Raw genomic sequence first — 72,089 nt, forward strand, 5'->3', positions numbered from 1 at the left:
TCATCCCCCACCCTCACCCAGAACCCAGGGCAGAACCTAGGCACAGAACCCAGGGGAGTAGGCTGCTCTCTGGTGGCCCCAGGGTCTCAGGGTCTGGCCAGTCTGTCCCTGGCTCAGGACACATGCCTGGGAATCAGGGTTACTCCTCTGCTCTTGCATCTCCTGGGTAAACCAATAATGGCCCCCGGCCCACCCCCGCCACCCCGCTCATGCCTCAACGTTCACATCCACGGAAAAGGTGCTGGTGAGGGTGACCTTTCCAGGAAGCCACAGCCCATGCCCACCCCTGCAAAGCTCCGAAGTCGTGCGCCGGCGGGCCAGGCAGCAGATACTCCCAAGAGCGGCTGAACTGCGCTCCGGTTGGAGAGGGCAGAGGGCAGCAGCACAATGGACAGCGTCTGGACCTCAGGCCAGTTCCCACAGCAGCTTAGGAAAGCAGGCGGCTCCCTGGGCTGAAGGAGGCGCGATGCTCCGGAAGGACCCCGGGTGCAGGTGGGAGAGGAAACCGAGCTGAGGAGCAGGAGGTGGGGTGAGGATGAGACCTGCCCGATTTGGGCAAAGGCGAGGTGCACTTCGCAGCCACCCTTCTCACTGCCCAGCCCAGACCTGCCCCTCAAGTCCCTCTGCGGACTCGCTCCCCTCAGCCAGGGTTGGCGCAGAATCAGTGTCCAGCATGGCTTTGGAAGCGGAGCGGTGCACACGGCCCTGCCCCTCCCTCCGGGGCTGCGCACCACCAGGCACATGCTAGGATTCTAGTCCGGTAGCCCCGAGACCAACAGCCAGAAGCGGTTAAGAAACTACTACACCCCGCCGAGCGCGGTGGCTCACGCCTGTAATCCTACCACTTTGAGAGGTCCTTAGGTCAAGAGTTCGAGACTAGCCTGGCCAACATGGTGAAACCCCGTCTGTACTAAAAATACAAAACTTAGCCGGGCGTGGTGGCGGGCAGTTGTAATCCCAGCTACTCGGGAGGCTGAGGTGAGAGAATCGCTTGAAGCCGGTAGGCAGAGGTTGCAGTGAGCCGAGATCGCGCCATTACACTACAGCCTGGGCGACAAGAGCAAAACTCCATCTCAAAAAAAAAGAAAAAAAGAAAAGAAAAAAAAAAAACAAAAGGCCAAAACACTGCTACTTCCAGTATGCCTGGTGAGGAGCGCACCGCACTGCCCCTCCCTGAAGGTACCAACTCCATCCGCAATCCCCAATCCCAATGCATGCTTGGGATTGTAGTCCGGCAACCTGTGAGCAACGGCCGGAAGTGGCTAGGAGACTACTTCTCCCAGCATGCCTGGCGAGGCGCGCACCGCGCTGGCCCTCTCTCCTGGGACACGCACCGCCTCCAATCCTGGTTTATGCTGGGATTGTAGTCAGGCAGCCCTGTGAGCAAGTAAGAGACTACAGCTGCGAGCGAATAAGAGACTACAGCTCTCAGATACAGATACATCGAGCAGAAGTCCCTCCTCCTCCGCGTCCCTCCAGGCGTCCCGTGTAGTTTGGCGGTGGGTGGGGGAGCTTGGCTGTTTCCAAACCTTTCCTGCCTGTCAGGAGACAGCTTGAGCAGGGCCGCTGGTCTCACCTGGTAATTGTGACATCTCGTTCCCCAGCATTTCTGCTTCAGGACTTGTTTTGAAAGCCCGATTTCCCGCAGACCAGCAAGTGGTCGCCTCTATTCAGTCTATTCAGTAGGGTTGCCATAGTAACGCTTGTCCTCCCGGAACTTGGCGCACCCCTACTTTCCCTTCCTGCCTCTCCCCTCGGCCCTGCGCCTTCTTCTGGCCCATCCATTTCCATGCCCCTTCGGACGTGCTCAGTGCAGCCCTTCCCTATGGCTGGGACTTAAGGCCCACGGGCCTGGCAGTTCTCTGGCGTCTTTCGATCCCGTGTGGGATGCTCTCTCCTGAGTGTCTGAAACGATCAGTTCACTGCCTGACGTGAAAACACCTAGTCCCTGGTAACCTGACACTTCTATTTCAAGGTCACCTAAATTTAGCTCTATCTCTCCAAGCTGTCACAAATCAACCTATGCTCCCCAGGACGCCCCTTGGACCTCGGGTTGGCTGCATGGCCCACACCTGGGTCACGACCCTCACAGGGACGCTCCTGCCGCTGTAATAAAAAGAAGAAAATGTCACAGGGAAAAGGCCTGACCCTGCTGCATCCAGTCAGGAAACAGCCACCAGGAAGGGAGCCCCTAAGTCGCTTTGGGAGCAACATCCACCACTTCTCTGCCCCCACCCAGGCTGGTTCCCAGGCCTTCGGGTCCTAGTGTGGACCTCCCGGCCGTAATTAATGCAGGTGCAGGACCAGAGGGCCCCTTGGTCCCTCCCAACACATGAGGGAAGTTTGTGTGGTGAGGTCATGAAAAATGTTCTGCGTACATGTTAATGTAAAAGACAAAGCAAACCTCAACATTAAGTCATGGGCTAGGATTCTACAAATGAGAAAACTCTTTTATTAATCCTTTTTAAGTATCCCTTTGGACCACTTTTAATAATTTGCTGGTGGAACTTAACCGTGGTAATTCCCTTAATTCATTTTTCCTTTTAGTTTTTCAGATTAACTCTTAAGTACTCCACGGCTACATGCTCCTGAAGCTGTCATAGTCACAGCCTCAGATCTGTGCAGGGCGGATGCACAAGAGCAGAATCTCCGTGGACATCTTTCTGGAGCATCAATTTTACTGCAAGATTTTGAAGAAACACATTTAATTGATTTTCAAGGTGAGAAATTAAACCTCGAAAACTAGACTGGAAAGTCATCTACGCCTGAACTATCAGACTTTCTTCAGAAGAAAACTCTAAGGAGAACATATTTTCCGTTATTATAAATATTACTAATGAGAAATCATAGCAAGTTACCTGAAAATGCTGCCCTGGCAGTTTCCTAAATCACAACATGTCCTGGGTATGGTTTTAGGTGTATTTTCTTTTTGGGGTGTGTTCACCTTTTGGATATAAAAATTGGGGTTTTTGACCACATCTTGTAAGTTTTCTGCTATTGGTAGTTTCTTTACTTTTGTACCATATTTAATTTTTCTGTGTCTTCCTCTTCTTCTCAGACTCAGTCACTCCACAAGTCTCTAAAGGCTCTGTTCATTTTCTTCAAACGTGTTTCATGTTGGATGATTTCTATTGCTGTCTTCTGTTTCTACTCTGTGGATAAGCTCAAGGGTGTGTGTGCGTGTGTGTGTGTGCGTGTTTTCTATTTCATTATTTTTCTATTTGGTTCTTCTTATAATTTTCATTTCTCTGCTGAGGTTCCACATCAGTTAATTCATTATGAGAATATTTTCCTTTACTCTCATGAACATACTCATAAGAGCTGATTTTAAATCCTTGTCTGCTGATCTGATTACATCATGTTGCTTTTTATCTTGTGTATACATTACATTTTCATCTTTCTTCACACATTTCATGAATTTTAATGTGTTCTATGAGTTTCTGGTAGTTATAGAGACTCTAAATTCTGCTGTATTCTTTTGAAGAGCATTGTTGTTATTTGAAGAAGGGGTTAATTTGGCTGGATTCAAACTGCAATACCTGTCTCTCCTGCAGTGGGCACAGCTGAAATCCTCATTCAGTTCTTATGCACATATATGTATTTTATATAGATGTGTGATTCTATGTAACTGTATATAATATATTATGCAGATTTTATCACAGTTACATGTGAGAGTGTTAGTTCAACAATACTCCAGTATTACTGGAAGCCAGAACCTTAGTTTTGTTTGCTTACTGGATTTTATATAAATGAAATAATATAGTATGGATACTTTTACACCTACTTTCTTTTACATGTCATTATGTTTGTGATATTCATCTTTGCTGTTGCAGATTGCTATAATTTGTACACTTTAGAAAGCATTGTTTACACTGTGGTAAAATATACATAAAATTAACGACTTTAACCATTTTTAAGTGTGAAGTGTGCAGGAATTAAATACATTCACATTGTTTTGCAACCACCATCCCCATCTATAGGTAACATTTTTTATCTTGCAAAACTGAGTCTCTGTGCTGATTAAGCAACAGCTCCCAGTTACCCTCCCTCTAGCCCATAGGAACCACTCTTCTACTTTGTGTTTGTATGAATTTAATTACCCTAAATACCTCACGTGAGTGGAATCATACAGTGTTTGTCATTTTGTGACTGGTTTATTGTACTTAGCACAATGTCCTTAAGGTTTATCTATGTTGTAGCATGTATCAGAATTTTCTTACTTTTGCTAAGTGAATAATATTCCACTGCATGTAAAAACACATTTTGTTTACCTACGTATTTATTGATGTTGATGATTCAAGGAAAGCTTTGGTTGTTTCACCTTTTGGCTATTGTGAATAATGCTGCTAGGAACCTAGGTGTATGTATATCTCTTTGTGTGCCTGCTTTCATATCTTTTTGAGTATATCCCAGAAGCAAGATTGCTGGATTATAAGGTAATTATAAGTGTAATTGTATTTGTTTGTTCGTTTGTTTTTCTGAGATGGAGTCTTGCTCTGTTGCTCAGGCTGGAGTGCAGTGGTGTGATCTCAGCTCACTGCAACCTCCGCCTCTTGTGTTCAAGTGATTCTTCTGCCTCAGCCTCCTGAGTAGCTGGGATTACAGGTGTGCACCACCACGCCTGGCTAATTTTTTTGTATTTTTATTAGAGACGGGGTTTCACCATGTTGGCCAGGCTGGTCTCAAACTCCTGAACTCGTGATCCACCCACCTCGGTCTCCCAAAGTGCTGGGATTACAGATGTAAGCCACTGCGCTTGGTGATTTTCATGGCAGGTGCGACATTGTACATGCCCACCAATAGCTTACTAGGTTTCTAATCACTCCACATCCTCATCAACACTGTTATTTTCTATTTTTTGATAGTGGCTATCCTAATGGATGTGAAGGGATAGCTCATTGTAGGCTTGATTTGCATTTTGCTAATAATTAGTTCTCTCGAGTATATTTTCAAATGCTTTTTGGCCATTTTACACCATCTTTAAGAAATGTCTGTTCAAGTCCTTTGCCCATTTTTGAATGAGGTAGTTTTTTGTTGTTGTTTAGTTATAGCAGTTCTTTATATATTCCAGATATTAATCTCTTATCAGATGTATGATGTGCAAATATTTTCCCATGCTGTGCATTGCTTTGTAATATTGTTGATAATATCCTTTAATGTGTAAAAGTTTTATTTTATTTTCATAAAGTCCAATTTGTTTTTATTTTTCTCTTGTTGCTTGTGCTTTGGGTGTCCTATCCTAGAAATCATTGCCAAACACAATGTCAAGATGTTTTCTACCTGTATTTTCTTCAAAAATTTTGTAGTTTAAGCTCTTACATTTAGGTCTTTGATCCATTTTTATTTGTTTATGGTGTAGGGTAAAGAACCAAATGCATAATTTTGCATGTATGGATATCCAACTTCCCCAGCACCAATTGTTGTAAAGACAGTCCTTTCCCATTCAATGATCTTTACATCCCCATCAAATATCATTTGACCATATAAATGAGGGGTTATTTATAAGCTGTTTGCTATTCTGTTTGTCCATATGTGTGTCTCTATGCCAGTACCACACTATTTTGGAACTCTGTAGTAGGTTTTGAAATGAGTAAGTATGAATTTTCTAACAGCGCTCTTCTTTTTCAAGATTGTTTTGACTATTCAGGGTCCCTTGAGATTCCATATGAAATTTAGGCAGGATTTCTCTATTACTGCGAAAGAGTCTTTGGGATTTTTACCTTCTTGGTTACTTCCTAAGGATTTTATTCTTTTGGATGCTATTGTAAGTGGGATTGTTTGCTTAGTTTCCTTTTCAGATTATTCATTATTACTGTGTAGAAACACAAGCGATTTTTTTATGTCGATTTTGTATGCTGCTACTCTGCTGAATTTATTAGTTGTAATATGTTTTGTGTGAATGCGTTAAATCTCTAGAGTTTTCCACATAAAATTATATTATCAGTAAGCAGGGTTAATTTTACCTCTACCATTCCAATTTGGATGCGGTTTATTTCTTTTTAATTCTTAATTGCTCTAACTAGAACTTTTAATACTATGGAGAATAGAAATGGCAAAAGAAGGCACATTTGCCTTGTTCCTGAGCTTAGAGGAAAAGCTTTCTGTCTTTTTTTATTAATCTCAATCTCTATAACATTTATTTATTTCATTTTCTTGTTTAATTGCATTAGGTCTTTTACCCTGAAGGACATTGTTTGCTGTTGGTTTTTAATATGTGGATTTCACGATGATAGTGTTTTTTTTTATCCTAATTTGTTGAGTGTTTTCACCATGAAAAAATTTTGAATTTTACAAAATCCTTTTTTTCTGTATCCAGAAGGTGATCATTTTTTACTTTCTTTTTTTAATGTGTATGTGTTGACCAATTTTTGTATGTTAAAAACATTCATATGCCAAAACAGGCTTGCATTCCAAGAATAAACCCACTTGGTCCTAGTGTATAATCTTTCTAATATGCTGCTGAATTTTGTTTGCTATAATTTTGCTGAGGAGTTTTGCATCAGCGTTTCTTTAGGAACAAATAATCTGTAGTTTTCTGTAGTATCTTTGTCTGGCTTTGGTATAGGGTAGTGCTGGCATCATGGAATGGGATTAAAACTGATCTCTCTCTCTTTTTTTTTATTTTTTTATTTGACAGAGTCTCGGTCTGTTACCCAGGCTGGAGTGCAGTGTCGTGATCTTGGCTCACTGCAACCTCCACCTCCCGGGTTCAAGCAATTCTCCTGCTTCAACCTCCCGAGTAGCTGAGATTACAGGTGCCTGCCACCACGCCTGGCTAATTTTTGTATTTTTAGTAGAGATGGGGTTTCACCATGTTGGCCAGGCTTGTCTTGAACTCCTGACCTCAGGTGATCCACCTGCCTCAGCCTCCCAAAGTGCAGGGATTACAGACATGAGCCACTGCTTTTCTTTTTCTTTTCTGTTGACTTCTACCACTTTGCTATTTGTGTTTGGTATACCTTACAGCTTTTTACTTGATATTTTCTACATTACTTTCTTCTTTTGTGTTTGTTTGGTTTCTTTTAGTGAAACATTTTAACCTTTATTTTTCTTTGTGTATATTCTGTAGCTTTTCTTTGTGATTACCGTAATGGAGATGACATTTAACATCTGAATTTATTTATTTTAATTGCTACATGATACTATATTCAATTATGTAAACATAGTATAATTTTTAATTCTGTTCTACATTTGATAGTCCTCATTGGGATACTTAATATATTTTGTTTTTTAGATAAGTATTAAAATTACATAAACATTGAGTGGAAAGTACAGAGTTTCCATGTATTCTCTCCCCCTACCCAGCTTCTCCTCTATTATTAACATCTCTCATCAGTGTTGTGCATTTGTTTACTGTTAATGAACTAATATAGAGAAGTTATTATTGGGTGGGAAGTGGGTGAGGAATAAAAGACTACAAAGTGGATGCAGTGTATACAGCTTGGGTGATGGGTGCACCAAAATCTCACAAGTCACCACTAAAAACGTACATCTCCAAACACCACCTGTTTTCCAATCACCTATGGAAATAAATTTTAAAAAAGAAAAGTACTATTAACTAAAATTCATAGTTTGCATTAGGATTCATGTCTTCCGTTTTACATTCTGTGGATTTTGACAAAAGCATAATGACATAACACGTATTCACCATCACTGCATTATAAAGAATAGTTTTATTGTCTTAAAATATTCGCTGTCCTCCACCTATTCACCACTCCCTTCTTCCTCTCAAACTTCTGGTAACCACAGATCTTTTTTCTCTCTGCATGGTTTTGCCTTGCACAGAATGTCAAATGGTTGGAATCATATAGTATGTAGCCTTTTCAGACTGGCTTCTTTTACTTAGCCATGTGCATTTAAGGTTCTTCATGTCTTTTCAAGGCTGGATGCTCATTTCTTTATCAGTGAATGATGTTCTGTTGTATGGTTGCGCCAGAGTTAGTTTATTCATTCGCCTATTGAAAGGGATCTTAGTCTGTTGCATGTTTTGGCAATTACATATGAAGCTGCTCTATATTCATTTATGGATTTTTGTGTAGATGCAAATTTTCACCTCTTTTGAATGAAGGCCAGTAAGTATGATTGCTGGATTGTATGTAAGTGTATATTTAGCTCTGTAAGAAACTGGCAAACTGTCTTCCAAACTGGTCACAGCACTTTGCATATTCACCAGCAATAAATGAGAGCTCTTGTTACTCTACATCATCACCAGCATTTAGTGTAGTGAGTGTTTGGGATTTTAGCTATACCAATATGTGTGTGGCAGTATGTCATTGCTATTTTAAATTTTAATGCCCTAATGGTATATGGTGCTGAGCATCTTTTTGCATGCTTATTTGCCATGCTTATATGTTCTTTAGAAAGGTATATTTTTGGACCTTTTGCTATTTTATATTGGGTTGTTAATTTCTTATTCTTGAGTTTTAAGAGTATTTTTTTCTTTTTGCATATTTTGGATACCAGTCTTTTATTAGTTATGTGTTTTGCAAATCGTTTCTCCCATTCTGTGACTTGTCTTTTGATTCTTTTAACAGTGTCTTTTGTAGTGAAGAAATGTTATTTTTAATATAGTCCAACTTAGCAGTTTTTTTCTTTCATCAATTATGTTTTTGGTGTTGTATTAAAGCAGGCAAACCCAAGGTAATTGAGATTCTGCTCTATGTTATCTTCCAGGAGTGTTGTAGTTCTTCATTTTATATAGGTCTGTGATCCATTTTGAGTAATCTTTGTAAAAGTTGTAAAGTCTGGGTTTGGGGATTTTTTCCCCCATTTTTTCCATCATGTATGTGGATGTCCAGTTTTTCCAGGACTGCTTGTTGAAAAATCATTTTTTCTCAATCAAATTGCCTTTGCCCTTTCCTCAAAGATAAGCTGACTATATTAGTGTGGGTCAATTTCTGAGCTTTCTCTTTTTTTTCCATTGATCTGTTTCTCTACTCTTTGACCATTATCACATTGCTTTCATTACTGTAGCTTTACAGTAGTTCTTAAAGTTGGATAGTGTCATTACTTTAACTGTTCTTTTAAATATTTTATTGACTATTCTTGGTCCTTTGCCTTTCCATTTAAACTCTATAGTCAGTGTGTCAATATACACAAACTAACTTTGTGTAATTTTGATTGGGATTGCATTGAATATGCTGATGAAGTTGGGAAATACTGATATTTTAACAAGGTTTAATCTTTCTGTTCTTGATTGTGGATTATCACTCTAGTTATTTAGATCTTTGACATTTTAAAACACAGTTTTCTTCATATAGATCTTACATTAATTTTGTTAGATTTGTAACTAAGTGTTTTATTGTTATTGGTGCTAGTGTAAACGCCATTGTGTTAATTAAAAATTCTAATTATATTACTAATATGTAGAAAAGCAACTGATGGTTTTATATTAATCTTGCATTCTGCAAAGTTGCTATAATTGCTGATTATAGTTGGTTATTCTAAGAGTTTTGTTTTGTGATCCTTTGGGATTTCTGCATAGGCAATTATATCATCTGTGAAAAAAGGCAGTTTTACTTTTTCTTTTCCAATCTATGTACCTTTTCTTTTCTTGTCTTATTGCATTAACTAGGCCTTATAGTATGATGTTATATAAAAATGGTGACAGGAAACATATTTGCCTTGCTCCTGATCTTAGCAGGAAGGCAGCTAATGTTTCAACATTTAGTATGAGCATAGATGCAGGGTTTTTGTAGATATTCTTTGTTAAATAAAAGAAGCTTCCCTCTATTTCTAGTTTTCAGAGAGTTTTTCTGATGAATAGGTTTTGATTTTGTCAAATGATTTTTCTGCATGTACAAATAAGGTCATATAATTTTTCTTTAACATATTAATATGATGAATTAATTAATTTCTTTTCTTTTGTAAATATAAACAGAATCTTGCTATGTTGCCCAGGCTTGTCTTGAACTTCTTTCCTCAAGTGATTTTCCTGCCTTGGCCTTCTAATGGACTGGGGTTGCAAGTATGAGCCACCACACCCAGCCTAATTTATTTTCAAATGTTGTACCCACCTTGTTTGCCTGTAATGAATCTCACTGGGTTGTGTTATATAATTCTTTTTATACATTTTTAGCTTTGGTTTCCTATTTTATTGAGGGTTTTTACATCTTTGTTCATGTGAGATATTGTTCTGTTTTCTTCTTCTTCTTGTAATACCTTTGTCCAGATTTGGTATTATGGTACTGACAGCCTCAGAGAATTAGTTTGAAAGTATTCACTCTGCATCTGTTTTCTGAAGAGACTGTAGATAATTGGGACAATTTCTTCCTTAAATGTTTGGTATACTTTACTAGTGGTTCATAGTATTTCCTTATTTTTATTTAATCGTTCCTAGGATCAGTAATGATAACTCCTCTTTCACTTCTGGCATTAACATTGTGTCTTCTCTCTTCTTCAACCAAAATTAATAAGAAACATTTTTAAAAGTAAAGGCCATTTTTGATAAATTATCTAATTTCTCATTATATGCAATTGTAGGTACATAGGAAGTACATGGAATCAGATGTTTGCCATAGCTTGCTAACGAATTCTCTCCTGCATCAAGATGGCATGCCTCTCAACAGGACACTCTTAGGAGGCTGGAATGTGTTAAAATTAGTATGTGATCTGTTTTTGGTGAAGAGCCATCTGACTCTCAACTGTACATGGTAGCCTTAATGCATATCTTGGTAGAAAAGGGCTGCATCTCAGAGGCTGCCAGCCAAGCCATACAGGCCAAGGGAAGTCTGAGTCCATTATTCATTTTATCAATCTGTTGTAGTGAACAGCTAGATTATTATGAACATTGTACACATTTTACCATATTCCTTTGCTCTTCCTAGGGCATTTGTTCCAGGATTCTTCTTGGATACCAAAATGCATGGATGCATAAGTTCTTTTTATAAAGTGGCATAGTATTTACATATAACCAATGCATATTCTCCTGCATACTTTAAATAATCTCTAGATTACTTGTAATACCTAAATTGTTATGCTTTATTGTTTAAGAAATAACATAAAGAAAAAAGTCTGTACATGTTTAGTAGAGATGCTTTATAAGAAATATTTTTGATTTACATCTTTTGAATCCAGGATTGCAGAAACCGTGAATGAGGAGGGCCGACTCTATCTATGTTTGGAGTCTGTGAATATGAACTCTTCCTATGTTGGTAAATGGAAATTTCTTTCACCAAATGGCTGAACTGCTTTTTCACTGGCATGTTCAAAAAACTTACAAGAAGAAGGACAAGAACTGAGAAAGAGAAAGGATAAGAACTGAACATTGGTGGGAGGCTGAGACAGGTGGATCACTTGAGGTCAGGAGGGTGAGACCAGCCTGGCCAACGTGGTGAAACCCCGTCTCTACTAAAAGTACAAAAATTAGCTGGGCATGGCAGTGGGCACCTGTAATCCCAGCTACTGGGGAGGCTTAGGCAGGAGAATCACTTGAATTCAGGAGGTGGATGTTGCAGTGAGCCGAGGTGGCACCACTGCACTCTAGCTCGGGCGACAGAGGGAGACTCCATCCAAAAAACAAAACAAAAAAAACGAAACAAAAAACATTGGCAAGTGGCACATTTTCACAAACTAGAAGAGTGGAATTGTAACAAGCACTCTGATAGAAAGTCATGGTTCTTTCCTGCAACTGTCTTTTAAAAATACTGTGATTTTCAGAAAAGAAAAAAAAAGATATAATAGGTTATAAATTCATTAGAGAAGAGAGAAAATAAATAATCCCCAGAAGTAAATTGTCAGCCAGTTTCAAGGTAAAATGTAGACACATTATCCTTGATCTTTCTGAATAATTTTACAGCTTAGGGTATAGGAGCTTCTATCACTGCAGAACCAGGATCACCTGTGGAAAGTCCCTGGTGAAGTCAGCTCCCTTCCAGCCTGTTCCTCAGGCCCAGCAGTAATGAGTTGTTCTTCCTCCAAGTCATTCCATTCATTGGCAGCAAACCCTGATATTTTGGATAGTAGTTGCTTTTGATCTTAGATTTTAACAGAAAGTTTGATGAAAAGTCTTCAAGACTTACAAGCATGACCCTCACTTCAGTCAGTCAGTCTGCCCCAGAGGTCCTTGATTCAACGTATAGAGATGGGCATTTTGAGCATGTCCTTAAGGCTGAGGTGCAGCTCTATGGCACAGACTCATTCTGAAAGAAGCCCAAGTCCCACCCTGAGCTCTCTGTCTCCCATGTGTGGGCTTATCAGGGAAGACAGAAGCCCAGAGACCCCTGCACTTGGGGATCGGCCATAGGAGCTGCTTCCTGGGTGGGGAGATGGGAGCTAGCAGCTCAGAATGGGGCCATAAGGTAAGTTCCAAACAGCTGTGTCACAGAGTATGTCAGCAGAACTTTGTGACATCAGTTGCAAAGAGAGGGAGCATGTGAAGGACAAAGCCTTGAGTGATGACATAGCCCATTCTGGGGAAGGGAAGAAATTAACATCCTAAGGTTATAATATAGATAACCAATGTGCAACAACTACAATAACAAGAATTTAACTGCCAAAGAAAATTAGGAATATAGAGCATCTCAGAAAAAACTCGGTTTATGTTAGCTACTTCTACAAAACCATATATATAATAATTTTTTGTTTTCTTTTGTTTTGTTTTTTGAGATGGAGTCTTGCTCTGTCGCTCAGGCTGGAGTGCAGTGGTGCGATCTCAGCTCACTGCAACCTCCGCCTCCCGGGTTCAAGCAATTCTCTGCCTTAGCCTCCCGAGTAGCTGGGATTACAGGCACCCACCAGCACACCTGGCTAATTTTTGTATTTTCAGTAGAGATGGGGTTTCACCATCTTGGCCAGGCTGGTCTTGAACTCCTGACTTCATGATCCACCTGCCTCGGCCTCCCAAACTGCTGGGATTACAGGCATGAGCCACCACACCCGACCAGAACCATATTTTTTAAAGTAAATATTAACATCAATTTTGGAAACATAACAATTGTAATGAAACTTGGAAAATCTTTAACCAAGGTCAAATTCTAGTAAACATTAAAGTACTAACTTTCCAGGGAATCATTACCAATGTGAGAGATGTGGGAAAGTCTTTTGCCAATGTGGAAACATTATTATCCATCAGAGTATACATATTCAACAGAGGCCTTACAAACGCAATTAATGTGGTGAAACTTTGAGCCAGTCCTCAAAACTTACTCAACAGCAGAGAAGTCATGTTGGAAAAAATCGCATACAGATGAAAAATATGTGGGAAAATATTCAGTCAGTCATCAAATATAAATAGACATAAGATAATTCTTATTGGAGAGAAACGGTTGAAACGTAAAACATATGCCAAAGCCTTTCACTGTTACTCAAACTTTACATAACACCAGAGAATCCATACATGAAGAGAAATTCTACAAACGTAATAAGTGTGACAAAGCATTTAACTGATGCTTGTGTCTTACTCAACATCAGAAAATTAATACTGGAGAGAAACCCTAAAAATGTAAAGAATGTGGCAAATTTTTAATGTGGGCTCAAACCTTACCACACACACACAAGATTTATGCTAGAGAGACATGCTGCAAGTGTAAAAAATGAGGCAGAACCTTTAACTGGTGTTCACAACTTACCCAACATCAGAGAATTAATACTGGATAGAAACCTTATACATGTAAGGAATTTGGAAAGAACTTTGTCCATATACCTTAGAGAACACTACAGTATTTGCACTGGAGAAACACTTTACAAATGTTGGTAAAATGAATAGTTGGTAGTAAAACCATTAATGTTTTCTCACATCTTAGCAGAGAATTTGTATAGGAGAGAACTCCTGCAAATGTAATAAACATGAAAAAATTTTGTCTAAAATGTACATCTAGGAAACATCAGAGAGTTCATACAGAAAAAAAATCTACAGATGCAATAAATGTGGAAAAGTATTCAGTCAAAAATCAAGTCTAAATTAAAATAAGAGGAATCACCCAGCTGGTTGCGGTGGCTCATGCCCGTATTCCCAGCACTTTGGGAGGCTGAGGTGGGCGGATCACCAGGTCAGGAGATTGAGACCATCCTGGCTAACACGGTGAAACCCCGTCTCTGCTAAAAAAAAAATATTAAAAAATTAGCCAGGTGTGGTGGCAGGTACCTGTAGTCCCAGATACTCGGAAGGCTGAGGCAGGAGAATGGCATGAACCCGGGAGGCGGAGCTTGCAGTGAGCCGAGATCGCACCACTGCACTGCAGCCTGGGCGACAGAGTGAGACTCCGTCTCAAAAAAAAAAAAAAAAAAAAAGGAATCACCCTAGGAAGAACAAGGGTATTAACACTTTCACAATTTCCTTGAGCCTTGTGTTTTGGAGTGGCCAGTATGTCAATAGCACAAGAATCATAAAACAGAATTGTAGAATCAGGATCTCCTCTACCCTTCCCTGGGGGCCTCTGACATATGATAGGTAACTGGGCTAAAGAATGGAAGCTAACTGGTGTGGTGGCTCACACCTGTAGTCCCAGCTACTTGGGAGGCTGAGGCAGGAGACTCACTTGAGGCCAGGAGTTTAAGACCGTAAGACCTCATCTCTTAAAAAAGTTTTTTTAATTAGCCAGGTGTGGTGGTGCACACCTGTAGTCCCAACTACTTGGGAGGCAGAATCAAAAGAACAGTTTGAGGCCAGGAGTTTGAGACCAACCTGGGCAATATAGTAAGACTCCATCCCTAAAAAATTTTTTAATTAGCCAGGTGTGGTGGTACACACCTAGAGTCCCAGCTACTCAGGAGGCTGAGGCAGGAGAACCACTTGAGGTCAGTAGTTCAAGACCAGCCTGGGCAATAGTGAGACCCCACCTCTAAACATTTTTTTTAATTACCCAGGGGTGGTGGTGTTCACATCTGTAGTCCTAGCTACCTAGGAGGCTAAGAAAGGGAGGATCACTTGAGTCTAGGAGGTCAGGGCTGCACTGGGCTATGATTGCGCCACTAAACTCCAGACAGAGTTACAGAAGGAAACCCTGTCTCTAAAAGAAATATTTTTTTGAAAAAAGATAAACATAGAATAGGAGTCAGTAAGGGAACCTGAGGACGAATGATAGATGATACCAGGGTCTTCAAGAGCTGTGATCATAAGAACAATCAGCATCTGTCACATTCCACGTACACACTGGGACACATCACATTTAAAAAAAAATTTTGCCGGACGCAGTTGCTCATACCTGCAATCCCAGCACTTTGGGAGGCTGAGGCACGCGGATCACCTGAGGTCAGGAGTTCAAAACCAGCCTGGCCGACATGGTGAAACCTTGTCTCTACTAAAAATACAAAAATTAGCTAGACATGGTGGCATGTGCCTGTAGTCCCAACTACATGGGAAGCTGAAACAGGAAAATTGCTTGAACTCAGGAGGTGAAGTTTGCAGTGAGCTTAGATCGTGCCACTGCACTCCAGCCTGGGCAGCAGAGCGAGGCTCCATCTGAAAAAACAATTTTTTTTAAAATCAAAATATTTTGTTTTGTTTTGGTTTGGTTTGGTTTTGAGACAGGGTCTCATTCTGTCACCCAGGCTGGAGTACAGTGGTGCAATCATAGTTCACTGCCATCTCCAACCCCTCAACACAAGTGATCCTCTTGCCCCAGCCTCCCAAGTAGTTGAGGCTACAGGGGCGTACCACCACATGTGGCTAAGTCACATGTTTTGAGCCTACCCACTGTGCTCCATTTCTTAGCATTCTTAACCTACAAAACAGCTTTCACACTTGTTATCTCAGCATGACCTCATGATAAATCTGACACCAACCCTATGAAACAGAGAAAAAGGTACCATTGTCCTTTTTCTGATGAACCAATAGAGGTCCAGAAGAAAAAAGTGACTTATGACCCTAACAGTTAAAACCGCTATTTAAGCTGCTGTTGATGTTGTAGGTCAGAAAGTCTCGGCTGATGGTGCATCTCTGCTCTCCATGTCACAAGCTGGGCAGGAGAGGACTGGAGGACCCGCTTCCAAGAGGGCTTCCTCACCCTCATGTATGGTGCCTTAGTACTCCTTGGCCTCCGTCACTCTACAGGTGCCACATCTTCCAGGCCTCTCCACGTGGCTTGGACTTTTTACTACACAGAGACCTAATGGTGAACACACTTCTAAGGCAGATGGCTTCCAAGAGGCAGGAACTGGAAGCTGCCAGGCCAGCAAAAAGCTATGTCTGAACTGACCCAGAGTCATTTTTTCTGTGCCCTCTTTATTAAAGTAGTCACAAGGCCTGCTTGGGTCAAAGGGATGGACACTCTCCACTTCCTGATAAGGTAAAGTCAGGCTGAGAGATTATTCTGGTTACCTTTGTTCCATTTTCAGACTTTGATTTCCAAAATCCCATTTTCTAGTGCTTCCCGACAAATGACTTTTTTTTTTAAATACTGGGGTCTTGCTCTGTCATCCAGACTGAATTGCGGTGGCTCATGCCTATAATCCCAGCACTTTGGGAGGCTGAGGTGGGCGAATCACCTGGGGTCAGGAGTTTGAGACCAGCCTGGTCAACATGGCGAAACCTGTCATCATAGTTCACTACAGCCTCGATCTCCTGGGCTCAAGTGGTCCTCCAGCCTCTGCCCCCTGAGTAGTTGGGACTACAGGTGTGTGCCACCACACCTGGCTAGTTTTTATGTGTTGTAGAGACGAGGTCTTGCTATGTTGCCCAGCTGGTCTCCAACTCTTGGCCTCAAGCAATCCTTCCACCTTGGCCTCCCAAACTGCTGGAATTGCAGGCATGAGCCACCACACCTGGCCAGATAACACTTCTTGTTTATGTACCAAATGTAAATGATGCACATATATTTACCTTAGCAGAACATAAGTGCTTCAGTCATCCCTTGTCTAAGATTTTCCCCAAGAAAACAATTCAAATTTAACCCAATTTTTGGCAATTATATATTCACAAGTAGATGGTAAATTTTTGTAAGCCAATAAAAGACACATCCAGAATCAGCTCTTCTGAAATTAGTAGCGATTTTAGAAATATGTTTGCAAATGAAATGATCAATTCTAACAAAATCGGAAAAGGGATGTTGAATCTACCTAAGAAAATTAACTGGCCGGGCGTGGTGGCTCACACCTATAATCCCAGCAGTTTGGGAGGCCAAGGCAGGTGGATCACGAGGTTAGAGATTGAGACCATCCTGGCTAACATGGTGAAACCCCGTCTCTACTAAAAATACAAAAAATTAGCCAGGCGTGGTGGCGGGTGCCTGTAATCCCAGCTGCTCAGGAGGCTGAGGCAGGAGAATGGTGTGAACTCAGGAGGCGGAGCTTGCAGTGAGCCAAGATTGCACCACTGCACTCCAGCCTGGGAGACAGAGCGAGACTCTGTCTCAAAAAAAAAAAACAAAACACGAAAGAAAATTAACTCTGGATACTTGACAATCACATTATCAGCATCATTTGCATGTAAACATTCTACTCTTATCAAAGATTCTTATCTAGTCATTAAAGTAGGCCTTGTACTTGGCTAAATGCTTGTCATAATTTCACAATTTTCACTCACTAGGGCTGGCCACCTCCAAGATATTCCAATTAAGAATTTATTATTTGGGCTGGGCACGGTGGCTCATGCCTGAAGTCCTAGCACTTTGGGAGGCCGAGGTGGGTGGATCACAAGGTCAGGAGTTCGAGACCAGCCTGGCCAACATAGTGAAACCCCATCTCTACTAAAAATACAAAAAATTAGCCAGATGTGGTGGCGGGTGGCTGTAATCCCAGCTACCTGGGATGCTGAGGCAGGAGAATTGCTTGAACCCAGCAGGCAGAGGTTGCAGTGAGCTGAGATCATGACATTGCACTCCAGCCCGGGTGACAGTGCGAGATTCTGTCTCAAAAAAAAGAGTTTATTACTCTGTCACACTTTCAGGACACTGAGTAGACATATGGTTAAATTCTGTCTAAAGGACATATCCCAGGCTATAGCTGCTCTGCCTCTGTGTGATTATTATTTTTTTGCCTTGTGTTTCTAATGAAAATAATCTATTGATCCTGTTCAAAAGAGGAACACACAGCTCCAAATCATTACCTCCTGGCAGTAACTGATTTTTGAGTCCTATCTGCTTCACCACACTCCTTTAATGGCAGTTGAATAAATATCTAAAATGCAGACTTTTCAGTCCTTTCTGAAGGATAGTGTTTTCCAAGAGGGGGGCAAAAATCAATAAAACTAACAAATATTTGCTGCACATCAAACTATGTGTTCAGTGCCAAGCTAGACACCCTCAGGGTCTTTGTCCTTAAGGAGGTTACACACAGCAGTGGAAACAAGATAAGGTCAAAAGGGTAATTCTGAACTGCCTGAAAGGGACCTCTAACCTGCCATTTGACCTTCCCTTGCTCCTGCTCAAATAACAGCTCAGGGGACCAGGGAGGGACATGCGACCAAAGCCAGCCAGTGTAAGCCATTGCTTGTGTGTGGCCTGGCTCAGGGAGACAAACTGGTACAATCCAATTCTCACCAGAATTTGAGCTAAAAGGCATAGAAATTTTTGCCAACGGGGTGGTGAGCACTAGAGCTGAAAGGTCATATCGATTTAGGGAAGAGGGCAAACTATTTTCAACAACAAAAAGAGGGCTAATCTGCACAAAGAGATGAATTGCACAAACCCACAGCACACAATCAGAAAGAGAAAGAGAAGACAGGCTTCAGTTTGTTATGCCCAGATACATTCCCCAGAGACTGCTTCTATTTTGATTTCTTTCCTCGGATTCTGTGAGATCTCTTTACAAGGCAACAGCTCCTTTTTGGGCCTGAGATGATTTGACTATGTTCTGTGCCTTAGAACCCAAAAGCCCAAAAGAATCTCATGCACTTATGTACTAAATGCTGCATTGGCTGGGCGCGGTGGCTCATACCTGTAATCTCAGCACTTTGGGAGGCCAACATGGGTGAATCACCTGAGGCCAGGAGTTCGAGACCAGCTGGTCAACATGACAAAACCCTGTATCTACTAAAAATACAAACACTAGCCAGGCGTGGTGGCAGGCACCTGTAATCCCAGCTACTTGGGAGGTTGAGGCAGGAGAGTCGCTTGAACCAAGTAGGTGGAGGTTGCAGTGAGCCTAGATTGCGCCATTGCACTCCAGCCTGGACAACAAGAGTGAAACTCTATCTCAAAATAAATAAATAAATGTCACATGGGCAGTGTTGACAATTCTTGCAACCAGTGTTCACTTGACACAGTGCTGGCTTTGGGCTGCAGTTGAGGACTAGAATTTTAAAACTGAGCACAACTCGAAATGATGCAGATAATACTGGCTCTTTCTAAGCCCAGAGACCTTTTAGTTGTTGGCAAATAGCATATAACAAAAACTCCTAACAAAAACTGCTAAATTGTCTTAGAATAAAGAACTGGCTTGCCAGGGGGCAGGGGTGAGCAGGAGACTGAATTGGGGCTACATACCTTTTTGTGTCTTTTGGAATTTTGTTAACATATGCATATTCAAAAAATAAATAAGCAATTTATTTTTTCACAGACAGCACACTTGGGCATGAGCAAAACATGTAGCAATGCTACGTTTTCATGAAAACAACATCTCGCCCTAGAAAAACATTTTGTTATTTGACCTGGTTACTGGGTCTACCACGGTCTGGTTCAAAGGAATTTACTCAATCCTGCTGCCAGCTGCCCACCTTCCAGAACATTCCATTCCAGCCACTCTGGTCTGATAAAAAAAAGTTGCCTTTTTCCTGTATTTTAAAAATAATAGTACTCTCTTGCAGATCTACCAATATAATAAGTCCATTTAGAGTCAATAAGTAAATATTTCAAGAAACTAAAAATCCAAAACAAACTTATACATTAAAAAAAATTGTCTTCTGGACGGGCACGGTGGCTCACGCCTGTAATCCCAGCACTTTGGGAGGCCAAGGCAAGTGGATCACGAGGTCAGGAGTTCGAGACCATCCTGGCTAACACAGTGAAACTCCATCTCTACTAAAAATGCAAAAAAATTAGCCAGTCGTGGTGGCATGTGCCTGTAGTCCCAGCTACTCAGGAGGCTTAGGCAGGAGAATTGCTTGAACCTGGGAGGTGGAGGTTGCAGTGAGCCGAGATCACACCACTGCACTCCAGCCCAGGCAACAAAGGAAAAAAAAAACTGTCTTCTACTTTCTTCATTCTGAGGTTTTGCTTTTGAGGTTCTACTCAGGAATGCTCTTCTCACCCCAATCCCTCGCCCCCATGCGTCTCACTCCTCCACCCCCTGGTGCTACCACCTGCTCTTCAGGCTGTGAAGAATTTTCCTCTTGAAGCCCTCCCAGATCCGACCAACCCATTTTTCTACTTCATCTATAGTTTGTTCAGGCCATTTGTCAATTTCTCATGTCTCTTCCAATCAGGCACTGTACACTCTATAACCCTAAAATAAATATTAGTTTTTTCTTGGCTTAAACCATTGTATTGAGTGGCTACTGACATTGTATTGCTGTATAACCTGTCACAGGTAGACCCTGCTTCGCTAGAGATCAGGGACTATGGTCTACTTCAAATTCCCTAACTGAATATAGAAGATTCCCAGTAAATATGAATTAATTGAAAACTATATGCTAAAAACTTTTATTAGTGCACACACATAAAAAATCAGAAGATCTGGGCTGGGCGTGATGGCTCAGGCCTGTAATCCCAGCACATTGGGAGGTCGATGTGGGTAAATCACCTGCGGCCAGGAGTTGGAGACCAGCCAACATGGTGAAACCCCTGTCTCTACTAAAAATACAAAAATTAGCTAGGTATAGTGGCAGGTGTCTGTAATCCCAGCTACTTGGGAGGCTGAGACAGGAGAATCGCTTGAACCCAGAAGGTGGAGGTTGCAGTGAGCCGAGATCACACCACTGCACTCCAACCTGGGTGACAGAGTGAGATCCCATCTCGAAAACATAAAAAATAAAAATAAAAAAATCAGAAGATCCACGTTCCCAATTCACCCAGCTGCATACGTTGTTCACCGTGTTTCCATAATCTTCTCAAAGAGCTACTATAGTCAATTTCCAATTACTTGTGTCACTGGGGAACACAAATAGTCTGAAAAATGAAACCCACAAATAATCCGTACATTTAATTTTAGTGGATGCTTCCAGCCAGTATGAAAATTTCCCACTGTGAATGTCACTGTTGTTCCTGCGCCTCCTCTCTGGCAGGGGCAAACATTGCCAAAAAAGTCATCTTAGCAGGAAGAAAGGAAAACCAGGGTTCGAAGGATCTGGGGACTGGCTAATCACAGCTAATCAGGCTGCAAGTAATGCAGCTTGACCGTGAGTCACAGGAGGCATTGCCCAGTGCGGTGGCAAAGGACAGAGTGGATTTGTAGGACCCCACCCTGAATTCCAACTCATAACAGCACTCTGACCCCTTAGGTCACTGGCTATGTGTAACCCTCGGCTAAATCAGCCAACCGTGCTGCCATTTCTTCATTCTGGGCTCTGCAGCAAAAATGCATGTGGAAAATAGTACAAGAGGCTGGGTGCAGTGGCTCACACATGTAATTCCAGCACTTTGGGAGGCCAAGGCAGGCAAATCACCTGAGGTCAGGAGTTTGAGAACAGCCTGGACAATATGGTGAAACTCTGTCTCTACTAAAAATACAAACATTAGCCGGGCATGGTGGCACACACCTGTAATCCCAGCTACTCGGGAGACAGAGGCACAAGAATCGCTTGAACCCAGGAGGTGGAAGTTGCAGTGAGCCAAGATCATGCCACTGTACTCCAGCCTGGGCAACAGAGCAAGACTCCATGTGCCAATTATACATATATATGTATATATGTATGTGTGTACTGATAGAAGATGTGTACATGTTATACATACATACAAAGCAAACACTGTGCCTTGGAAATATTAGATATGCTCAAAATGAAATGGGACTGATTTAAGCAGCATTCCATAGGGAAACTATCTATCAGAGCCTTGAATGCAAATGGCACTTGGGTCTACTCATTTCTGATGACTTTTAAAAATAACTAAAAGGCAGGGCTTGTTTTGTTTTTGTTTCTGTTTTTAGAGTTGGGTTCTCACTCTGTCACCCAGGCTGGAGTGCAGTGACTCTACCATAGCTCAGTACAATCTTGAACTACTGGGCTCAAAGTGATCCTCCCACTTCAGCCTCCCCAGTAGCTGGGACTACAGGCATGTGCCACCACGTCCAGCTAATTTATTTTTATTTTTATTTTTTGTAGAGATGGGATCATACTATGTTGCCCAGACTGGTCAACAGTCTCAAGTGATCTTCCCTCTTCAGCCTCCCAAAGTACTGGGATTACAGGCATGAGCCACTGCACTCAGCCATTTGTTTTTTTAAATCCAGGCTGCCAAGTTAATATGCTTTATATTTTAAACATATTACATATGTTTATAAGTTTAAACATATAACAACTAATTTATTTCTTCTAGTCTCCTCTGAGTTGGGACTGTGTTAAATGTTGCCAACAACTTGCCTGAGGGCTGGCTCTATCCATAGAAGTGTTTGAGTGTTTGGCTCACCCAACGTGGTAGTCTCCAGTTCACCAGCACCTGCTCCCTGCCTACCTTTTTTTTTTTTTCTTGAGACAGAGTTTCACTCTGTCACCCAGCCTGGAGTACAATGGTGTGAACTCAACTCACCGCAACCTCCACCTCCTGGGTTCAAGTGATTCTCCTGCCTCAGCCTCCCAAGTAACTGGGACTACAGGCATGCACCACCATGCCCGGCTAATTTTTTTGGATTTTTAGTAGAGACAGAATTTCACCATCTTGGCCAGGCTGGTCTTGAACCCCTGGCCTCAAGTCATCCGCCCACCTCAGCCTTCCAAAGTGCTGGGATTACAGGCAGGAGCCACCACACCCAGCCCTCCCCGCCTACTTCTCCCAGGGCACGGAGGGCACATGTCAATTGTTCTCATCACTTGACACCTGACCTCCCTACCAATTTTCATTCTCTACCTGGCTTCTCTAGGCATTAACATCTCCATTCTGCAGCCTACTGTACTTTCTAAATTGTAGCAAAAATATCTCCCATCCCACAGTTCTTCTTACAATGGTACTTCGATACTCTTTCCATGAAGATATAGAGGTCTAACTTCCTTTCTCTTGCATTTGGACATGTCTGTGGACTACAGTACAAGTGACACTATGTGACCTCCAAGGCTAGGGCAGTTTCCACCCAGTGAGGTGCTGGAGATTATACCAGCTCTTGAAAGCTAATTGTATACATCTCTTCCCAATTCTATGTTCAGTAGTTTAAAATTAGCCATGTTGGGATTATTTACTCCCTGGAAATTAGCAAACACTGCAAATTAGGGCTTTTTCTACCCCAGGAAGCCAATTGTTCAACATTGGCTAGCACTCTGCTTCACCTGCTTCTTTTGTGAGCTCACTCTCAGAACTAAGCCACCATGTTGTAAGGAAGCCTGAGCAGCTTGTGGAGAGGCCGAGAGGGAGGAAAACCAAGACCCCTGGCCCTCATCCCCCCCTGAGCTCCCAGCTCACTTCCAGAACCAACTTGCCAACCATATGAGAGAGCTGTCCTAAAGTAGATTCTCCAGCTCCCAGCTAATGCCACAAAGAGCAAAGACCAGCCTTCCCAAGGAACCCTGTCCAGTTGCAGATTCATGCAGAAAATTGCAAATTCATGAGAATCTGTTGAGGTAAGGGATGACTTGTTCAGCAGCAATAGTGACAAGAACATAGTTCCTGGTAGCTTGGAGTAGTTCAGCTCTGCCTTGCATAGGCCCTTTCACCTTTAATCCACCAGCTTTGCTCTTGTTTTCTGGTTCCACAATATTTCACATCCAACGCAAATTCAAGTGCACTTGGCCATTTCTTTGGATCAAGGCTGACATCCTCCCCTCCAATAATTCCAGGATCTCTATCCCTAGCTGCTCACAGTTCAGCACCCAATGATTTGAGCTGGAGTTTGTCTGCTTCTGTTTTCCTGAATCTCTTGCTCCAGGTATTCCTGACTTGAAAGTGCACACTTCCGACAAAGCAGAAACCTAGAGAGTTCCACTCCTCTGTACCCACTGCTGTCGTTTGGAATGCTTTCTCTCTGGCTATTGCAAGGTACCTGACATTTTGGACAGAAAGAGGAAACATCCTTATTTAGCATTACCTGAAAAGTTTCCCTCTCTGTCATAAATTACTGAAGCTACCTTACTTCCCATAACTCACTTTCAGACATGACATCTGCCACAGTTTAAGTTTGTCCCCACCAAAACTCTTGTTGAAATTTGATCCCCAATGTGGCAGTGTTGGGGGGTGGGGCCTAGTGGGAGGTGTTTGTTTCCTGGGGGTGGGCTCCTCATGAATGGCTTTGTACGTTCTCCTGGTAGTGACTTCTCACTCTGGCAAGACTGGGTTAGTTCCCTCAAGTGCAGGTGGGTATAAAGCCAGGATGCCCCTTGCATTTTATCCCCTTGCACATGTCTGCTTTCCCTTTGACCTTCTCTGCCATGTTGTGATTCAGCACAGAATCCCATGCCAGAAGCCAGGGCCATGCCTTGAACTTACCAGCCTGCAGAACTAGGAGCGAAATAAACCTCTTTTCTTTATAAATTACCCAGTCTCAAGTATTCTGTTATGGCAACACAAAATGGACTAAGACACCACCCTTATGTGGCAGAACATGATTTTCTACTCACTTGTTTCATTTGTACCCATGTGTGAGTAGCATGAATAAGATTCTGTCCTTGTCTTCAAGGATTACCATCTACTGTGTATATATGCCTGAGGGAACCGGGGAAGACTTCTCTCTCTCCATCTGGGTTTTAATTTTTGAATAAAAGTGCAGTTGACAGGGAAGAAGGAAAGAAGGAAGGGAGGGAGGGAGGGAGGGGAAGGAGTGAGGGAAGGAGGGGAAGGAGTGAGGGAAGGAGGGGAAGGAGTGAGGGAAGGAGGGAGGGAGGGAAGGAGGGAGGGAGGAAAGGAGAGAAGGAGGAAGAAATAAGGGAGAGGGAAGGAGTGAGGGAAGGAGGGAGGGAGGGAAGGACGGAGGGAGGGAAGGAGGGAAGGAGGAAGAAAGAAGGGAGAGAGAAGGAAGGAAGAAAGGAAGGAAGGAAGAAGAAAGGGAAGGAAGGGAGAGAGAGAAGGAAGGAAGAAAGGAAGGAAGGAAGAAGAAAGGGAAAGAAGGGAGAGAGAGAAGGAAGGAAGGAAAGGAGAGAAGGAAGGAAGGAAGGAAAGGAGAGAAGGAAGGAAGGAAGGAGGAAAGGAAGGAAGGAGGGAAGGAAGGAGGGAAGGAAGGAAGGAAGGGACAGAGGGAGGGAAGGAGGAAGGGGGAGGGAGGGAGGGAAGGAAATATTCATTGCTTCTAGGCAGAAGGAAAAATATGGATAGGTTTGGAGAAGAGCAAGAATTTGGATATATTTAGAGCAAAAGGTACACAGAGAGTTCAGAAGATGGCTTGGTGTCAGATTAAGTTTGACCTTTATTCTACAGGCAATGTAGTTACTAAAAATAAGACAAAATGACATGATCTGATCTGCATTTTTCTAAAAATAACTCTTTCAGAGGCAGATTGGAAAATGGCTCAAAAGGGAACTTAATTGCAGGAAAGGAGGACAATCTGAAGGCCATTGTTTGGCTAGAGGCATTGAGGACTACAAATGAGGTGGTGACCATTGGAATGGAGGAGAGATGGGACTTGTGGGTTAAACATCAGAAGATTGGGGAGTGCTTGCATCTGGAGGCTGCAGGGAGGCTTGAAGGGATTGGACTGTATGGAGGAGGAAGAGGAGGAGCAGGAAGAGTTATGTAATGGTAGCAGAAGTAGCTTCAGCAGCAAACACATATATGACACTATATACCAAGCATTATTTTAAGGGCTTTACTGTATCATTATTTAATTCTCACAGCAATCCTGTGGAGTATATTTTATTATTATTATTATCTCAATTTCACAGATGAAGAAACTGAGGCACAGGGAGATGAAGTCACATACACGAAGTCGCAGAGCTGGGATATTTAAATTGGGTTCTTAATGATTTCCCAGAACTGCCTCTCCAGGGAATTAACATGAGGCAGAAAATGCATAGGGTGACAATCAGACTATGAAGCAGTGGACCTAGCTCCTAGAGTGGGTGCCATGAAGATGAGGAGGAAAGGCCTTTTGACAGAAGAAACAGAGCTAGGTAAGAGTAAGATCTAAGGGACTACCAACCTCTACTTCCTTTCCCACCTCAGCCTTCCTAGCTTTTCATGACCAATGGCCTCCAAAACTCCCAGATAAAGGTTGACACTCTTGTTGAGTGTCATGACACCCATCAGCAACCATAGTTCTGCTGCTCTGGGATCCTGGCATGATCACAAACTTTGGACCCAGTGTCTCAGCTCCACGTCCTCCATTGATGCCAAGCATACCTGGAGTCAATAGTATGGGGAAGCCCCCAAGAACAGCTTCCTTTCCTTCTTCTCCCACTGACCCTGCTGTGGAGCCAGTTGACAGCCCTGTCCTTGGCTCCATCACACGCTCTGCCAAGCTGGGCACTGTGTCTCTGGGCTGGGCACCGTGGTTCATGACTATAATCCAAGCACTTTGGGAGGCCAAGGTGGGAGGCTTGCTTGAGTCCAAGATGAGCTTGGGCAACACAGCAAGATCCCATCTCTACAACAAATAAAAAATAATTAGCCAAGGGGTGGTTCCAAGATGGCTGAATAGGAATAGCTCCAGTCTACAGCTCCCCACATGAGTGACACAGAAGACGGGTGATTTCTGCATTTCCAACTGAGGTACCAGGTTCATCTCACTGGGGCTCGTCGGACAGTGGGGGCAGGACAGTGGATGCAGCCCACCAAGTGTGAGCCGAAGCAGGGCGAGGCATCACCTCACCTGGGAAGTGCAAGGGGTCAGGGAATTCCCTTTCCTAGCCAAGGGAAGGGGTGACAGATGGCAACTGGAAAATCGGGTCACTACCACCCTAATACTGCACTTTTCCAACAGTCTTAGCAAACGGCACACCAGGAAATTATATCCCTCGCCTGGCTCAGAGGGTCCCACCCCCACGGAGCCTCACTCATTGCTAGCACAGCAGGCTGAGATCGAACTACAAGGTGGCAGTGAGGCTAGGGGAGGGGAGCCCACCGCTGCTAAGGCTTGAGCAGGTACACAAAGCAGCCGGGAAGCTCGAACTGGGTGGAGCCCAACACAGCTCGAGGAGGCCTGCCTGCCTCTGTAGACTCCACCTCTGGGGGCAGGGCATAGCTGAACAAAATGCAGCAGAAACCTCTGCAGACTTAAATGTCCCTGTCTGACAGCTTTGAAGAGAGTAGTGGTTCTCCCAGCACGGAGTTTGAGATCTGAGAATGGACAGACTGCCTCCTCAAGTGGGTCCCTGACCCCTAAGTAGCCTAACTGGGAGGCATTCCCAAGTAGGGGCAGACTGACACCTCACACGTCCGGGTACCCCTCTGAGATAAAGCTTCCAGAGGAACGATCAGGCAGCAACATTTGCTGTTCAGCAATATTCGCTGTTCTGCAGCCTCCACTGCTGATACCCAGGCAAATAGGGTCTGGAGTGGACCTCCAGCAAACTCCAACAGACCTGCAGCTGAGGGTCCTGACTGTTAGAAGGAAAACTAACAAACAGAAAGGACACACACACCAAAACCCCATCTGTACGTCACCATCATCAGAGACCAAAGGTAGATTAAACCACAAAGATGGGAGAAAACAGAGCAGAAAAGCTGAAAAATTTAAAAATCAGAGCACCTCTCCCCCTCCAAAGGAACACAGCTCCTCGCCAGCAATGGAACAAAGGTGGATGGAGAATCACTTTGATGGGTTGACAGAAGAAGGCTTCAGACGATCAAACTTCTCCAAGCTAAAGGAGGAAGTTCAAACCCAACACAAAGAAGCTAAAAACCTTGAAAAAAGATTAGACAAATGGCTAACTAGAATAACCAATGTAGAGAAGTCCTTAAATGATCTGATGGAGCTGAAAACCATGGCACGAGAACTACGTGATGAATGCACAAGCTTCAGTAGCCGATTTGAACAACTGGAAGAAAGGGTAGCAGTGATTGAAGATCAAATGAATGAAATGAAGCGAGAAGAGAAGTTTAGAGAAAAAAGAGTAAAAAGAAATGAACAAAGCCTCCAAGAAATATGGGACTATGTGAAAAGACCAAATCTACATCTGATTGGTGTACCTGAAAGTGACGGGGAGAATGGAACCAAGTTGGAAAACACTCTGCAGGATATTATCCAGGAGAACTTCCCCAATCTAGCAAGGCAGGCCAACATTCAAATTCAGAAAATACAGAGAATGTCACAAAGATACTCCTCGAGAAGAGCAACTCCAAGACACATAATTGTCAGATTCACCAAAGTTGAAATGAAGGAAAAAATGTTAAGGGCAGCCAGAGGGAAAGGTCGGGTTACCCTCAAAGGGAAGCCCATCAGACTAGCAGCTGATCTCTCAGCAGAAACTCTACAAGCCAGAAGAGAGTGGGGGCCAATATTCAACATTCTTAAAGAAAAGAATTTTCAACCCAGAATTTCATATCCAGCCAAACTAAGCTTCATAAGTGAAGGAGAAATAAAATCCTTTATAGACAGGCAAATGCTGAGAGATTTTGTCACCACCAGGCCTGCCCTAAAAGAGCTCCTGAAGGAAGCACTAAACATGGAAAGGAACAACCAGTACCAGCCACTGCAAAAACATGCCAAATTGTAAAGACCATCGAGGCTGGGAAGAAACTGCATCAACTAACGAGCAAAATCACCAGCTAACATCATAATGACAGGATCAAATTCACACATAACAATATTAACCTGAAATGTAAATGGGCTAAATGCTCCAATTAAAAGACTGGCAAATTGGATAAAGAGTCAAGACCCATCAGTGTGCTGTATTCAGGAGACCCATCTCATGTGCAGAGACATACATAGGCTCAAAATAAAGGAATGGAGGAAGATCTACCAAGCAAATGGAAAACAAAAAAAGGCAGGGGTTGCAATCCTAGTCTCTGATAAAACAGATTTTAAACCAACAAAGATCAAAAGAGACAAAGAAGGCCATTACATAATGGTAAAGGGATCAATTCAACAAGAAGGGCTAACTATTCTAAATATATATGCACCCAATACAGGAGCACCCAGATTCATGAAGCAAATCCTTAGAAATCTACAAAAAGACTTAGACTCCCACACAATAATAATGGGAGACTTTACACCCAACTATCAACATTACACAGATCATGAGACAGAAAGTTAACAAGGATATCCAGGAATTGAACTCAGCTCTGCATCAAGCGGACCTAATAGACATCTACAGAACTTTCCACCCCAAATCAACAGAATATACATTCTTCTCAGCACCACACCGCACTTATTCCAAAATTGACCACATAGTTGGAAGTAAAGCACTCCTCAGCAAATGTAAAAGAACAGAAATTATAACAAACTGTCTCTCAGACCACAGTGCAATCAAACTAGAACCCAGATTAAGAAACTCACTCAAAACTGCTCAACTACATGGAAACTGAACAACCTGCTCCTGAATGACTACTGGATACATAACGAAATGAAGGCAGAAATAAAGATGTTCTTTGAAACCAATAAGAATGAAGACACAACACACCAGAATCTCTGGGACACATTTAAAGCAGTGTGTAGAGGAAAATTTATAGCACTAAATGCCCACAAGAGAAAGCAGGAAAGATCTAAAACTGACACCCTAACATCACAATTAAAAGAACTAGAGAAGCAAGAGCAAACACATTCAAAAGCTAGCAGAAGGCAAGAAATAACTAAGATCAGAGCACAACTGAAGGAGACAGAGACACAAAAAACTCTTCAAAAAATCAATGAATCCAGGAGCTGGTTTTTTGGAAAGATCAACAAAACTGATAGACCACTAGCAATACTAATAAAGAAGAAAAGAGAGAAGAATCAAATAAAGGGGATATCACCACTGATCCCACAGAAATACAAACTACCATCAGAGACTACTATAAACACCTCTATGCAAATAAACTAGAAAATCTACAAAAAATGAATAAATTCCTGGACACACACACCCTCCCAAGACTAAACCAGGAAGAAGTTAAATCTCTGAATAGGCCAATAACAGGCTCTGAAATTGAGGCAATAATTAATAGCTTACCAACCAAAAAAAGTCCAGGGCCAGTTGGATTCACAGCTGAATTCTACCAGAGGTACAAGGAGGAGCTGGTACCATTCCTTCTGAAACTTTTCCAATCAATAGAAAAAGAGGGAATCCTCCCTAACTCATTTTATGAGGCCAGGATCATCCTGATACCAAAGCCTGGCAGAGACACAACCAAAAAAGAGAATTTTAGACCAATATCCCTGATGAACATCGATGCAAAAATCCTCATTAAAATACTGGCAAACCGAATCCAGCAGCACATCAAAAAGCTTATCCACCACAGTCAAGTTGGCTTCATCCCTGGGATGCAAGGCTGGTTCAACATACGCAAATCAATAAATGTAATCCAGCATATAAACAGAACCAATGACAAAAACCATATAATTGTCTCAATAGATGCAGAAAAATCATTTGACAAAATTCAACAACCTTCATGCTAAAAACTCTCAATAAATTAGGTATTGATGGGACGTATCTCAAAATAATGAGAGCTATCTATGACAAACCCACAGCGAATATCATACTGAATGGGCAAAAACTGGAAGCATTCCCTTTGAAAACTGGCACAAGACAGGGATGCCCTCTCTCACCACTCCTATTCAACATAGTGTTGGAAATTCTGGCCAGGGCAATCAGGCAGGAGAAGGAAATAAAGGATATTCAATTAGGAAAAGATGAAGTCAAATTGTCCCTGTTGGCAGATGACATGATTGTATATCTAGAAAACCCCATCATCTCAGCTCAATATCTCCTTAAGCTGATAGGCAACTTCAGCAAAGTCTCAGGATACAAAATCAATGTGCAAAAATCACAAGCGTTCTTATACACCAATAACACACAAACAGAGAGCCAAATAATGAGTGAACTCCCATTCACAATTGCTTCAAAGAGAATAAAATACCTAGGAATCCAACTTACAAGGGACATGCAGGACCTCTTCAAGGAGAGCTACAAACCACTGCTCAATGAAATAAAAGAGGATACAAACAAATGGAAGAACATTCCATGCTCATGGGTAGGAAGAATCAATATCGTGAAAATGGCCATACTGCCCAAGGTAATTTATAGATTCAATGCCATCCCCATCAAGCTACCAATGACTTTCTTCACAGAATTGGAAAAAACTACTTTAAAGTTCATATGGAACCAAAAAAGAGCCCGCATCGCCAAGTCAATCCTAAGCCAAAAGAACAAAGCTGGAGGCATCACGTTACCTGAATTCAAACTATACTACAAGGCTACAGTAACCAAAACAACATGGTACTGGTACCAAAACAGAGATATAGACCAATGGAACAGAACAGAGCCCTCAGAAATAATACCACACATCTACAACCATCTGATCTTTGACAAACCTGACAAAAACAAGAAATGGGGAAAGGATTCCCTATTTAATAAATGGGGCTGGGGAAACTGGCTAGCCATATGTAGAAAGCTGAAACTGAATCCCTTCCTTACACCTTATACAAAAATTAATTCAAGATGGATTAAAGACTTAAATGTTAGGCCTAAAACCATAAAAACCCTAGAAGAAAACCTAGGCAATACCATTCAGGACATAGGCATGGGCAAAGACTTCATGTCTAAAACACCAAAAGCAATGGCAACAAAAGCCAAAATTGACAAATGGGATCTAATTAAACTAAAGAGCTTCTGCACAGCAGAAGAAACTACCATCAGAGTGAACAGGCAACCTACAGAAGGGGAGAAAATTTTTGCAATCTACTCATCTGACAAACAGCTAATATCCAGAATCTACAATGAACTCAAACAAATTTACAAGAAAAAAACAAACAACCCCATCACAAAGTGGGTGAAGGATGTGAACAGACACTTCTCAAAAGAAGACATTTATGCAGCCAACAGACACATGAAAAAATGCTCATCACCACTGGCCATCAGAGAAATGCAAATCAAAACCACAAAGAGATACCATCTCACACCAGTTAGAATGGCGATCATTAAAAAGTCAGGAAACAACAGGTGCTGGAGAAGATGTGGAGAAATAGGAACACTTTTACACTGTTGGTGGGACTGTAAACTAGTTCAACCATTGTGGAAGACAGTGTGGCGATTCCTCAAGGATCTAGAACTAGAAATACTATTTGACCCAGCCATCCCATTACTGGGTATATACCCAAATGATTATATATCATGCTGCTATAAAGACACATGCACACGTATGTTTATTGCGGCACTATTCACAGTAGCAAAGACTTGGAACCAACCCAAATGTCCAACAATGATAGACTGGATTAAGAAAATGTGGCACATATACACCATGGAATACTATGCAGCCATAAAAAAAGATGAGTTCATGTCCTTTGTAGGGACATGGATGAAGCTGGAAACCATCATTCTCAGCAAACTATCACAAGGACAAAAAACCAAACACTGCATGTTCTCACTCATAGGTGGGAATTGAACAATGAGAACACATGGACACAGGAAGGGGAACATCACACACTGGGGCCTGTTGTGGGCTGGGGGGAGTGGGGAGGGATAGCATTAGGAGATATTCCTAATGTTAAATGATGAGTTAATGGGTGCAGCACACCAACGTGGCACATGTATACATATGTAACTAACCTGCACATTGTGCACATGTACCCTAAAACTTAAAGTATAACAATAAAAAAAATAGAAAATCTGTTTACTTGTTTGACTGTTATTTATGGCCTTATAATAAAACTTATCAAGCACATTACAATAATAAAAATGTTATCAAATATACCATCTGCTGCTCGGTTGTCATATGAATTTTCTATTGTATTTGATAAAATAGTGAATAAATTATCATTTGTTTTCCATTAGAAAATTGTGATACTTAATAAGTGCAAGAGGTTGATTTGGGAGGTGATCCCAGGAAGTACAAAGAGGACAGGGAGAGAAGTGAGACAGAAAAGAGTGAAAAGTCAATGAAGGCTATATCTTCAATCGAATTGATTTTTATTTATATTTTTTTGAGTGTTGAGTCAAAACTCCAAAATTGCCACATGCCTGTGGTATATTCCTTGTATAATTTGTTAACTCAGGGATGAGCTATTACTTCATTCCTGCAGAAGTTGTTCAATTTAGTGTGCATCTGGATCACTTGGAGGGTTTGAAATATCACAGATTACTGGGCCTCTCCTTCATGTCTTGCTCTGCAGTTCTTGTCCGTGGCTCAAGAATATTCTTTTTTTTTTTTTTTTACAAGTTCTCAGGTGTTTCCAATGCTGCTTATTCAGGTAAATGACTTGGAGAACCAATATCTGGGTGCATATTGTGTGTCTTCTCCAGCAAGGATATTGGCCCACAGAAGATGCAGTCAGAGACACAGGTGTCTGAATGGTTTTAAGTAGGCTTTGGTGTTGGTTATCCAAATGTGAAAGTGGGGTCGTGTGTGTTGGAGTTCTCCTGTGGTTTCACCTTAGAAGCCTGAGGACTGTTCCTGCTCCATAGCAATCAGTTCACTATACACTCAGAGCATAAGTGTGCAACCTGGATTGGAATCTAAACTTTAATGTCTCAGACAATGGATGTCTGCTCTGTGTGAAAATAACTGAATGGGCCGGGTGTGGTGGCTCATGCCTGTAATCCCAGCATTTTGGGAGGCTGAGGCAGGCAGATCACCTGAGTTAAGAAGTTCAAGACCAGCCTGGCCAACATAGTGAAACCTCATTTCTACTAAAAATACAAAAAATTAGCCAGGCGTGGTGGCACGCACCTGTAATCACAGCTACTGGAGAGGCTGAGGCAGGAGAATCGCTTGAACCTGGGACGTGGAGGCTGCAGTGAGCCAAGATCACACCACTGCACACCAGCCTGGGCAACAGAGTGAGGCCCTGTCTCAAAAAAAAAAAAAAAGGGAAAAGAAAAGAAAAGAAAATAGCTGCATGAACCATTGAGAGTCTAAGAGAAGAGACAATTCAAGGACAGGGCCTTTCAGAAGAGATAATTGACTAGAATTCCTCCTGTTGCTGTGGGGACTTCATGGGGGAGATGTGGAAAAGATGATGGTGGTTGCACTGGAGATTAGAGGTATGAGGTCAAATCCAGGCCTATGAGAGAGGCTTCATTTTTCTGGACACTGCTTTTCACATCCAGGTGAGCCTCCTTATGGTAATTTCCTTGATTAGCAAAATCTCACCCAGGGGGCTAGATTTGTTTTGCCATTTCAGGGAAAGCTGTGGGTTGTAGCATTGGCTCCTTGGGACCACTTTTTGTTCTCCCCTATTTTACCAAATTTGACATTTTCTTTCAATGGATGCCTTCAGAAATATTTAATCTTTATGCAGAGTGCAGCAGCTTATGCCTGTCATCTCAGCCCTTTGGGAGGCTGAGGTTGGCAGATCACTTGAGGCCAGGAGTTCAAGACCAGTCTGGCCAACATGGCAAAACCCATCTCTATGGAAAAGAAAATGCAAAAATTAGCCTGATGTGGTGGTGCACACCAGTAGTTGCAGCTATTTGGGAAGCTTAGGCACAAGAATCACTTGAACTTGGGAGGCTGAGGTTTCAGTGAGCTGAGATCATGCCACCGCACTTCAGCCTGGGTGACAGAGCAAGAACCTGCCTCAAAAAAATAATTTTTACTGCCTATGTATTGGGTAAAATTATTTAAATAGATTTCTCATCTCACATCCAATCACCTTTCTCAAATTATGAATAGGTTTGAGAACTTTTATTTTTAGGCAATATTTGTTTGTGTTTAAAATAATTTGCCCACTTTTGTTAGTTTTGTTTTGTTGGAGTTTTTATTAAAATAAATTATCTGCTTACAGAATACACTGTAATTCATTATATAGTCTCTAATTAATTTTCACTTTGTTGCTGTTTAAACTTTTAGAAAAAATAACATTGAAATGTATTAATCTTATCCTAAATTACTTTGATGTTTTATTTTATACTTACAGAAGCCTTCCCAAGTAGCACATGAAATTCTCATGCTTAAGTTTGTTTTTCTCATGTTATTTGTGTTTGAATCAATCATCTATCAGTTAGTAATATATTTTTTAAAATATTATTTAAGAACTGTGTGTATTCTTACACAATGATAATTAATTACTTTCTATTTTTTGGTTTATAGTGTATACTAAAGCTGACAACTTCCCTTTTTAAAATAGTGGTGAAACACACATACTATAAAATTTACCATTGTATCTATTTTAAGTGTACATTTTAGAAGTAATAAATGTATTCACATTACTGTACAATCATCATAACCATCCACCTCCAGAACATTTTTTATCTTGGAAAAGTGTAACTCTGTACCCATTAAACAACAATCTCCATTTTCCCTTCCCCCTGTCCTTGGCAACCACTATTGTACTTTCTGTCTTCATGCATTTACCTATGCCAGGTACCTCATAAAAGCTGAACCACTTAGAATTTGTTGTTTTGTGACTGGTTTATTTTACTTGACATAATGTCCTTAAGGTTAATGCATGTTGTAGCATGTGTTAAATTTTTTGGTGTTTTTTTTTTGTTTTTTTGTTTTTTTGTTTTTTTTTAGACAGACTCTCCCTCTGTCGCCTAGGCAGAGTGCAGTGGTACAATTTCGGCTCACTTCTTTCTCTGCTTCCCGGGTTCAAGCGGTTCTCCTGCCTCAGATTCCCGAGTAACTGGGACTACAGGCACCCGCCACCACACCTGGCTAATTTTTGTATTTTCAGTAGAGATGGGGTTTCACTAAATTGGCCAGGCTGGTCTTGAACTCCTGACTTCGTGATCTGCCTGCCTCGGCCTCCCAAAGTGCTGGGATTACAGGTATGAGCCACCATGCCCAGCCTATTTTTTTTTTAAGATAAACTATATCCCATTCTATGTGTGAGAATGGAAGGTCCTGACCTAAGCAGTTTTGGAAAACAGTACTTTAATTGGATACTGTAAAACTCAAGAACTATACAAAAACACTGTATTCTAGTTGAACAATTTGCTTCCCAAAAGGGTATGGACTAGCAATTCTGAGTCTACTTTACACGTTTGTGTATGTCTACAGACACACACACACATACACACACACACACTTGTTCCAATATGCAAGGATAAAGTTGTCTGTCTCCAAAACTGGTACAAAGCCTGGGAAATATGAACCAGATTTGTGTGTGTATTCGAGTAACCAGTGCCATTCACCTCACTGATCCAAACATCCTACAAGTTGCAGATATTGATGGGAGTACTTTCTGGAGTCACCCTTTCAATAGTTTATGTCACCCCAAACAGCTAGAGGAGTTTATTGTGATGGAATGCAGCATAGTCCGAGATACAAAATGTGGTGCAGATGCTGGAATGATGTAAAAAAGCATACCCTCAGGGAAGTCTGGGTACAGAAGACATCTGAAATGAATACAGATAAACAGTATTTTTGTCGTACTCATTTGGGACATCTTCGGTGTTAGGGTTTGATTTGGCCAGCTGTAATTTAAATGATGAGCATGTCAATAAAATGAACTCAGATAGAGTTCCAGATGTGGTATGAATCAAGAAGGACTAAGACTGGACCAAACATCAGTGATGTAGAAACTGGAAATTGAAGGAGCTTGCGAGAGAGAGAACATGGATACAGATGATGAAAGGCAATACCAAGATTTTCTTGAAGATCTTGAAAAAGATGAGGCAATTAGAAAAAATGTCAACATTTACAGAGAGTCAACCATCCCTGTGGAAAGCGATGATGATGAAGAGCACCTCGAATTAGTCTGGCTGAGATGCCTGAAGACCTTCTCCCATGATGCCACTGGTGAAGAAGGTGCATCAATGACGATATAATGAAACGTTGTAGACTGTTTCCACATACGTGGGCTTAAGAAGTTGGACAAGATGACCTTAAGTGTCTCTTCCATCTATGCCTCCAGATTTCAAGAGGAGAAATTAAGTTTTAAACCTGAATAAACACGATTGTTTTGATTGCTCACTCAAAGCACTGAAAAACATGGAGGGCTTTGAAGTTTTAGATAATAAACGATTGTGGAGAATGTAATTATTATTGTTATTTAGGCTATTTTACATGTGAAATTTTATCACTGTGCTTTTTTTATGAGGCACTATAGTATTTTCACATAGTATAGTACCCTGGATGTAAAAGCTAAAAAATTGTGATTCCTTGGACATTCACTAAATCTTCAAGCAAAAACACATTTTTACATTCTTTTTACATTGATTAGTGAAAGACCATATGAAAAATCATTTTTAATATTGTTAATATTGTTACATACTTTGGTCCACTTTACATCATTTTTATGTTCTTGAGGGAGGGAAATTAGGGTTCAGTTTATCACTGGATATTCGGGAGGCAAGTCAATCTTTTTTATTTCCTTATAAAATTAACATCTTCAAAAGCTGTTAAACAGAGGGTTGTCTTAATTTTTATTGCAGTAGAAGGAAATATATTTAAAATATTTATAGATTTGTAGCAAATAGAGACTCATTATTTAAAGATTAAATAACAATTTTTTCTTTTGTTATTTTTGCCAATTTAAGGCAGTAGCTGCATATGTCATATAAATGTCTTCCTACTACGTCAAAAATGTTGCTTTTAAAATGTTTGTTTATAAATTGAGAAGGAAGGAATTTTCTCTCTGTAAGTTTCTATCATTGAACACGCCATCATCAAAAAGAACATTAGAATCCAGCATGAAGATAATGACTAGTAAAAATGAGGTACATACATTATAAAACCATTAATCAGATTTCAATGAGGAATGCTTTCCACAACCTTGAAAGAAAAACTGTGGCTTGGGTTTTAAAGTGTTCTGAGAATGAAGTATTAAGATCTTATTTCTATAGGCAAGATCAGACTTACTAAGTATGCCACAACTAACAGCTGATTCATTCATTCTATGTGTGCCACTAAATAAAGAGATTGAGCAAGTAAAAAAAAAAAAAATCTCCCCAAGAGTCTCTCCAGAAAAAAAGGGCTGCCAAGACCATCTTGCTGTTGGTGAGTTTCTTTGTGGTCACGTACTGGATGGATTTGAGTCTCTCATCCTACTCGATCCCGATACCAACCTATGACCCAGTCATCCTGGGTGTCCAGAGGTGTGTGACCAGTGCCTATGCCACTGTGAACCCTTTGGTGCTAATAAGGTCTGAAAAAAGGATAATTGATATTCTGCAAATGATGAGACAGAAGTATCACATATTTTTTCTTTGAAAATAATTATCTGAAAAAGATATTCTAACACCAGTTAAATTATTGAAGTATCAGAAAATTTGATATTTTATTTCATTACATTATATAGAGTTTAACGCTGTTATTTTATGTTAATCATTTGAAAACTGATGCTGCCAAAGACTTGAGGGATCCTTTAGTTCATTGTCCACCATGATTTGATAGCCCAATATGTTTGCAGTTTCTTGCATTTCATTTTGATTCCTTGAACTTCATTTTAAATTTTTTTTCTTTTTGAAGTGTATTCTTAATAAGCTCATGTTGGTAATAAGATTCCTCATTTTTTTGCCGTTGGAAATCATTTAGTGCATCCTCACTTATTCAAAATATGTTAGTGAAGTATCTAATTATTGGTTGAACAGTAACCTCTCAGCACTCTTACTTATTTCTCTGTTTTCTGGCTGAACACAGGCTGTGGAGACTTTGCTCTCACCTTCATTGATTCTCCCTGCTTTTCTCTCTCATGGTTTTAAATATTTTTTTCTTTTCTTTGGTGTTACGCAGTTTGACTTTTATTTCTGTTGAGTATTTTTTGTTGGTGGTCACTTTTAATCACAATACACTTCCGCATTCAAGGGTTCCTATCTGATATTCAGTTTCAGAAATGTATAAATATTTGTTATTAATGTGATTTGTTATTTGTATGTAAGCTAGTGAAACCAATGTGTTTGATTTCATCTCATTTTATTCTTTGTATATGTACAATCATATTTGTATTGTGATCATTTTGTTTTTCTGTAGTTCTTTTATTTATTCATCTCAGTATTCTAGTTCACTAATCCTGTTGTTATTAACTTGGTTTAATAATTAAACCATACATTGTATATTAAATTTATTTAAGTTTCAGTTGTTCAATTTCTATTTGAGTCTTTGCAAAACATGCCTGTTTTGTGTGTGTGTGTGTGTGTGTGTGTGTGTGTGTGTGTGTGTGTGTGTGTGTTTGAGACAGAATCTCTCTGTCATCCAGGCTTGAGTTCAGTGCTGGTCATAGCTCACTGCAACCTCAAATTCCTCATCTCAAGAGATCCTCTCACCTCCACCTCCCCAGTACCTGACACTACAGGCACACACCACTGTGCCTGGCTTATTTTTTTATATCTATTTATTGTAGAGACAGCTTTTGCTTTGTTGCCCAAGCTGGTCTCAAACTCCTGGCCTCAAGTGATGTTCTTGCCTTGGCCGCCGCAAAGTGCTTGGGAGTACAGGCATGAGCCACAGCCCCCAGTGCCCGCTTTAGAACTTCATGTGTTTTCAAAATTATTTTGGTATTCTCTTTCCCCATTTGTGTTACTGAATTATTTTAAATATGTTTCCAATCTATGAAGTTTATGTGATGTATAATTTCTTCTTTCCCTTTTTTGGGTAGCTTATTTTGTGTGCTTCATAATTTACAATTTAGTTCTTACCTTGCAGTCTCACATTTGGGATGGCCCTGGTTAGCAATTTTCTCTGTTATTCCAAGGGGCAGAGTGGACGATCCTCACAGGCTTAAGGTCTGTGTAATCAGCCCTGCAATCAGAGCTGTCTCTGAAGGCGGCTCTAACTTCTCGCTTTCATGACTGTTAATTTGCCTCCTGATTCACTTCTAGTCATGGGAAGTTCCAATATTTTTCTATCCGTTCTGTGGGGCAGTTTTAGAATTCTTGTAAAATTTAAAGATTTTTAAGTTACTACATTAAATGACCTTTGAGAATATGTTATTCTGTACTAAAACATAAAATGTACACACGTGTTATGAGTAAAAATTTTTACATAAATATTTTGTGTAGAACAGTGCCACATGAGAAATTTTAATTTTTCTTATTCAATGCCCATGTATTATACACTAACATTATCTGTGAAGTATAAATATTTTCTTAATACTTGGAAGAATTTTTATGTTTCGGACAAATGTCTGAAGTGATCATGCTCCACTTTAATGCATAACTCCTGCACGTGGGCAGAATTGCTGTTCTTTTATAAAATAAAGAATGTTAGTTAGTAGAGTTAAATATATAAATTCAGGTCTTTTGGTTTCAGTCATGAAGCTTCCTCCTTAGCATTTCTCTAGTGCTGTAAAAGTAATCTCAGTTTGAATGTTCGGTTTAATCTAGATGTCATTTAAAACAATCTTAGGGATAAAAGACTATGCATTGAGTACACTGCTTGGGTGATGGGTGCACCAACATCTCAGAAATCACCACTAAAAAACTTATCCCTGTAACCAAACACAACCTCTTCCCCAAAAACCTATTGAAATAAAAATTCACCTAAAATAAAAAAAATACAACAATCTGAAAGGAAATTTGCATGTGGCTACATGTTACTTGTTACTTTAATTTTTATTGTCATTTTACAGTGTTCAAGAAACATTGCTTATAGGATTTCTGCCTTTGTGAAGATAAAGACACTAATTTAGATTTAAAACCTTGCAATATTAAATGATTTTCTTGGTATTAGAAAATTTTGTCCATCCTGTGTTTAGTGCTCCAAAATGCTGATCACTTTTCCACTTGATTAACTTTCTAATAAAGTTTCGAACTTTATTTATTTATTTATTTATTTATTGTTTTTTTTTTGAGACAAAGTCTAGCTCTGTCGCCAGGCTGGAGTGCAGTGGTACGATCTTGGCTCACTGCAACCTCTGCCTCCCAGGTTCAAGCAATTCTCCTGCCTCAGCCTCCCGAGTATCTAAGACTACAGGCACGCACCACCATGCCCAGCTAATTTTTGTATTTTTAGTAGAGACTGGGTTTCACTATGTTGGCCAGGATGGTCTCGATCTTCCGACCTCATGATCCGCCTGCCTCGGCCTCCCAAATTGCTGGGATTACAGGCATAAGTCATCGCCCCTGGCTTTTTTTTTTTTTTTTTAGTTTCAAACTTTCTAATAATTACTTAGCACTCTTTATTTTTTCTATACCAGACAGTTGATTTCTGTGATCATTTTAAAATCGATTAATATCATTGTAAATGTATCGATTTTTCATTTAATTAATCTCTGTGTACACAGTGAACTCTTTGGTATTAAATCTACATGTATATGTCTTGAAATTATACCTAACACATCATTAATTATATCTAAGAATTAACCACTCTGATTAATCAGATTTTCATCTCTTTCCACCATTTTGCATTTACTGCATCATTTTGTGTGTATTAAAATTTATAATTCCTTTTCTGTAAACATATTTCCAATATATGAAATTTATGTGATGTACAAATATTAATACTTAGGAGGTACCTTCAGTTTGTCATTTAGGCAAAATCAAGTCTAATGACACAGTTTTCCAATTAACTTTATTCTTTGTTACCTATTTATAATATTTAAATTTAATGAGCCCATAATTATATTCATATATACGTATACATGTAAATGATTACTACAGTAAAGCAATTTAACACATGCATGAACTCATGTAGTTTTCTTTTGGTGTCAAAACACCTAAAGTTTACCCTATTCAAAAATTACCAGTATATCATATAAAAATAGTAACTATAACCTTTAAACTGTACTTTAGTACTCCAGTTTCATTTATTTTATGTAACTGAACATTGACTTGTGTCTCTTCTCCCCCCAGTCATCATTCTATAGTGTCTCTATGTATTTAAACTTTTTAAAAGTTTCATATGTAACAGAAATTATGCAATATTTTTCTCTCTCCCTAAGCTATTTCACTTAGCTTAATATCCTCCATGTTCATTTATGTTATCACAAATGGCAGTATCTTCTCCTTTTTAAAAGCTGAAATATGTTACATTATTATATATTATACACACACACACACACACACAAACACCTCCCCCACAGTTTTTTTCTCCACTTATCCATCAATACACAGTAACTTGATCCCATGGCTTGGCTGTTAGGAACAATACTGCGGTGGGGCATGGGGAAGAGGGGAATGCAGATATCTCTACAAGATGCTGATTTCATTTCCTGTTGATATATAATTTATAAGAGGGATGGCTGACCCATACAGTAGTTCTATTTTTAGATTTTCAGGAACCTTCATAGTGTTTTCCATAATGGCTGTACTAACTTACATTCTAAGCAGCAGTGTACAAACGTTCCCTTCTCTCCACACCATCACCAACACTTATTATCTCTTGTCCTTTTTATAACAGCCATCCTAAGAGATGGAAGGTGATATCCCATTGTTATTTAACCAGAAACTGTAAAACTAGAAGAAAACATGGGCCAAAGCTCCTTGACATTGGTTCAGATAATTTATTGAATACAACACTAAAATCACAAGAAACAAAAACCAAAAATATAAGTAGGAGTACATCTAACCCTAAAGCTTCTGCATAGGAGAAATCAATCAATGAAATTAAAAAGCAGCCTATGAGCTAGGAGAAAATATTTGCTAACAATATATCTCATAAGGGGTTAATATCAAAATACATAAGAAACCCATGCAACTGAATAGAGAAAAAAGAGAGAAAATTCACCAAAATCTAATAACCTGATTTAAAAACAAAGAACCTGAATAGACATTTATCTTTTAAAAAACATATAAAAATGGCTAACAAGTATTCAACATCAGTATTCATCAGGAAAATGCAAATCAAAGTCCTCATTTACTTTAGCTTTTATAATTTATTTCACACAATAAATATGAATGTGTACAGCAGGTACAGTAATCTGCATCCTACAACAGAGGACCCTGAGACTGGTGACTCGGGGATGCATCTGCATGGAGCCGGCCTGGGGTGGGGTGAATCGTGCTGAAGAGGACAGCAGATGACACAGAACCAGGGGAAGTGACTCACCTGGGACCCCTCAGCAGAGGAGCCTCGGTCAGTCCCCAAAACTCAGCCCCACCCTCTGGGGACCTGCTCCCTGCTGGCTTGGTCAGCACCATGGACAGAGGACAAGTGGGCGAGGCTGTCAGAAAAGAATGGAGGGAGGAGGACAGCCAGATGCCCCAAGCCAGGGCTCCTGGCTGACAGCCCTGAGAACCTCCTGAGGCTAGGAATTGGGTAGAGGGCCAAACTGGCCACCTGTGGGGTCCTCAGTCACCCTCATTACCTCTGGTGCCACCACAGCAGTGCACAGCAGCCCAATTAGTAAGCGATAAGGCAGGCATGTGGATGGATCAGAGGAATCTTGCTCAGGGGCTCTTATAGGACAAAGGTAAAAGAAAGGCCACTGTGGCTGGAGAGAGGGTCACAGCCCCTGGGTCAGACACGATGGAGAAATGAGGAAAAGGGAAGGGGTGGTGGCGAATATGCAGGAGAGGCAAGTGGATGCAGGATGGTCAGAATCTATTAGACAGGATGGGCTCCAGGTGCCTCCTCGGTGTACTGGGCACGTCTCAGCCTTCCTGGAACTGAGCCTGGTGATGTGGTCACTTTTGGGGAGACTGTTTTCAGGGCCCAGCCACACACCCCTGGGCAGCACTGTCCCATCTCAGGATTGGACTTTCTCAGCTCCCATAGGGGATGCTGCCTGCAGTCCAGGAAGGGCAGCCCCCTTGTGCACCCTGAGCCCCCATGGATCCTCAGCAGCCCCTGCCTGGCCCTGCGCTCCCTCTGCTCTCTTGTCCCAGTCCCTCCTGAGTGTCAGCCAGTAAGGAGGCCCTGTATGTCCTTTCTTCCCTATGCAGGCTCCTGGGCTAAGACCTGGGTCAGATGCGGATGGGGCTGGTCCTTCCCTGAGGCCTGCTTGGGAAAGGGGATGGCCCCTAGCCTGGTCTGGGCCCTCAACTCTCCTCATTGCCTTACAGTGAGACACAGCTCCCCCTGTCTGTGCCCTGGAGGTGGAGGTAAGAGCCTGACCCTGCCGTATGGGAGCTGCTCCATAGATGGGCAACTTGGTGGGGGGTTTTTGATGTGGAGGCCGTTGCCTGTGGGCATGCGTGCTGGGAGTGGGAGTGACATACTGTCACTAGGAGAGGCCACAGTTACTGCTGAATCTCACCCCAAACTCTAGCCCTGCAGGTTTTTTACCACAGCCACCACCAAGAATCACAGTAGTGTCTCAGGAGTTGCTGCCCACTGCCCAACAGGGCCCTACCTGGAGGCCAAGACCCAACCAAAGCCCAGGGTGTCTGTGCCCTGGGAGCAGTGTGTCCTGTGGTCATGAGGCCAGGCCACCAGTGCCCACTAATCAGGGGCTTGGTTCTGTCCTATTCTGGTTCCTTCCAGTTCAGTCCCATCAGGGCCCCTAACCACATGACCCAGCATCCAAGAATCACTCCAGGAAGCCTGGCAGCTCAGCTCACTCTATCACTTCTTACCTACAGCAAAAACGTCAGGGCATCAGACACACAGATAAATGCCTATAAATGCTTAACTGGAATAAATCTAGGAACAGCAAGAAGGCACAGCTGTGAGTGAGGGTCCCCCATGACTGCTCTTCAGGGTTTAGGACAGGAGCCCATTTTTGCCTCCTGGTGCTGCCTGCCTCTCAGACAGGGCAGGACACACTTTCCTCACTGAAAGGACAACAGGCCTGGTCCCTAGCCCTCCTGCCCATCCCTGCAAGCATCACCTTGCTGGGAGGAATCTGATGCCTTGGCATGGTCTGCTTCTAAGCCAGGAACAGGAACACCTTCTGGACATCCCATAGGAAGGAATAAATCCAGATCAGAGTTCACAACCTGAGCTCTTGCCCACTCTTCATGAAAAGGGAGGCCCAGTCCTAGGCAGACTGAACCTCTTCTGAGGAACTGTGGAGCCAAAGACTGGAAACTTCCAGAATCCTTAGGCTCAGATCCCCCTTAGAGTCACCCTGAGATCTGTCTCACCAGAGCATCTTCTGTCCACAAATGTCTCATTGGGCCTAAAAAGGAATCCTCACAGAGGTCTTGGGCCCAGCACGGTCACTCCTACTGAATGTCGAGAAGACAAAGGCCAAGAACCCAGGGAAACACCAGGTCTGGCCCTTCCACTCCCAGCTAGAGCAGGATGCATAGGCCAGACTGTGTCAGAAGCCCAGCTACCCAGATGGAGGGAAAGTCAACCCCAAAGGGGCGGAAGGGGTCAGTCACACATCCTGGGCAGACAGTGGCATGGGCAACACAGGTGAGCTGTGTGCTGATGACTTTCCTGGCTTTGGAAATGAAGTATCTGCAGAAAAAGACTCCTTCCCTTCCAGAATGTCTGTTTTATGACAGCAGTTTTGACAGTGACTCTTGTGTCTGTTCTGAGGCTTGGCCCTGCTCTATAGAAAATGGAGCAGGCCAAGATGTCCTCTGAACATGCACCAGAATGACCTAGATGTGAGCCAAACCTTCACAAGCCATGCCATGTTCAGAGAGCGCTGCAGCATCAAGTAAGGCGTGTGGGGCATGGAGGGTTCCAGGGGAGGCGGGCAATCCGGAGGGATGGGGCATCTGAGGGGCAGTGGGGAGGTCTCAGGACAGGGGTAGGGTCTCAGAGAAGAGGGTGACAGCCCAGCCTACTGCCTAGAGATCTGGCCTTGGGAAGGGTCTGCAGAGGGGCCTGGAAGAGTGAGGTTTTCAGGGCAGTCCAGGGGATTCTGAACACCTCTGCTCCTTCCTTGAAGACAAGCAAATGTTGTGCACCCAGATTGCCACCTTAAACTGACTCCTACAGTGCTTGCTTGATGGGACAAGTGTGCACAGGAGACCCAGTCCAGGGACCCTGCCCAGGAGTCTGTCTCCTCCAGAAGGACCCAGCTCCCCTCCTCTGCACAGGAGGCACAGGCAGATCCCTGCAGGGCACACAAACCATGCCCTGCCTGAGAGGGGGCATCACACGGCTGGGGCTGGGACTCAGGGCCAGCATCCTGGGCAGACTGGGCCAGGACTCATCTTGGGAGAGCACTCAGGGAGCCCCCTCTTTCAGGGGTCACATTTGATGGAGATGAGAACACCCCCATAAGGAGCTGCAGGACCTTATCTGATGCAGCCTCCTGAGGGAGGTCTCATCCCATGCAGAGGGGGCCCCCAGCATCACAGACTGAGGCCCCAGTAGGCCCTGCTCAGGCCACCAGCCCTCCACCGTGAAGGGCCAGGTCCTCCCATGCCTGCTGTTCCCACAAACCCCTACTTCGAGCTCATCACAAGCTCATCCTCAGGCTCTGGTACATCTGCCTTCTGCAGGGCAAGCGCATGCTCATAGCCAGGGCACATGCGGCATTGAAAGTGCACAGAACCCTGTCCCCATGTGCCCAAGGGTGCTGGGGAAGCACACAAGCACACCAAACCTGGCCCGAAGGCAGTGCTCACACTGTCCACAGGACCCTCTGCTTTAACCCAGAGGGACGGCCAAACCAAGCCAGGCCTGGTGGACTGGACAGGGCACCATGAGTCCTCCTGGAAACCGAACCCACCCCTGAGACAACTCAGATGAAAGACAGGAGTGTGGCAAGCTCTTCCCTGACTGGACCTTCCCCCATTAGTGGCCTCCTGTGCAGAGCTGGACCCCAGGGGAATCTAGAAAGGACCCAGCACTGCCTAGTGTGAGGTGCCCATGGAGGAAATAAGGTGAAGTCACAGACCCCTCCCAGGAGACCCCTCCTGGCCTGATGCCCAGCCCCAAACCTAGACCCTCTCCTGAAGCTCTCCTGTTTGTCCTGTGGGAGCTTTCCTAAGATGCAGTGTCCCATACCTGGGCTATGGACGATGATGTGGTTGTGAAGCACTTTGAGGCCTCCATGGCTGAGCTCAGAAAGATGCACTATGACCACTGACCCCAAGGTCCCCTCCTGAGTCACCATCTAAGACAGTAAATAGTGGGGAGTGCCCAGGACCCTCCATCCCTGCTCCCCAGGCCTTCCTTCTCCTTCTCCTCTTCCTTCTCTAAGAAGCTTCTAAAAACAGGCCAGCTGGGCCCCAGGGCAGGTGCTGGACTCACCCCAGTGACAGGGCAGGGGATGAGGGCAAGACCCCTCCAAGCCCCCCACCACACCCTTCCCCTCCTGCCCTACAAGAACCCTGGAAGCCCCTGGAGGGCTCGGTCCTGTCTGTGCCAGCCCACACCCATAGCTGCGAGCACCAACAGGGACAGAGTGCAGCAGGGGTCCCCACTCACAAGTTCCCATACCCCAGGCAGGAAACACCCCTCACTGTGGGATCAGCAGGGACTCTCACTCACGAGCGCCCATACCCCAGGTGGCACACACCCCTCACTGTGGGATCAGCAGCCTGTAGGTGTTTCCTCAGTGTCAGACCAGGTGGGTTACTAGAGACCCCAAAACTCCAAGGACCCAGATACCTGGGGCCCAGCCGTACAAAGGTCAGATGGGCTTGGGGGAGAAGTGGACCAAGTTCGCTTTCCATTCAGCTAAACATACAAAGATCCCTAGGAAGGCCCTGGTTCTGGAGAGAGGGTCTCTGGCACCCAGGCCTCTGCGGACATCCCTCAGCATGGAGGCCCTCCCCAAGGGGGATGGGTTGGCCCTCCCTGGTCCACTAGCCCAGCTCCAGAAGCCCAGAAGCTGACCTGAGGCCAAGTCCCAGCAGCACAAGAAGAATTCCACAGAGCCCAGGGCAACAGGCCACTCTCTGGGGGCCCAGCGGCTCAAGATGTGGCAAGCCTGTTCCTATCTCAGGATAGACCATGGGATTTTTGGTGATTTCTGTGTTGGAATTCTCTCCCAAACTCCCCATGGACCTGGACATCCGGGGCTCATGGTGTCCACAATGCAGCTTTGAGCAGGGATTCCAAACCCCTGTTCTTTCTACATCTTCCCTGGACACCCCCAGGACAATAGGACAGGCTCTGGCCCTGAACCCCCTCAGGGCCCCAACAACCAGGCCTTGCCCAGCCCACTGAAAACCCAGCAGTAGGGCCGTAGACACTCCCCTTCCATGGTGGCACCTGGATCTGACCTTTCTCAGGGGCCACTGAGCAGCACAGCCTTAAAGGAGTCAAGACAGCACCCAGACAACCCCAGACAGCTCCTGAGCTGGGTGAAATCAGTGTCAATGCGGAAGCAGGACTCAGAGGCTGCTGGAGGGGAGGGGGATTGTGGCATCTGCAGAGCCCCAGCCAGCCAGCAGCCTGTCACATGTCCCCATGCCTGCCCACTTGCGTGACAGAGCCTCCCTCACAAGGCAAACATCCTAGACCTACAGATGCCAAGCTCAGCCCAAGCCCTGGGAGAAAAGGGACCCACGGGAGCCATGGGTGCCAGAGAAATAACCAAGATAACAAAAGAGGGGACTGAGCTTCCTGGGGCACTGGCCAAAACTAGAATTTGGCCCAGGGAATAGCAAGCCCCTTAAAGTAGTGTGTGGGTACACAGGGCCCCCACAAGGCAGGGCATGCCTGGCAGGGCCAAGCCAGTGATGTTACCGGGCTCAAAGAGCAACCATCCACATCGCTGAGGGCAGGACAGGAGCAAGTGGACCAGCCTCCAACCTCTTCAACTCAAGGAAGCAGCGATGGCTGGACTCCAGCACCCTGAGTGGCCACCATCCAACCATCAGTGGGGCACAGGCCAGAGACCATTGATCTATCGGGTTGTCCTGGGGCCCTGTTTCCACTGCACAAGAACGACTTCAAATTGCACGATCAAGTAGAAGCTGGTGAAGAATGGGCCCAGGAGCCCGGGTCCCTGGGGCTGCTGTCCTCGGCAGGTCCAAAGGACAGAAATAGTCAGAAAAGGTGTCTATGGTCAGAAAAAGTCAGAAAGGTAGTCTCACTCCTTCGAAGGAGGCTCCAAGGTGGGGACCAGAGCTGCAGCAGGACGACCTCCTGGCGGCCCTGAAATAGGCTCTGGCAGGATCCCAGAGTCTGCCGTTCTGTGCTTCTCTTTCTCCTTTTCCTTGAGGGCTTGGAATCTTCCCCCATTTGACAGTGAGTCTGCAGCCATGGACAATCAATTTACAAAAGGACTTCTCAGTGGCCATTTCCATAGCCTGCCCTGTGGAAAGCTGATGAGAGCACACTGCTGTCTCTGCACAACAGTGACCATCCGGATCTCGCCAACAGGTAGAGATCATTTCTTAAATCTGTCTCAGAAATGGTATCCCCCAGACCATCAACATAGACGGCGGGCAGACTTCTCTTCCAGTGGGTCCAGATGAAGCATGGTTGAAGCCTGCTCTAGAAGCTTATCTGCTACGGGGTCATTGTTTCCGCATATCGATTTTTAATATTCTGATCAGCAAGGGGGTCATCTGGATCTGCAGGCTTCTCATGTCTGTGCAGACACTCCTCTCCTCTCTCACCCTCTCCCTTTACCCATAAAGAGCAAATGTGGGGCTTATTCCTTAGGCAGTAGAGTGTGGTCTGGGCCAGTTTAGGCAGCATGTCACTGGTGCATGCGGCTTTCCCCAGCGGGACAGCTGGTCATATTCTATTAGGGTTAGAAATCCCTCTCTCCATATCTGCAGTGGCCTTTTAAAGACAGTTCTGCATCATGAACCTGGATGGGCAGTCATACTCCAGGTGTGAGAAGCAGGTCTGACAGACATTTTTTGCAGGCTCAGCACCCTTCAGTCTTGGAATGCATGTGCACCACACAGCCCCAGCCAGACACTGAATGACCTGGCACAGATTTTGCATTTTTTCTCATCATTTTCTTTGGTCATTCAGATACACAGGTTTTCTCTAGGACATGTGTGACACAGAAGAGAGAACCATCCTCCCAGTTTTGTCTGTTTTAGGTACTGGAGCCCAGAGAGGTCTCCTCTTGAGAGGGTCGGCAGGCAGTAGTAGCTTTTTAGGTGGGAGAGAGGACCCCCACAATCCCAGCAGCCCCAGCTCCTCTTTCTGGCTCTTTTCTTGAGACCCTGGACAACTGCCTTTGACCACATGTGATTCATCTTTCTTTACTCAAGGCAAACATCGCTCCCAAGGAATCTCCATTCTTGGAGGAAACTCTTGGCTTCCTGGTCTCTCCAAGACCTGGCCTGGAAGAGACAGAGAAACGTGAACGCACCTTGAAATACAGTGTATACTTGATGATTTTCAAAGACCCTCCCTCTACACTCACAGGGCTTAAGGAGACCTTGTGTCTGCTGCTGGGAGATGACAAAACCTTAAGTGAGAAGGTCAAGAACCAGGATCACTAGAAAAAGAAATGTCCAATCTCTAAACGCATAGACATGTTGGGAAACATCTGTGTGTCTGGATATTTATTGTGTCCAATGATGGATAAAGACTCAAAAACTCACCGGGCACGGTGGCTAATGCCCTTAATCCCAGCACTTTGGGAGGCCAAGGCAGGCAGATCACCTGAGGTCAGGAGTTCAAGACCAGCCTGGCCAACATGGCAAACCCCAACATGGCAAAACCCCATATAAAAATTATTGGGGCATGGTGGTGTGAACCTGTAAACCCAGCTACTTGAGAGGCTGAGGCAAGAGAGTCATTTGAACCCTGCAGGCAGAGGTTGCAGTGAGCCAAGATCACCCCACTGCACTCCAGCCTGGGCAACAGAGTGAGACCCTGTCTCAAACAACAACAACAACAACCACAACAACAAAAAATCAACAAGAAGAAACCTCAAAAGCAAAAAGATTTTGGCAAAGTACTCCTGGCCTGGAAAGGCTCTTTGTTTTACATGCAGATGATTTGTCCTGAAAAGAGGCCTCCTGGTCACAAAGTCTTACTTGGTAAGAGCTCCAAGTACACAGAGCCACAGGCCATCATCCATGGAGCTGCCTCTGCTGACCAGGATGGAAACTCAGGGTAAAGGTGACTGAGGCTAGAACAAAAAGATTAGAGATAAATAAAGAAAACTAATTTGAAAAAAATTAAAGAAAAATATAGTAACCTGAAGTAATTTTTATTAAAGCCTTGTCTGTGAATAAGTTCAATATGGCTAATCACAGTACTGTACATAATAATCTAAAATTTTAACTATTGGTCAAGCACAGTGGCTCATGCCTATAATCCTAGGGCTTTGGGAGGCCAAGTTGGGAGAACTGCATGAACCTAGGAATTGGAAACTAGCCTGGGCCACAGAGTGAGACCATGCCTCTGCCAAACAATAAAACATTAGCTGCGCATGGCGGCATGGCCTGTAAAACAATAAATAGAAATGAAATTATAACTACCACAAACTAAGCTACAATATTTATGTCATCACAAATTAATAGTCAATTTATTTCAGTCCAAAAGAGATAACCAAGAATTGATTTCAAAATCAATTCAGAGCTTTGCCCTCTCTGTATGGTGGAAGAGCAAGAAACAGACTCCCTCTGGCACCAAACACACAGGAAGCCAGACCAACCACATGAACCAGATGTCTCCAAACACTAGAAGCATCTGCAAGGAGCACAGAACTGAGGTCTGGAGGCTGAAACCAAGAGAGGGGACTGCGTTGCTGCCCCAGCTTAGAGCCTGCAGAGCCTACTGGCAGTGCAGGGTGGGAGGATATAGGAAGAGCATGGAAGTCCACATGTTAAGGAGACAGGGCTGAGAATGTGAAGAGAAAAACATATGGCTGAGTGCCAGAAAGTAGGGAGGAGTGGCTGAAGTAGGGGTAAGATTGGCGAGTAGAAGACAGGGGCTCATTGAACCATTGGCAGGTATATGGGTAAATACCAATCAAGATAAATAATATTACCCAGTACAAAAGGGAAAAGGGCACTCTACACCTTTTTTTTTTTTTTTTTTTTTGAGACAGAGTCTTGCTATGTCACCCAGGCTATGGTGCAGTGGCGCAATCTCGGCTCACTGCAACCTCTGCCTCCTGAGTTCAAGTGATTCTCCTGCCTCAGCCTCCTGAGTAGCTGGGATTACAGGCACACACCACCATCCCCGGATAATTTTTGTATTTTTAGTAGAGACAGGGTTTCACTATGTCAGTCAGGCTGGTCACGAACTCCTGACCTCGTGATCCGCCTGCCTCGGCCTCCCAAAGTGCTGGAATTACAGGTGTGAGCCACCATGACTGGCCCACCCTACATTTTTTTCAGAACATTTTCACAAGAAAACTTGTCATTATGAGTTTAATATTGTCCAAAAGTAGAAGAGGGGACATTTCCCAATATATTTTAGGAAGCTAGTATTACTCTCCAATAGAATCAGAGAAAGGAAGTACCAAAAAAAAACAAAAAAACAAAAAAAACCCTGTAAAATAGTATGCCTCATGAAACTCGATGTGGAAATCCCCAACAAAACATTATTCAACAGAGCCACATGCTTCACCCATGGGTGAATTTCTTCTAGGAATCATAAAGATTTGGGGAAATCAAAGGAAATCTTTTATTAAGAATTAAAGTTGTAGACTCCTATCTTGAGTTGATTACTTTGAATTTTTGGTCCCAGATCTAATTCTATAATCTTTATCACATGCAGCCAGATGCTGAAGAGAAATAGATATAACAGCAATATGGGAGTTGTCCTCTCTAAAGCCCAACTGAAAAAACCCAGAGTCAGAAGTTTTACAAACAGAAAAACAACATACTTACTCTGAACCAGGGAAGGAGAGGTAATTCAAACATTTAAATTTAAATTGCTATGAGATTACTGACTTGTTAGAAACTGAAGGAGCGAGCAATGCTTCTGAACTCCATGCTTTTCCATCAGAAAACGGAGATAGACAACCTCGAATTTATCCAGTCATAACATTAATTTCCCTATGAAACAAATCATAAAATAAATATTAAACTCATGACATATTCTCTGACTAAAAGAAGGCAAGATAAACTGAACAGTTAATTATCAGTGTAATAAATTATGTACAAGAATCTTATTGCTGCATTTTTTAACAATGATGAAACTAGAAACAATGTAAATTTCTATCAAAAAATAAACAGTGAAACAAATATTGTATACCCATTCTTTGGAATACATTAGAAATAGAGAGTTAGAATCTCATGCACTTATTTGGAATAATGTAAGTGATACATTGCTTGTGAAACAGCAAAATAAAAACAATATAGTATAATATAATCTGTGTTCAAAAACTGTACATGTATTTATCTCTTTTTTTTTTTTTCTGGAGGCAGGGTCTCACTTTGTCACCCAGATGGGAGTGCAGTGGCGTGATCACAGCTCACTGCAGCCTCAAACTCCTGAGCTCAAGGGATCCTCCCCACTCAGCCTCCCAAAGTGTTGGGATTACCGGCCTGAGCCACTGCACCCGGCCAACTTTATAGGTATTTATAAATTTATAGAAAACATCCAGAAGAATAAAAACCAAGCTATAATAATTTCTTCTAAGAAGGGAGTGAGTTTGGAAGGAAGAGGAAGACATGGGAGACTTTCACTACATAAATATCTTTATGATCTGACATTCTTAAAATAGCATGCATTTATTTTATAATTAGAAAAAGAGGAAAAATATAAGCATTGTTACCATTTGGTAGGAGGGCAATAGTTTTGTTTTCATCAGTATTTGTATTGCATGTTAGTACATAACACAAACCTGGAAGAGAAGGCCCAGAGGAATAATTAGAACAAAAAAAATCACACCTCAAAAAGAGAGTGGGTGTTATCTTTACATATCAACAAGCGTTCCAGGTGAGTGCTGGTCAGGATCTACCGCTGCTCCAGCTCCCTCAAATCACCTCAAATCAAATCTACGCCCTGACAGGAGGAAGGCAGAGGACAGGGAAGGCCAAGTGCCAGCAAGTGCTCTCCCCAACCAAAGGCCTGTTTCTGCAAGTTTCCTGTCATTAAGAAGAAAATGGAGTCCTGATGAGATGTGGACCCCTTCGGGATGCTGGCAGAGAAACACAAACTGGAATATGCCATAATCATACCTTAGAGGAAGACTTCTAGGTTGAGACTTGAAATTCATGAAAAGCTTGTGTGAAGTAAATAAAGCTACTCTAACTCTCTGAGTGTCAGTTTCCTCACTTATAAAATGGGGATCGCATGCCAACATCAGGAAGTTGATGCCAGAATTAAATTCACAAAGATATCTAAAAGTGACTGTTAATGCAAGAATCCACTTTATTTAAAAACAAACAGGCCGGGTGCGGAGGCTCACGCCTGTAATCCCAGCACTTTGGGAGGCCGAGGTGGGCGGATAATGAGGTCAAGAGATCGAGACCATCCTGGCTAACACGGTGAAATCCCGTCTCTACTAAAAATACAAAAAATTAGCTGGGCGTGGTGGTGGGCGCCTGTAGTCCCAGCTACTTGGGATGCTGAGGCAGGAGGATGGTGTGAACCTGGGAGGCGGAGCTTGCAGTGAGCTGAGATTGCACCACTGCACCCTAGCCTGGGCGACAGAGCGAGACTCTGTCTCAAACAAACAAACAAACAAAAAACAAAACAAAACAAAAAACAGCATCAGACTTCAAAATACACAAAAGAAATAATGTTCATGTGTCCAAAGAGGAGATGGTCAGCTTTCTAAGCAGCCTGAGCACGTGAGAATGAGATCTATCCCTAACTAGAACTCTTCACAGCTCCACTGAAGAGGACACATACAGGGCCCCAAGAAGCTAAGTGCATGGCCAGTGTAGAGTGACTGGTGTAGTGAGGGTGGAATCCCCAAAGACCCTCTGAAATGCAGTTACACAACAGGCTCCCAGGAAACACTGGAACAAACCAGGCAGCTGAGCAGATACTACCAGGAACGGAGTGAGCAGAGGAGGGTCAGGGCCACAAATCTCAGCAGAATACACCAAACTGCAAGGAGCTCCTGGCTGTGTAAACAGCAGCTGTGGCTGCATCAGGACCAATCTTGTGAGGCAGCTGCTGGGGACAGCTAAGATCACGTGTTTTTGCAGCCACACACCCAACAGCAGTGCCTCTTGAACACAAATCACAAAATCCTCTCCCTTCACCTTTAAGGTGACGGATGATGGATGCCCTCATGTTACAACATCCCCACCAACACTTGCAGACAAGTGTATTTAGAAACTCCCACCTAACGAGGGAACACTCAGGAGTAGAATGAGAATATTGAGGGATGGGGGAGGAATGCAGGTACTTGACCCCACAGACTCTACTGAAAACAAGGGAAGAGCTGATGTGCTGTGGTCTCCCTATACTTCATCTTGCCACGTCCATAGATGCCGCATGGTTCTTGTTCCTTTATTTACAAAGGTGCTGATGAGCCCATGTGTAACTGATCCTGAAGGAGTAAATTATTCACAAAGTACAATAACAGTGTCAATATCCATGCCCAGGGTTTTTAGGGGTTTTTATTTATAGTAACCCTCACTCAGGAATCACAAATGAAGCCTGTTGGAATGTGCTATATGAACAAGGTCTTATTTTCATGTAGATTAACACCTTGGTTTTTACGGATTAGACATAAAAGCATAAAAGCTGGCGCCATTCCAGAATCAAAGCAACTGTCCCTGAGGACATATGAAATTTAGGGACATCAATTATTAGGAAGGTACACGAAACTAGAAGTGCTTCCGGAAGTTTCCATTGTCTAGACAGAAAAATTCAACAGATCAGCCCGAGAGAGTAAAGGTACTGCCGTGAGTGCCGCGGGTGATCAGCTTTCTATTCACAGCAAAGATGTGAAGCCTAAGGAATTTCAAAGACTCCCCAAGTGGTCCACACCTTGAAAGTTGCTCCCACAAAGCTGGAGCACTATCTGTTCTTGAATATCAGGTTGCCATCTGTGTCTTTGAGACACTGCCCAGTCAGGCCTCAGTTGAGATGAGGCCAATGACGTGCCAATGAAAATGCCTAAACCGTCTTTATCTTTAGGTAGCCATTTGGTGGACTTTCCACCAAATGGGTTGGTGAAAAATGGCGCACCAGAGACACACGCCTGGGAAGTGAAATTTTCTCCTCGGATTTTAGCATCTCCTGCGTAAACCAATAATGACCTTCTCTGCCGCCTCAACATCCGTGAAAAAGGTGCTGGTGAGGGTGACATTTTTATGAAGCCACAGGCCATGTCACCCCCTGCGAAGCTTTGAACTTGTGCACTGGCGGGCCAGGCGGCAGATTTCTCCCCATAGTGGCTGCGCTGCGCTCTAGCTGGAGAGAAAAGAGGGCAGCGGCACAATGGACAGCGCCTGGACCTCAGGCCAGTTCCCACAGCAGCTTAGGAAAGCAGGCGGCTCCCTGGGCTAGAGGAGGCGCGATGCCCAGGAAAGACCCCAGGTGCAGGTGGGAGAGGGAACCCAGCCGAGCAGCGGGAAGTGGGGTGAGGACCACACCCGTCCGAGTTGGACAAGGGCGAGGTGCACTTCGCGGCGTCATGCCCTCCTCACTGCCCAGCCTGGACCTGCCCCTCCTGTCCCCCTCCCGACTCACTTCCCATGGCAAGGAGGTGCCTGCGATCAGTAGCCAGCATCGCTGTGGAAGCGGCGAGGTCCACACTGCCCTGCCCAACCCTCCTGGGCTGCCCTCCTCCTCGCATGTCGCCTGCTGGGATTCCAGTCCAGCCGCCTTGCCACCAACGGGCGGAGAACCGTTAAGAGCTACCGTTTCCAGCGTGCCTGGCCAGGCGCGCGCCGCTTCGCTCCTCCCCCCGAGAACTTCACCAGGCTCCCGAGCCTGGGGCATGCTAGGATTGTAGTCCCGAAGCTCTTGAAAGGGCGGGAGCGGTGAAGAGACTACATACAGCTCCCAGCATGCACAGCAAGGCCGGCACAACCGGACTTCGCCTTCAGGACTGCGCGCCGCCTCCTGTTCAAGCTGGCTGGGATTGTAATCCAGTCGCCCAGTGATGAAAAAACCGGAAGCTAATCAAAGACGACAACTCCCAGTATGCCAGGCTTAGCTCCCGCCCACCAATCCACACCTCCTTGTGTCCAGAGCAGTTCTGCCATGCCAAGGAGAGCCTGGTTGTTCCCAAACGTCTCCTGCCTGCCAGGCGACAGCGGGACCAGGGTGGCTGATCGTATCTTGTAATTATGTCACTACCTCCCCCTAAGATGCTGGCTTCATGCTTCGTCAGTGCCAGAAGTTTGATTCCTCACGGAGCAGCAGGGGACAGGGAGCTGCTCACAAACCTGTCAAGGTTCCCATAGTAACGCTCCTCCTCCTGGAGCTGGACTCGCCCCGCCTCTTCCCTCGGCTCTGCCCCTTCTCCTCGCCCCGCCCCTTCCCTCGGCACCGTCTCTCCATCGGAACGGCACCTCCTCCTCGCCCCACCCCTGACACGCCCCTTCGGACATGCGCACTGTAGCCCCTGCGTAGGCATGTGGCTAACGGCCAGATGTCTGACAGTTCTCCGACTTCTGGGCATTCCACGTAGGACGCTTTCTCATGAGTGTCTGAAACCGTCAGTTCACTGCCAGAAATGGAGATACATGGTTCCTGATAAACTGGCACTTGCCTTTTCAAAGCCACCATTTCCTCTATCCTCTGGGCTGTCACAAATCCTCCTCTGCACCTCAGGAGTGCCCCTTGGAGCCACGTTCACCACTTCTCTGCCCCTGACCCAGGCTGGTTCCCAGGCCTTGGGGTCCTAGCGTGGACCTCCTGGAAGTAATTAATGCAGGTGCAGGACCAGAGAGCCCCTTGGTCCCTCCCAACACATGAAGGAAGTTTGTGTAGTGAGGTCACGAACAGTGTCTGTGTTTCTGCTGTAAATAGGGCTTTCTTGGTAACACTTAATTTCCCTTTTTAAATATTCCTTTGGAACCACGTTTAGTAATTTGCTGGTGGAACTTAACAGTGATAATTCTTTGAATCCATTTTTCTTTTTCGTTTTTTGAGATGGAGTCTCGCTCTGTAGCCCAGGTTGTAGTGCGGTGACTGAATCCAGGCTCACTGCAACCTCCGCCTCCCGTGTTCCAGAGATTCTCCTGCCTCATCCTTCCCAGTAGCTGAAATTACAGGCACCTGCCACCACACCTGGCTAATTTTTGTATTTTTAGTACAGATGGGGTTTTGCCATTTTTGCCAGTCTGGTCTCGAACTCCTGACCTCAAGTGATCCGCCCACCTCGGCCTCCCAAAGTGCTGGGATTACAGGCGTGAGCTACCGCGCCCGGCCTGAATCCATTTTAACATTTAGTTTTCCAGATTAACTCGAAGTACCCCACGACTAAACGCTAATGAAACTAGAGGAGGCACAGCTTCAGCTCCGTGCCGGATGGATGCACAAGAGCAGAATCTCCATGGGACGCCTTTCTGGAGCATCAGTATTACTGCAGGATTTGGAAGAAACAAATTCAAATAATTTCCTAAGTAAGACACTGGAAATTTAAGAGGAAGCTGGAAACTCATCTGCCTTTAATACTTTTTTTTCTCCAAGAAAAAAAAAAGAAACTCTAAGGAGAACCTATTTTTCACTCTTCTAAGTAGTTAAAATTAGAAATCACAGCAAGTCAATAGAAAGCTCTGCCTTGCCAGTCTCCTAAATCACAATATGGCCTTGGTATGGTTTTATTTATATTTTTTGGAGGGGTTTGTTGACATGTTGGGTATAAAAACTGGGGGGTTTGACCAATTTTTGGAAGTTTTTAGCTATTAGTTGGTGATTTACTTTGTACCTCATTTAATTTTTCTGTCCCCTCTCCAACTTGGACTCAATCACTCTACAGGTCTCTAAGACTCTTCATTTTCTTTAAGCTTTTTCTCTCTTTTATTCAGAATGGGCAATTTCTATTGCTCTGTCTTCTGTTTCTAATCTTTGAATAAGCTCAAAAGTATTTCTTTTAATTTCCTTATCTTCCTATTGTTTCATAATTTCCATTTCTTTGCTTAGGTTCCACATCTCTTAAAATATTTTCCTTTACCCCCATGAACAGATTTATAATAGCTGCCTTTAAACATCCTGAATTAGAACACCTTGAATATCTTAGGATCACTTCTACTGCCTGCTTTTTAAATTGTGTATGGATCTCATTTTCGTGTTTCCTCACACGTCTCATGAATTTTAAAGTTGTGTACTAAAACTGTAAAGAATCATTATAGAGACTCTCAATTCCATTGTGTAGCTTTGAAGAGCGATGTTACTGTTTACAAAGCGTTTTAATTGGGCTGGATTCAAACTTCAATACCTATCTCCCCTACAGTGGGCACAGCTGAAATCCTCATTCAGTTCTTACTCACACATAGGTCATATTTGTATCATACAGATGTGTTTCTATAACAATATATAATATAGGCAGGGCACGGTGGCTCACGCCTGTAATCCCAGCACTTTGGGAGGCTGAGGTGGGCGGATCATGAGGTCAGGAGTTCAAGACCAGACTGGCCTACATGGTGAAACCCCATCTCTATGAAAAATACAAAAATTAGCCAGGCATGGTGGCGTGCACCTGTAGTCCCAGCTACTTGGGAGACTGAGGCAGGAGAATCGCTTGAACCCAGGAGGCAGAGGTTGCAGTGAGCTGAGATCACACCACTGCACTCCTGCCTGTGTGACAGAGTGAGACTTCATTAAAAAAATATATATATATATAAAATATATTATTCAGGTGTCTTCATTATAATCTGTGTTAATTCAACAAGCTACTCCAATATTACTGAAAACCAGGACCTCAGTTTTTTCTGCTTATTGGATTTTGTATAAAATTATATAGTACATATATTTTTATATCTACTTACTTTTATACATTATATTTGTGATATTCATTCATGCCATTGCAGATAGCTATAGTCTGTTTTTTCTGTTGTTGCTGGGATTTCTGTTTCTTTTTTTGAGACAGAATCTTGCTCTGTTTCTCAGGCTGGAGTGCAGTGGTGCAATGTTGGTTCACTGCAACCTTCACCTTCTAGGTTCAAGCAATTCTTCTGCCTCAGCCTCCCGAGTAGCTGGGATTAGAGACATGCACCACCATAGCTGGCTAATTTTTGTATCCTTACTAGAGACGGGGCTTCACCATGTTGGCCAGGCTGGTCTTGAACTCCTGACCTCAGGTGATCTGCCCACCTCCGCCTCCCTAAGTGCTGGGATTACAGGCGTGAGCCACTGCACCTGGTCAACAATTTTTTTTTTCATTTTAACAATTTTTAAGAGTGCAGGTCAAAGGAATTAAGCACATTCACACAGTTTTACGAGCATCCTCCACATTTATAGGGGGTGTTTTTCATCTTGCAAAACTAAAACTCTGTACCCATTAAACACTCACCTACCTTCCTGTAGCCCTGGGAACCACTCTTCTACTTTGTGTTTCTGTAAACTTGACTATTCTAAGTACCTGGTATGAGTGGAGTCATACACTATAGTGAAGAAATCATGAGGAAGTACAATACACACTATTTAACATATGTTTATTCATTTGAACACAATCACTAACAGATCAGTAGTACATGGTGATTATAGAGGAAGAGAGATAAAAAGAGAAAAGGATTGGACAGACACATTAAATATATGACAGTGATGCTCAAGTACCACAGGAGTGAGTCCCCTGCCCCAGTTACAGGGCTGGTCATGGTGGAGCTGGGAGCCCTGTGCAGCTAGCTGTCTGGCTCCCAGAGCACACACTCAGCCCAAACTTCCCTGAGCCCTGAGGCACTCTGCCCCTGCCACCCGGGCATTCAGTGGGCCTGAGATTCTTCATGGCTTGGTCTTCTTGGCCTTGAGGGCGTGGCTGGCCTACTGGGATGGGGCTCAGCAGCAGGACAGGTTGTAGCTGTAGGACAGAGCAACAGCTGTGAGGTTCCAGGAGCCACACCTCAGGCCTCCCTCACAGTGCCTGCCCAGGGCTCCCATTCAACAGGGCCTGCTGCTGACCAGGGACCCATGGCCACAGGCTGTCTGAAAGTGACCACAAGACAGAGTCTCTGCCCACCCTCTGTCAATCCGCTAGGTCAACCTCCTAGGCTCTCACCTCTCAAAAGAACTATGGAGCTCCATGGACTTGAAACAAACCCCATATTTCTCCTGAGTCTGAAGATCATAATTCCCTCTTGTCAGGGAAGTGTGATGGGAACCACACCATCCTCACAGGGCCTCCTGAGGACTCGGTTTCATGTGGCTGTCAGCATTGCTGTCACCATCATCCTTCATGAGAAGAGCCAGACACAAGCACCCTCAAATTCCCATCCTCCCCGAACCCCATCATGACCCTGTGAGGCCTGCACAACAGGCTCATGATTTGTACATTTGCCAAATGAGGAAACAGAGGCCCAAAGAGGGCAGAGACTTGCCCAGGGCCTCACAGGAGAGGCTGGCTCCTCCCATACCTGGAGGCCCTGTCCCAGCTGCCTTCACCCCACACCCCAAGACCACCACTGACGAGGGTCCCATCCTCTGGAGTCTATGAGGTGTCCACATTCCCATCCAGGCTCAGCTATGGTGGGAGGGGGACAAGGTGTATTTGGAGGCCTGGTTGAGCAGCACCTGCTTGTCCCAGCCCCACTCGAATCTCTGCTCCACACACCAGGCTTTATGCCAGACCAAAGGCATCACTTAACCCATGATCCACCAAGGAAGCTCCCTGCACAGGATCCTCTCTTCCTCCACTCAGGGAGTGGTCACCCAAGATGCCATCTCTGACTGACAGGGCAGGGTCTTCCTAAGGTACTGGGTGGTGACATGCCACTTCCTCATTTCCAGGGAAGATTCTAAGATCTGGTCAGGAAGGATCCACAGGGAATGCAAGAGTCTCCAGATACTTATAAACCATCTGGAGCTTTTGGTGGTGCTCACTGGGCACTGGGGTGAGAATTCTGTGACTGACTGATTAGCAGTGTCTGCAAATGACAGAGTGGGGAGCCACAGAAACACATATATGTTCACCCCCCGTTTACCCATTGCGACCCACCTGGCCTGTGGGATTCCTCTGCTTTTCCCATCCTTGGTGCAGACAGGATGACTCTCCCTGTAGAGGTGCAGAAAGAAGGGTAGCAGAGGTCTGGCTTCCTGGGGAATTGCTGGGCTAGTTTGGGGAAGGAAGGAAGCCCCACCTACCACACCCACCCCACAGCCTGGAGGTGGCTCCATGCCAGCAGGATGGACAAACATGGGAACCAGAGCCCTGCTCCTTCTGCAGCTCATCCCACCTGCCCAACAGCCCAGCTGCCATCACCGCATCCCATTCCAGGGTCTCCTGCCCCCAAGCACCCCACCTGCCCATGGGCAAACACACATCTTTCTATTAATCCAGGCTAGAGAGGGCTGGAATTTTTCAAGTAGAAATGTTACACACCACACACACGCACACACCACACACACACACAGGTGTAGACACCCGCACAAGTGGCCCAGTACCCCTTCCAGCCTAGTCTTTTTCTCTACCCCCCAAAACACTTGACTCTCATCTCCTGTCTCTACTTTTTCTTGATGTGCAAATCTTGCTCAGTGTACTGTCTTTTCTGAAAAGATTTTTAAATTTTCGGAACTTTTTCTGTGGAGAGGGAAAAGAAGGAAAGATTTGAGAAATAATAACGTGAAAGAAGAAATTATTTGAGAATAATAAGCAGATGTGTACATTCAGTTCCCTTTTGAGAACCGAAAGGAAGAAACTGCCTGGATGAGAATTTCTACGCTGGTCCTCTAAACCCTAAGGGCTCCATGGGTCTGGGGAAGGAGCTCTGTGGAGGCTAAAGCAGCTCCATCTTGGATGCGAATCCACCATGTTGACTTTGGATTAACCCCATTTCTGGGAATGCCTTTAAGATTTCTACTTGATCTACTGTTTCTTGTGTAAGAGCACATACTTACTGTAAATCTTCTCCTTAGGTCAAAGCAACCTATATGTCATCATACAAACTACAGGCTACGATGTGCACCTCATTCTCTTTCTGGAAGGCTGACCTTAAATGTCCTGCACATTCCTATAGTGCATATTTACCCTTTTCCTATACTAAGTAGGCCCTAAATCTTGGCGGTAACAGCCTGGGGAACTACCTGTCTTGCTACCACTCAAGACCATGCTTCTGTCCACAAATTCCCCCCAATAAATTACCCTTTACTGACAAACTGGAATTGTCTGTCTCATTCTTTGGTTTCCTGCCTCCTTCTGTGTTGGGGATCCCTTTGCAGATACAGCCATTTCATAAAACAAGGTATATTAGTCCATTCTCACACTGCTGGCCTTAGGGAGCTTAAAATTATGGTGGAAGGGGAAGAGGAAGCAGGCAGGCACATCTTACATGACTGGAACAGGAACAAGAGAGAGAGGAGAGAGATGCTACATACTTTTTTTTTGAAATGGAGTCTCACTCTGTTGCCCAGGCTGGAGTGCAATGGTGTGATCTCGGCTCACTGCAACTTTCACCTCCCGGGTTCAAGTGATTCTCCTGACTTGGTCTCCCAAGTAGCTGGGACTACAGGCACGTGCCACGACGCCCAGCTAATTTTTGTATTTTTAGTAGAGATGGGGTTTCACCATGTTAGCCAGGATCCTGACGTTGTTATCTGCCTGCCTCGGCCTCCCAAAGTGCTGAGATTACATGCGTGAACCACCGCACCCGGCCTGCACACTTTTAAACAACCAGATCTTGTGAGAGCTCTCACTATCACAAGAACAGCGCAGAGGGGATGGTGCTAAGCCATTCATGAGGGACCACCTCCATGATCCAATCACCTCCCACCAGGCCTCACCTCTGCAGATTACAGTTAGATTTGAGATTCAGGCAGGGACACAGATCCAAACTATACAGAGGCCTGTGGGTATGTCTGGATTTTGATGGTCACAGCTGTTGGCAAAACCTTGGTCTTACTTAACCTGACCATGCCCAGTAACGTTATGGTGCCGCCTGGTCCCTGGACTTTCTGTGCATGACTGGCCCATCCTCTGGATTGTAAATACTCTAGGAGTTTCTGGGGAGGTTTCTGCAAAAGACTTCAATCTGTAGAGATTAGAATAACATTATCCATATGGTTTTCCCAGAGAATGTCGGGCACATCACTCCAAAATGTCTCACATCACTCTAAACCATGTCAGATAGTTGGGCTGTGTAAATTTCTCTAGGAGCAACCAAAAGGCACATTGTTAGTCCTCTCAGTTGAAGGCAAAATGGTCCTGGGACTTTGGGTCTAAGGGTATGCTGCCAAAAGCATTTGCCAAATGCAGGACAGTATGCCATGGACCTGAGCAAGTATTTAGTTTCTCCAGGATTTGAGCCATTTGGGGGACAACAGCATGCATCGCCAGAGTCACCTTATTCAGTTCCCAATAATCAATGATCAACTGTCATAATATCCCAAGAATCAACTGTCATACTCCAGGTGCCATCAGGCTTTGGCACCAACCACACAAAGCTGTTTTATGGGCTCTGTGCAGACATGCAATCCCCATCCTCTCCAAGTTCTGAAGAGAAGCCATGATCTCAGGTCAGGGACGGTGGCTTATGCCTGTGATCCCAGTGCTTTGGGAAGCTGAGGTGGGTGGATCACTTGAGGTCAGGAAGTCTAGACCAGCCTGGTCAATATGGTGAAACCCCATCTCTACTAAAAATACAAAAATTACCCAACGTCATGGTGCTTGACTGTAATCCCAGCTACTCAGGAGTCTGAGGCAAGATAATCTCTTGAACCTGAGAAGCAGAGGTTGCAGTGAGCCAAGATTGTGCCACTACACTACAGTCTGGGTGACAGAGCGAGACTCTGTAAAAAAAAAAAAAAAAAAAAAAAAAAAAAAAAAAAAAAAAAGCTACGATGCCCTGTGCCCTCCTGGGAAGCGACATTGTTTGATACACACCAGTCCTCTTGTGCGGGATAATGTCACTGGCTTCCATTTGGCTTCCCCTCAAAGCATTGGTTTTGAGACCCCCACCTAGAGACAGAACTTGTCTAAGGTTGTCTCAAGGACAGTTCCCAGGAGAGTGTTTGTCCCAGCATGTACTGGAGGATTGGGAAGATGTAGACCCCTCAGAGCCAAAACTTGTTGCTTGCTCTGAAGGGACCGGTGACTCATTCTAGCCACATGGGGCCTCTGGTGCCCTTCAATGGCCAAACATTGAAAGAAATATTGGCCTTCCTGTCATGGTAGGGGCTGTGGTGCTAGCTCCACTCTTGGGAGAGGGAAGAGGTGGTGGTAGCAGCCTGCTCCTCACACTGACACCCACACTCCATTCCCAGCCCCAAAAATTCCACTCCTGTCCTGTACAGGTCCAAGTATCAGCCAGGCCTGCTGTCTACACGAAAACAGCCACTGCTGCAGCACCCCTCAGCCCTGCCCCTCAAGACCTAGCATGGTCCAGCTACCACCACAGATCACCTAGAGCCCCAGTGAGCTTGAGGTGACTGTGGGGCAGGCGGGGCAGCTTCTCTTTCCTCTTTTTTTCTCTGCCTGCCAAAGAAAATGGGACCCAGAGCACCTGCTGCCACTACCGTCCAAAGCCACCCTCAGAAGCAGGCCTGAGGCTGCAGACTCCCCTGGCACCTCTCCACAGAGCTTTTCTTCCATTTAACCTCCACAGGGGTAACTGACAGAGTGGGCAGCAGCAGGCCTTCCTCTAGGTGCATTCCTCCTCCTCTAACTTGGGGACTTTGCTCTTGGTCCCCAGCAGAGCCTTTGTTCCCTGGTGGACTGCCCTGGCAGAGGCCAGCCTAACACCTCTCTGCCCGATGAGCTCCAGGATCCTTGGAAATTTCAGTCCCCCCCCATCAGCCTCCTCTACCCTGCTGGAGCTTTCACAGCATCTTGGCACTCACAGGGCAGCCTGCAGGCATCAGGCAGTGGGTGACAGAGCCTCACATAGGCGCTTGCAGTCATCCTGGGATCTCCCCAGCAGGGTCCTGTTTTCTCTAGGCCATTCTCTCTCTTTTTTTTTTTTTTTGAGACAGAGTCTTGCTCTGTCGCCCAGGCTGGAGTGCAGTGACATGATCTGGGCTCACTGCAAACTCCACCTCCAAGGTTCAAGTGATTCTCCTGTCACAGCTTCCCAAGTAGCTGAGATTACAGGCACCCACCACCATGCCTGGCTAATTTTTGTATTTTTAGTAGACTCCAGGTTTCACCAGGTTGGCCAGGCTGCTCTTGAACTCCTGACCTCGTGATCCACCCACCTTGGCCTCCCAAAGGGCGGGGATTACAGGTGTAAGCCCCTGCACCCGGCCTCCCAGCACATTCTTTAGAGTAATGCCGACTACACCAGTTCTTTCCTCAGGCTGAATCAGTGGCTGGAGTTGCCCTAAAAGTGACAGCAGGGGAGTTTCCACAAGGGACTGCCCCAAACCATCCTGAAATGGGACAGATGGAATTCCAAAGAAAGAAGCCTCGAAGCCCAGAGTGGTCTGTTCAAAGCATGCATTAAAGGAACAGACACAAAGAGGGGACGGCAGTGTATCCTTGCAAGGGTCAAAACACAGATGTTCTACCCCGGTATGTCTGCAATGAGTGGATCTGGTTATGGAGCTTATATAAAGGTTAAGAAATTTGGCTTAGGGCCAGGGCTAATTTCTATCAATGCTGTGGGCAACATCCTAAACATTTTTATCAGGGCCTGGGAATGTTTGAGACCCTGGCTTGGGTTTAAGCCTGCAGGGAAAAACCTGCAGCTGGCCGTATCACAGAGTGGTCAAATTACCCCGTAGTTCTAAGTCTGGACAGAGAAAAAAATGGGGAGGAAGCGGGGTAATAGATATTATTCTTTGCTGTAAGAATTTTTTTTAGATAGAGTCCCACTCTATCGCCCAGGCTAGAGTGCATTGGTGTGATCTCAGCTCACTGCAACCTCCACTTCCCGGGTTCAAGCAATTCTCCTGCCTCAGCCTCCCAAGTAGCAGGGGTTACAGGTGCCTGCCACCATGCCTGGCTAATTTTGTTTTTTGCTTTTTGTTTTTTTCAGTACAGACAGGGTTTCACCATGTTGGCCAGGTTGGTCTTGAACCTGACCTTAAGTGATCCGCCCCCCTCAGCCTCCCAAAATGCTGGAATTACAGGTGTGAGCCACTGCACCCAGCCTGCAGTAAGAATTTGTATTGGGAAGTGGAAGTCAATTGTTCTTCAAGATTGTTTCATGCTTTTGGTTTCCTGTGCATATCTATATTAGTTTTGGTGTGGGGAGAGTTGTCATTTTAAACAACAACAAAAAATAGCTGTGAATTTGAAGGGATTATTTTGAATTTCTCAGTCCATTTGTGGGATATTGTTATCTTGGAAATATTAAGCATTTTTATTCTTGAAAATTAGACACCTTTAAATTATTTCAGATCTTGATTTCTTTCAGCATTAAAAAAAAAATTAAGTGTAGGCCAGGCATGGTGGCTCCCACCTATAATCCCAACACTTTAGTAGGCAGAAGCAGGCAGATTGCTTGAGCCCAGTTGGAGAACAGCCTAGGAAACATGGAGAAACCCAGTCTCTACAAGAAATACAAAAATTAGTCAGGCATGGTGGCACACACCTGTAGTCCCAGCTACTGAGGAGGCTGAAGCAGGTGGATCAATTGAGCCCAGGAGGTCGAGGCTGCAGTGAGCTGTGATCACACCACTGCACTACAGCCTGGGTGACAGAGCAAGACCTTGTCTCAAAAAAATAATAATAATAAGTGTAAAATTTTTGCACTTCTATTACTTTTTCTAAATATTTTTGAAGCATTATAAATCAAATTTATACATTTTATTTTTATTGTTGGTTGCTTTAAGTAAAATTTTGTATGTGTATCTTGTATCTTGTGACACTGATCAACTTATTAATTCTAATGGTATTTGAGTGAAAGTCTTACACATTTTGCTATAAAGGATTATGTCATGTGCAATTAAGGCAGTTCTAGAAGTTGACACGGGGAAGGAGGGTGAGCAGTCAGGACCCCAGCAGGGCCTGTGGGCAGCTCACACTGAAAGAAGGGGCCCAGGTTATGGAACCTTCAAGTAACCTCACTTTCTTGGTGTCAGACCCTCCAGAACTTAAAACTCTGGTAACCAGAAACCCTTATTCTAGACACAGCCCTGTATCAAGCTAATTTCATGGAGATGCTCAAGAGCAAGATGTTCTATTGCTATATCTTGACTTCCTGAGGCTCTCATCTGTGGAAGGCTTGAAGTGAGGGCATCTTCCAATGATGCAGACGTTGGCTCAGCTCTCATCCACAAATCCTCAGGTCACTTGGCAGGGGACACACATAGGTAACACAGGGCAGCTCAGGGCAGACCCATCCAGGCCAGGCCTCACCTGTGATCCCATCTGGGCAACCCCACATCCCTGCCCATCACCATGTGTTGGGGGAATAAGAGTTGAGGGTGCCTTCCCTGGACAGGAGCAGGTGGTAAGGTGTTTGGAGCCTGATAGGTCTGCCAGGATCATATCCCAAGTCATGGCTGACAGGATAAGAAGTTGAGTGTTGGAGAACAAGTTTGTCTACTCAGATGTTAACCCCAAGACTTCACACTGTAATCTGGTTTTCTCTCTGGCTGGGAGTCTATGCAGATGCTCACAGGTACCTGATCTGGAGAACAGAATTTCTAATTGGACTTTCCCCACTGCAGAGATAGCCAGGCAGGTCACTGATGCCTCTTGGCCCAGCTTCTGGGCACTCTCCTTGCAGAGCTTCATGCAGATAAGTAGAGATGAGTAATAGGTTCAACCACCCCATCTCCTTGGACAAAGGGCAGGAGCACCACGCCACCAACCATGGCCAGCGCTGGTCTGGGGTGACAGTAGGAACAGAGGGACCACCTCAGACAGGAATCCAAGAAGATCAGGGCAGGCCCAGGACCCAGACTCAAATATGGAGACTCCATTGCCCCTGTCAAAGGGCTTTGACATCTAAGTGACCCACAGTCCCCTCCCAAAAGAATTGGACCTCCATTCATCACCAACAGAAACTTGGTTTGGTGCTAAGTTCTTGCTCACATAGTTGTAGAAAGAGGAGAAAAATAGTTTTGTATTGTTTACACTAGGCCATGAGTATCTTTGCATGTTGCTACTATTTATATTGGCTTTTTTTTTTTTTGAGACAGAGCCTTAGTCTGTCACCCAGGCTGGAGTGCTGCGGCCTGATCTTGGCTCAGTGCAACCTACGTCTCCCAGGTTCCAGTGATTCTACTGCCTCAGCCTCCCAGGTAGCTGAGATTTCAGGCACGTGCCACCATGCCTGGCTAATTTTTGCATTTTTAGTAGAGACGGGGTTTCACCATGTTAGTCAGGCTGGTCTTGAACTCCTGACCTCAGGTGATCCACCTGCCTCAGCCTCCCAAAGTGCTAGGATTACAGGCATTAGCCACAGTGCCCAGCCTATTTATATTGTTTTAAACACCCACCCAAGGTATTTCCTATAGCAGGCAACTACACTGCCCTGCCAGACCTTTAAGATTTAAAAGCCCACACTTTAACTAGGGAGGTTTTTACACAAAAAGGGGTGCTGAAAAGGGGAGGGTGGATGTTTAGGCTACTCTATGGGCTATCCCACAGAATTCGTTCCTGTAGCCCCATCAGGGCTGGATCTGCAACCTCACATGTCTTCATAATATTCCATAAAGGAGGCCATTTTCCTCAGCAGTTCAGCCTTGCAATGCAGGTGGAGCCTGAACATGATCGTCTTCTATTTCCATTTCAGCCACTTCTCAGGAAACATCCTATGTGTGCCCTAATAGTCTATAACCATCTGCTAGAGCATCCATACACACCACTGCAGACTGAAGGACTTTAACAGCAGAAACTTAGTTTTCTACAATTCTGGAGGCTAGAAATCCAACGACAAGCTATTAGCTGGAATGGTTTCTCTGAGAACTCTCTCCTTGGCTTGTAGATGGCTGAACTTCTATCTCTGCATCCTTAACGCCTCTTCTAATAAGGACTCCAGTCATATTGGATTTGGGTCCACTCTAATGAACTCAAAACCTGTAACCTCTTTGGAGACCATATGTCCAAATACAGTCACATTCTGAGGCACTGAGTGTTAGAACATGAACTTTGGGGAGGGGACACCACTCAGCCCATTGGATATATTATTCCCTTGTAGATGACAAACTCCCCAGGACATTACTTGGTGGAAGGATATGCATATGTAAAATTTTAATAGCTATAGACCAATCACTTTCCAAAAGGTCTTAGGAAGGTACATTGCCACCAGCAATTTCTGAATGTAGCTGCTTCCCTGAATCCAGATTCTCCTGGATGTTAACTTTCTTTTAATGTTTTGCCAATCTGGTATCCATGTGGTAAATAAAATCATGTTGATTCATGTTGATTTCCAGTTTTCTGACTGAAATTTTCAAGTCATCCTTCAATTGCTTAATACAAATGTGTTTTCCCTGAGTCATCTGCTCAGATTCTTGGCCCTTTAAGTGGGCTTTCTCCCCTCCTGGACTCTCCCAGCATTTGCCCCCTTGTCACGTCTGTAATTGTATCTGTTTGGCAAGGTTCTTTTTAATGTTAAAAAATTGTGTTGCTTAAAGTCAAAAAAGTATTCCTAGGCTGTCTTGCCCTGTGCACTGTCTCTAAAATAGAAAATGAGGCTCCTTGAGGTCCTTTCCATCCATGTGAGGAGCAGATAGAGCCTCCAACAGCTTGAAGGAAATTTCTTGCAGCCCTTGCTGTTTACGGTTCTCAGTTCTGATCCATGTGCTGTTCAGCAGACATTTGACATTACAAAGCCTGTGTTTTCCCAACTTTACAAGAAGGACATTTTTTGAGGACTCACTGGGATAATTCTCTTCATACAGGCTATTAATGTAGATGGGTGCTGTTGCTCTACAGATGACAAAGTATCATGAAGATGCCTTGAAGGTGTTAATGGCTTAATTATTCTCCACCTCCACATAAAACTTTCTTGTCGTTGTTTGCTTTTCAGACGAAGTTGCACTCTTGTCACCTAGGCTGGAGTGCAATGGTATGATCTTGGTTCACTGGAGTGCAATGGTATGATCTTGGCTCACTGCAACCTCCACCTCCTGGGTTCAAGCAATTATCCTGCCTCAGCCTCCTGAGTAGCTGGGATTACAGGCACCTGCCACCAAACCTGCCGCCTCACCTGGCTAATTTTTTGTGTTAATAGTAGAGACAAGGTTTCACCATGTTGGCCAGGCTGATCTTGATCTCCTGACCTCAGGTGATCCAGCCACCTCGGCCTACCAAAGTGCTGGGATTACAGGCATGAGCCACTGCACCTGGCCCACATAAAACTTTGGAATCCTTGAACCTTCACCATGGACACCTGTGTACTCCACATGCACAAGTCTCTGAAGAATGGGAGCTTCCTAGTATAAGCCCCAGCCCCCAACCTGCCAGTGGTTCACAGTGCTGTCATTGACCATATGTCTCTTCTTGTTCCCCTCCATAAAAAAATAAGTCTACTCTGGCTGGGTGCAGTGGCTCACGCCTGTAAACCCAGCACTTTGGGAGGCTGAGGCGGGCGTATCATGAGGTCAGGAGATCGAGACCATCCTGGCTAACACAGTGAAACCCCGTCTCTACTAAAAATACAAAACAATTAGCCAGGTGTGGTGGCGGGCACCTGTAGTACCAGCTACTCAGGAGGCTGAGGCAGGACAATGGCGTGAACCTCGGAGGCAGAGCTTGCAGTGAGCTGAGAGCACGCCACTGCACTCCAGCCTGGGCGACAGAGCGAGACTCCATCTCAAAATAAATAAATAAATAAAACTTTACCTTAAACCTTGAGATGGGAATTATGCAGATACTCCCAGCCATGTACAAGGGAGAAGCTGCATGAGCCTCTTGTACCAGACTTCCAAGTTGAGCCATCTTCTCCTTTACCACCTTCCTGGGCTCCTACCAGGACTTCACCACCAATCCACAGTTCCTGGGCCAGCTATTTAGTAGGTATCTGTCTCCTCCAAGACACAGTGTTGACTCTGCAGGCTACTAGGTGGGTACTAAGGATATTACTGCAGCTCTCTGAGCCTGTCTATGCCTCTGAAAACAGTCTTAACACATAAAAAACAATTTTATTCCATTAAAATAAATTAAGTTCAAACATTGTCTCAAAAAGTATTTTAAACTCCACGCATTTCATTATTTTAACGTGTAACTGGTAAAACAAATTACTTCTAAGATTCAAAATGCTTCTTTTCTACTACAATGCAAAATAATATTACCCTTAACACCTGCCGCATGAATCACTTACAACACTGTTATAAAAGGCCTCTCCACTTAGATTTTCTTCATGTGTCTTACATTTAAATGTCCTTAGTGTTCCATGGAAAAGTGTGTTAATGGTGCCTACCTAATAGTGAAACATGTCTCAGAGGTCTGATGCAGAAACCACATGCTTTCACATAAGAACTAGAAATGAAGATATAACATCAAGAAAT

The 72,089-nt window shown here is 44.0% G+C and overlaps 1 long non-coding RNA gene and 2 pseudogenes across 1 annotated transcript; 2 read left to right on the forward strand and 1 right to left on the reverse strand.

The window, feature by feature from the left end:
• Positions 1-1,139: 1,139 nt before the first annotated feature.
• LOC117981227 (60S ribosomal export protein NMD3-like) lies at positions 1,140-36,790 on the forward strand (annotated as a pseudogene).
• An 11,999-nt stretch (positions 36,791-48,789) lies between these two features.
• On the reverse strand, positions 48,790-49,941 carry LOC117980974 (pre-mRNA-splicing factor RBM22-like; annotated as a pseudogene).
• Positions 49,942-57,129: 7,188 nt separating this feature from the next.
• LOC130541704 (uncharacterized) lies at positions 57,130-58,345 on the forward strand. Its single transcript, XR_008955797.1, has 2 exons — positions 57,130-57,474; positions 57,993-58,345. It is a non-coding gene; the product is annotated as an uncharacterized LOC130541704 (long non-coding RNA).
• The last annotated feature ends 13,744 nt before the right edge of the window (positions 58,346-72,089 follow it).

The sequence above is a fragment of the Pan paniscus genome, chromosome 6 (genome assembly GCF_029289425.2).
Source record: "Pan paniscus chromosome 6, NHGRI_mPanPan1-v2.0_pri, whole genome shotgun sequence".
Classification (NCBI taxonomy): Eukaryota; Metazoa; Chordata; class Mammalia; order Primates; family Hominidae; genus Pan; species Pan paniscus.